Below are 72,089 nucleotides of genomic sequence, written 5' to 3'. Positions count from 1 at the left end.
AGTGAGTGCATCCCCGGTTGTTACCTTTTCCAAAGGATTGAGTGTTCCGACTGCTTGATGATCCTTGTTGGTTTTGGTTGACCAACTTAGCTGAGTTCTCTGAGATTGGACGATAGTTCCCCATTGTCTGTCTCTATTGATATTCTCGTCCGACATATGCGTATGTACTCTCCAAATCAAGTTTGGGGTCTCTTCACAAGATTTCTCCACGAACTTGATCAAATTCAGAGTCAAGCCCACTGAGAAAAATACGAACTCGAAGCCTAGCCATTGCAAAGTGCAACTGGATTAGCCCTTCCTGAGATGTTATGATCAATCTCCTGAAAAATAGCAATCAGTTCATTATAGTACGTGGATAATGGTCTACCATTTTGTTTGGAGGAAAAAGATTTTTGGTTCAACTCAAATATACACGTTTCATCTAATCCATCATAGAACATTTTTGATACTGCTTCCCATATCTCCTTGGCAGTGGAGAGGCGAATAAATCGTTGCATTAGCAATGGACTCATGGAGTCAATAAGCCAACTTTTGACTCTTTGATTTTCAGTAATCCATGCTCCAAGATTGGGATCTTCAGATACTGGTTTTCTCGTTTTGCCGGTGAGATATCCAGCTTTATTGCAAGCGCCAATTCGCATCTCCATGAGTTGGGACCATAATGAATAATTGGTCACATCAAGGATGATTCCTGTTGGAAATACAGAATTGTCTTGTGGACGATAATCTGTGGTGATGGGATAAGTTCGGTTGAGGTGCCTATAGTGGTGGCCATCAATTTCTCTCACTGGATTATCTAGAATAATCCCAATCATAACTTCGTCCGATCTAGAAATTTGGTTCGGTCTTGTCTGATCCGGTCCGATTCGGGTTGATATGGTCCGGTCCAATTCTAATCAGGTTTGGTTCTTGTTCGATTATGGTCCGCTAAGTTGAACCGCCTATCTGGTCGGTACGGTCGACAAAGAAATAAAGGAACAGTAGTTCCTAAGTTAAAAAAAATCACCTTTCTTCTTCGGCAGCGGCAACGGAGCATTGACTTCCTTCTACGACGGCGGTGGTGCGGTTGTCAGCGATCGTAGGCGCTCGTCGGCGATGAGGTTTCGGATACGGGACCGTCGGCAGTCGTAGAGAAAAAAACATAGTCTGTCAGCTTCCTTCGGTGACAGCAGTGGTCAGCAGTGGTAGCAGGGCCGGTGGTGCAATAGTTGGCGGTCGTCAGCAATCATCAGCGATGAGGTTTTGACTACGGTACTGTCGACAGTCGTAGAAGAAAAAAAAGAGTTTGTCGCCTTCCTTCGGTGACAATTATTTTTGTTTCGTCTTCCTCCTTTGACGATGTCGGGTACTACGAGAGCACTTAGCTCTGATCTTCGGCGATGTGACGGAGAAGAGAATTCTCCCACTCTGATACCATGTAAAACCAAAGGATTTCAAAGAATATTTTTTGATGTATTCTTCTTTGTTTAGGAGGCTATTTATAAGACATTACATGCTTATTTTAGGTCCAATTTAGATTCTAAAATCAAGGTACAGAATCACGGATTAATGGAAACAATTAGTTTCCTACAATTATGCTAATCTAATTTACATACATTCCATTCCTTTCTGATGACCCATTTTGAAAGCTATTGTGGGCATAGTTAGAGAGATTTTTTTGTTTTTTATTTTTGTCTTTGTTTTTGAGTGAGTGAGTGTGTGTGAGAGAGAGAATGAGCGAGTGATAGGGGAGGTGCTAGGTCTCAACCGTTGCGCATCATCAATACAAATTTTACTTGTTCATATTTCATGACAATGCATGCCATCAACTTCTGTCCAATTAAAACACAAGAAGGTAAACAAAAATTTGGCCACTCTAGAGAGGAAAGAAAAGAAAATGAAGAATAACTTTTTTTAGGAAGAAACTGATAAGTATTAATGTCTTTTTAACTTGAAAGTGTGTTATTAATGGTAGTATTAGTGGATTTTAAACATATGCCTTGTGGTACAAATATTATGAGGTCTTTGACAAAAGTTCAAGATAAATGAACGATTAATTAAGTTGTCAAGTCGAGACCCGAAGTAAAAATATATTCAAGATTATTGCTCTGTAGAAGAACTTACACAAAGAAGAAAATGAACATTTGTCAACTAGAGTCAAGTTTAGAAGAAATATCTCAAGAACTCTAAACCACCAAGGGAGAGAGCTTGAACGAAGGAGAAGAGAGAGAGCGCCTACCAAGGGAGAGAGCTTGGATGAATTTTTGGAAAAGGAGGAGAAAGCTTGAATGCGCTACCTCTTAGCCAAGGGCCTCCATTTATAGATTTTTACAATGCCCTTAGGGCTACAACATTATAAAAGAAGAGACATAAAAGAGAGAAGTATTTACAATTTCAATCCAATCTTTATGAGAAGTCTTCTTATTTACCAATATGACACCTCTTGGATGTGTGGGCTTGAGCCCATATTCTTATACTCTCCCTCAAACTGGAGGAGAAAAAAACATCATAAATACCCAGCTTGCCACATATAAAGGATAGAATCTTAGACGTAACAGGTTTAGTATGAATATCCGCTACTTGCTCTTGTGATGAAACATGTTTGAGGGAGATTATACCCGCTTGAAATTTCTCATGTATAAAGTGGAAGTCCATCTCAATGTGTTTGGTGCTTTCATGGAAGACTTGATTTGAAGTAATATGAGTGTCTGCTTGGTTATCAAAATACAGACCCATAAAACCTCCTTTATAATATCCTAATTCGGTAAGAAGGGACTTGATCCATAGGAGTTCACTGACTGTGTGAGCCATGACCCTATATTTTGTTTCTGTACTAGATCTTGCAACCACATTTTGCTTATTGCTTCTCCATGTAACCAAGTTCCATCCAACAAGAGTGCAATATCCAAAAGTGGACCTCCTGTCATCAGGTGATCCAGCCCAATCCGCGTATGAGAAACCTTCTATGTTAAAGTGGCCATTTTTCTTATGTTGGAAGATGGGCTCAAGCCCACAAGCTCAAGGCTAGAAGCCCATACGTCAAAGGAGTGGAAAAATGGTAGTTTATTATATGTTCCATAAGGATGGCATAAAGATGTAAAGACGTTGTCTAGTTATATCTTTTATTCTATTGAGTTGTAACCCTAAGGGCATTGTAGCACTATAAATAAGAGCATTGGCTAAGAGATAAGGCATTCAGGTCTTCTCCTCTCTTTCAAAAATTGTCCAACCACCCTCTCTTCTCCTTGTTGTATACTCTCCTTCCCTTAATCCAAACTCTCCTCTATCACGTTCTTCTTATTCATCCCTCCTCTCTCTCTTCTCTCCTTCTTCTTCCACATTAACCTAGAGTCCTTCTCATGGGGTCCTAATTTCTACATCTTATAAAGCAATCCTCTTCCCGAGGCCCCTTTTAAGTATCGTAATATCCTTTCCAAGGCCTACCAATGGGTAAATTGTTGTTTATGCATGTACTGACTCATCACACTTACGACATATGATATGTCTGGTCTAGTTACCGTGAGGTAGATAAGTTTGCCCACAAGTCTTTGATGTTTGCCAATATCAATATCTTCTCCAGGACTTGCACATAATTTAATATTTGCATCCATAGGTGTATCAGCTGGGTGATACCCCAACATTCATGTGTCTTCGAGGAGGTCTAAGGCATACTTCTTCTAAGATAATATTATCCCATACTTGGACTAAAGAACTTCTATGCCCAAAAAATAATTTAGAAGTCCAAGTTCTTTAGTTTTAAATTTATGACATATCATGTTTTTTACTTCCTGTAAGCCATGTGCATCATTACCAGTTAAGATAATATCATCAACATACACAACCAATAATATCTTTCCTTTTGAGATATCGTTAAAAAGTACATAATGATCTACTGTGCACCGAAAAAATCCAAACCGTAGTAGTGCTTGGCTAAATTTATCAAACAAGGCCCGAAGGGACTGTTTAAGCCCATATAAGGATTTCTTTAAGCAGCATACGGACTCCCCCTCAACCACATAACCAGGTGGCTGAATCATATAAATTTTCTCACGTATATCACCATTTAAGAAAGCATTTTTACTTTGAGTTGATAGACAGCCCATGAAGAGTTAGCAACAAGTGATAATAGGATACATACCGAATTTAACTTGGCAACAAGAGACAAGGTCTCCTCATAATCCACTCCATAACATTGAGTGTATCCTTTATCGATGAGGCGGGCCTTAAGGCAAGCAATGGACCTATTGGGATTATGTTTGACGAAAAACACCCATTTAAAACCCACTGGTTTCTTACCTATCGGAAGCAGTGCTAAGTGCCATGTCTGATTTTCATATAAGGCTTGCATTTTCTCATCCATAGCCACCTTCCATCCTCGATGTTGTAGGGCCTCTTGATAGGACTACATAATAGAGATGGAAGAAAGAGATGCAAGGAACTGAGAATATGCGAAAGACAAACGATGGTGAGACATAAAGTTGGATATAGGATGAGTAGTACTAGAACGACGTTCTTTTCTTAGAGCAATGGGCCGAGTATCAAACAGTGAATCAAATGGAATAGAGGAAGGACTTACCTTAGTAGCATCTGAAAACTTCACAAGTGTGGTGTCAGTCGGTGCTTCGGGGGGCGGAGTGACACCGGCATTAAAGGGCACAAGTGGACGAGGAGTGGTAGGAGGGAATGACAAACCCAAAGGAGCATCATTTGGGGAATAGACTGAGGTATCCTAAAACAATGTCACATTCTGAGACACAAGTAACCGCTGAAGGGTAGGATAGTAACAAACATAACCTTTTTGGGTGCGAGAGTAACCCAAGAAAATGCACTTCATAGAATTAGGAGCAAGTTTACTTTTCTGAGGAGATGTGATACAGGCGAAACATGCACATCTTAAAACCTTTATAGGAAGAGAAAATGGTCTTCACTAGGAAATAATATGGAATATGGAGTCTTATGACCAAGTACAGATGAAGGTAACCTATTGATAAGAAAACAAGTCCTAAGTATGGCATGAGGCCAATAAAAGTTGTGTACCTTCATAGAGTAGAGGATGCCCCAATCAATAAAATTTGGGTACCTTTCGGCAACATCATTCTACTGAGGTGTGTAGGCACAAAATGTTTGATGGATAAGGCCATCACCTTCAAAGAAAGATTTAAAATCACTAGACAAGTATTCTTTAGCATTATCAGACCTAAGTATTTGAATTTTCTTGTCAAATTGGCTTAATAGCATAGCATGAAAGGCTTTAAAGATAGTAATTATTTCAGATCTTTCTTTAAAAAGATATAACCAAGTAACCGGGGTAAAATCATGAACAAAAGTAACAAAATATTTAACTTGAGAAATATTGGAGACAAACAAGGGTCCCCATACATCGTAATGTACTAGAGAAAAAGGAGCAACACTTATATTTTAAGGCCGAGGAGAATATGTACTTTGCTGGTATTTGCTTAACTGATAAACCTCACAATTTAAAGTAGATAAAGACTTTAAATAAGGAAATAAATGTCGAAGAGAAGATGTAGACGGATGGCCAAGCTGGTTATGCCAAAGTTGTGCCTCGAAGTAATACAAACCCCCTTTTTATGGCCTCCTCCAATCACTCGCTTCGTTGTTAGATCCTGAAATACATAAGAAGAGAGTGAGAAGGTAATAGAGCAATTTAGATATTTTTTTGTTGGAAGATAGGGCCCAAGCTCACACGACCAAGGAAGACCCACATATCTAAGAGTATTATAAGATGGTCCACACGACCAAAGAAGGCCCACAAGATGGGCCCAAGCCTGTAGAATTTAGAATCTCATGAAAGGAACTTTAGATCAAAGAAAGAAGAAGAAGAAGAAGAGAGAAGGAGAAGAGAAGAAGAAGAACGTGGAAGGAGAGAGTTTGGATTAAGGAAGAAGAGGGTTGCGTCAAAAAGAAAAATGAGGGCTGGACGAATTTGTGGAAAGAGAAGAGAGTGCTTCAATGCCCTACTTCTTAGCCAATGCCTTTATTTATAGTTTTACAATGCCCTTAGGGCTACAACTTGATAAAACAAAAGACATAAAAGGAACACATATTTACACTTCTATGCCATCTTTATGGAAAGTACCATATTTTACACATATGCCACTCCTTTGACGTGTGGGCTTCTTGTCTTGAGCTCGTGGGCTTGAGCCCATCTTCCAACACTCCCCCTTAAGCTGGAGGAGAAAAGACATCATAAATACCCAACTTGCCACATATAAATGATAGGATTTTAGATGTAACGAGTTTAGTGAGAATATCAGCTACTTGCTCTTGAGATGACACATGTTTAAGAGAGATTATTCCTGCTTGAAACTTCTCCCGTATAAAATGACAATCCACCTCAATATGTTTAGTTCTTTCATGAGAAATTGGATTTGAAGTGATATGAATGGCTGCTTGATTATCACAATTCAGATTCATGGACCCCTTTTTATAAAAACCTAGTTCGGTAAGAAGGGTCCTGATCCATAAAAGTTCACTAACGGTATGGGCCATAGCTCTATATTCTGCTTCAGCGCTAGATCTTGCAACCACATTTTGCTTCTTACTTTTCCATGCAACCAAGTTTCCCTTAACCAGAGTACAATATCCTGATGTAGATTTTCTATCATCAGGAGATTCAGCCCAATCTACATCTGAGAAGCCTTCTATGTTGAAGTGCCCATGTTTTTTATACAATAATCCTCTTCCTGGAGCTCCTTTTAGATAAAATAATATTCTCTCTAAAGCCTGCCAGTGGGTAATTTGTGGTTTGTGCATGAATTAACTCACCACACTTACAGCATATGATATGTCTGGCCTAGTTACCGTGAGATAAATCAGTTTTCCCACGAGTTTGATATTTGCCAATATTAATATCTTTTTCATTTGTGGCACATAATTTTACATTTGTATCCATTGGTGTGTCAACTGGTCTACAACCCTTCATTCCTGTTTCTTCAAGGAGATCCAAGACATATTTCCTTTGAGACAATATTATCCCATGTTTGGATTGAAGAACTTCTATACCCAAAAAATATTTAAGCATACCAAGGTCTTTAGTCTTAAATTCCTAACATATCATCTGCTTCACCTCTTGCATGCTCAAAGCATCATCATCGGTTAAGATAATATCATCCACGTATACAACCAATAATATTTTTCCTTTGACCGTATCTTTATAATATACGGAATGATCAACTGAGCACCGATGAAAACCAAACCATAGGAGTGTTTGACTAAATTTATCAAACCAAGCCCGAGGGGACTGCTTAAGCTCATATAAAGACTTTTTTAACCTACATACGAACTCCCCCTCAACCACATAACCAGGTGGTTGAACCATATAAATTTCCTCACTAATATCACCATTTAAAAAATCATTTTTAACATCCAACTGATAGACGGGCCATGAGGAGTTAGCAGCAATAGATAAGATGATGCATACCGAATTCAATTTTGTAACATGAGAGAAGGTCTCCTCATAATCTATCCCATAGCACTGTGTATAGCCCTTAGCAACCAGTCGAGCTTTCAGACGAGCAACTAATCTATCCGGATTATGTTTCACCAAAAAACCCATCGACAACCAACCGGTCTTTTACCTTTCAGGAGTGATGTTAAGTACCAGGTTTGGTTTTCATATAAGGTGTGCATTTCTTCATCCATAGACGCCTTCCATCCTGGATGTCTCAGGGCCTCCTGATATGACTGCGAAACGGAAGTAGAAGAAAGGGACGCAAGAAACTGAAAACACTCAGAAGACAGGCGATGGTGAGACATAAAATTTGAGATAGGAAGTGAAGTATTACAGGAGCGACATTCTTTTCTTAAATCAATAGGCCAAGTATCAAATTCAGGCCCATACATAGGAGGAGAAGGACTTACCTCGGGTGGATCCAACAACTCCACAGGTGAAGGTAAGGCCAGTGCATTAGGGGATGGATCCACTTCAAGATTGAACGGCACAAGCGGACAAGGAGTAATAGAAGGACAAGTCCATCCTAGAGGAGCATCATGGGAGGAGTAGAAGGGAGTGTCCTCAAAGAAAGTCACATCCCTAGAGATAAACATCCTCCGAAGGGTAGGATTGTAACATACATAACCTTTCTGGGTGCGAGAGTATCCCAAAAAATGCACTTCATAGACCGAGGATCAAGTTTATTTTTATGTGGAGATGTAACATGAACAAAACACGTACATCCAAACACTTTCAAAGGAAGAGAAAAAGGATCTTCACCATTAAATAACACAGAGTAAGGAGTTTTATGATGAAGGACTGATGAAGGTAACCTATTAATGAGAAAGCATGTTGTAAGTATAGTATGAGGCCAATAGAAATAGGGTACCTTCATGGAGTAGAGGAGGCCCCAAGCAACTTCAAGAATATGATGATTCTTCCTTTCAGCAACACCATTTTGTTGAGGAGTATAGGCACGTGATGTTTGATGAATAAGCCCATTACTCTCACAAAATGATTTGAAGTCATGAGACATGTATTCCTTAGCATTATCAGATATAAGGGTTTGAATTTTCTTCCCAAATTGTGTCAAGACCATAGCATGAAAATTTTTAAACAAAGGAAGAATTTCGGAACGCTCTTTAAATAAATATAACCAAGTCACTCGAGTAAAATCATCAACAAAAATGACAAAATATTTAACTTGGGAAATATTTGAGACACATAAAGGGCCCCATACATCAGAATGTATTAGCTCAAATAGAGCAGTACTTGTAGTTGTAAGACGAGGAGCATATGTACTCCTGACATGTTTACTTAATTGACAAACCTCACAACTGAAATTAGAAAGTCATTTTAAAGATGGAACCAAATAAGATGGAACCTCAATAGGTCACGAGTAATAAGAAACCTCCGAACCGATTGTGACCAGCTCATGTAATTGGAGAGACCTCTTAGTGGAATTGTAGTAATACGGAGTATATCACTCTTATTACTATTGTATCCAATCTCCATGATGAGGCAAGTAAAATATGGAGGTCAAGGGAAAAGGTCTTCTTCAAAGAACAATTACTCAATGTAATTTGAAGAACCCGTAGACCAAATCAATCACCAACAAAAGAGAACAAGAACCAATTTCTTTCACAAGGGAAAACACCAAATTATCAACAAATTTGTGCCTTTAGAAAGTGATAATAACATCCAGTCATCACTCAACTTCTCTTGTATTCATAAGAACAAAGAGAAGAAAGTAGAGGCAACCAATTAGGCCTTAATCCAAACTCCAACACAAATAAGCAATAGACAAAAATTTAGAGAAGATTTAACAACAAACCAAGACACTTGGAAGAGATTTATCTCCAGCTCATGGGAGACTTCAACGTAAAAAGAAATTCAATTGTTGAAGTTAAAAAAAAAACGGAACTACAAAGGGTAAATGACTGCTGGAATTTCATCAAACATATAATGGGCATCCAACAACATAACACAAACCCATGAGCAACCTTAAGTAGGAGAAGATACAACAACATGTGTTGGAATTCTACCTCAAATGAGATGGATCCAAATTACATAAAGGTAATTGAATTTCACCCATCAATCTTAATAAGATGCAAACAACAAATGATCTTGATCACTCTTGTAAAATTGATTTACAAGGAATCAAGATTATAACATCAATTTAGTCATAAAAATAAATCTTTACAACATATAAAGATTTATCTTGACTTGATGTGACTCAAAATTCAAGAAGTAAAGAAAAACATTAAAAAGGAGTATGTAAATAAGAAAAGGAAACAAAAAAAAACGTAAATAAGAAGAGTATGAACTTATCTCTTCTTGACTGAACTCCTTTTACAACTTCTTGAACAGATTTCATAATAACTCCATGAAGAGATCCTAAACTCCTTGGTCTGATACCATGTAGAATTTAGGATCTCATGAAAGGAACTTTAGATCAACAAGAAATAAGAAGAAGAAGAAGAGAGAAGGAGAAGAGAACAAGAAGAACGTGGAAGGAGAGATTTTGGATTAAGGAAGAAGAGGGTTGCGTCAAAAAGAAAAATGAGGGCTGTATGAATTTGTGGAAAGAGAGGAGAGTGCTTCAATGCCCTACCTCTTAGCCAATGCCTTTATTTATAGTTTTACAATGCCCTTAGGGCTACAACTTGATAAAATAAAACACATAAAAGGAACACATATTTACACTTTATGCCATCTTCATGAAAAGTACCATATTTTACACATATGCCACTCCTTTGACGTGTGGGCTTCTTGTCTTGAGCTCGTGGGCTTGAGCCCATCTTCCAATAAAGCCCATAAGAAGTAGGACCCACCATGATTACCACGAGTTGGCATCCTTATCACTTAAGTTGGAAGATCAAGAAGGACTCACAAAGGCATCTTTATCTTATGGTCACGTCCTAGAAGAGTTCTAGTTTAAGATATGCTTGTCTTTTATCTATATTAAGTTATTTAATTATGTTAGGACTTATCTTTAAGTGTTAGAGTTTGGGTGTAATTGGGACAAAGGTAGTTAATTAGACTCTACTACTTCCTCTATTATAAATAGAGGTTCATGTACTTTGATTACAACAAGTCAATGAAGTATTTATATTTTCCATAAATTCAACATGGTATCAAAGTAGGTTCTGTGAGTTGACTTGGTCAACCCACAGAGATAATGAGATCATTTTCTCTAAACGCTAACCCTATGTCAAGGTTCGTAGTTATTGTTTTTCAGTCCCTACACCCATAGTTTGCTATTAATTTTTTACCTCTATACAGAGTTTTTAATATTGTAAATTATATATTGACGGAAAGATATTTGAGTCTAATTTCCAAAGGAAAAATTATTTTTTTAGATATGAGTTATTTACAGAGAGATATAGATATTTTAATGTGTAAAGGTCAGATTGAAAAAAGGTTCGAGCAGCAGCAGAAAGTTTCAGATTCCGAGGTATTTTTTGCTATCAAGAACTAGACTTTATATGAAGAAATATATATCAAAATAAATATCTATAAGTGTATTTTTTACCTATTCAACCAATTTTTTATCTTAGTTATCTACAAAGAGAAATCAATATTTTAAGAAGCAAAGGTCAGATTGAAAAAGAGGTTCGTGTAGCAGTAGAAAGCTTCAACTTCAGAGGTATTTTATGCTATCAAGAAAGAAACTTTATATGGAGAATTATATATCAAAAGAAAGATCTATAAGTCTTTTTTCTTACCTATTCAACCAATTCTAGGTATTATTTTTTATGAGGAGATATTGATCTTAGAAGAGTCAAAGGCTATTCTGGCAAAAAAAGGAGAAACAATATTTAGTTCGGCCAGATGACAGAGACCGAAATCTATTAGATTATTTATCTTCTGATAATTATATTTTATGAAGTGAATTTATACTTGGATGAAATTTATTTAAGTCTACTTTTAGAAATGAGAAAATTTTATTTCAATCTGATCTATATTTAAAGATATATTCGCACTGGAAGAATCAAAGGTCATGCTGGTATCCTGTTACATTGAAAAATCCGAATTTAAGCCGATTTTTTTGTGTCACTTTTTGAGTTGCTATATTAGGAAAATATCTCAATTCTCCCTGGTTTGAGGTCTTATTACTACTTCTCTGTTATTTGGGCTTATTGTTGCATCTATGATGTTTGGTTCAAGCTAGGATCACTGCCATTACCTCCTAGCTTGAGGGGTAGAAGTACAAGAAATACAAGAAAGAGGTATTTTATTCCAGATGTTGTGGATAAAGTTTATGTAACCAAAATATTCAAGAGAGGGGGAGCACAAGTGAAGCTCGTGTATCTAAGAACAAATTTTTATATCAGATTATTTCATGGGTTCTTTTACAAAGTTTATTATTTGGTTTGTGTTATATGTGTTGGAAAATGGTCATGTTATATTCAGTTGCGGCTATTATGTCTCTTTGGGGACATTATTATTGAAGAAGAAGGGGTCTCATACCATTATTTATTTGTCCCCATAAAAAATTTCAAAAATGTCAATGGTGGGGATTCCATGACGAAGGAACTTAATACCCCGTCAAAAATATCAAGTGTCAATGGTTAGGATTCCATAACGGAGGAAATTAATACCCCATTAAAAATATCAAGTGTCAATGGTTGGGACACCATGAGAGAGGAACTTATTATTACATCAATGTTATACCCCCCTGAATTGGCCAGCTGGGTCTCAAGGAAGAGAACACCAGTGTGAGGGGAAGTGTTGGAAGATTGGTGGACTGCCATTTTATACAAAAAGATTTTATACGTCATTTGCAGCAAGTTGGGAGTTCTTGATGTTCTCTCACCCCTATCTTGAGGGGGAGTGTTGGAAGATAGGACCCAAGCTCACACGACCAAGGAAGGCCCACATATCTAAGAATATAATAAGATGGGTCACACGACCAAAGAAGGCCCACAAGATGGGCCCAAGCCCATAAGAAGTAGGACCCACCATGATTACCGCGAGTTGGCATCCTTATCACATAAGTTGGAAGATCAAGAAGAACTCACAAAGGCATCTTTATCTTATGGTCACGTCCTAGAAGAATTCTAGTTTAAGTTATGCTTGTCTTTTTATCTATATTAAGTTATTTAATTATGCTGTGACTTATCTTTAAGTGTTCGAGTTTGGGTGTAACTGGGACAAAGGTAGTTTTATTGTAATTGGACTCTACTAACTTCCTTTATTATAAATAGAGGTTCATGTACTTTTATTACAACAAGTCAATGAAGTATTTTTCTTTTCCATAAACTCAACAGTTTTTAAAGCTGACCTACCGAAAGTAAGTTTAAAGGGAATTGAGGAACAAATAGCACATCTTGAAGTCGGATAAAGAGTGTAATAGAAGATGATCTCTTGTCAACTACTTTTGTTTTGGTTCCATTAGCGATAGTAACAAACTTATTGGGAATACACGAAGATAAAGAATTGAGCTTGTGTTTATTACCTAAGAGATATTCAGAGGCCCCGCAGTCTATTATCCAAGATGAAAAGGAAAAAGTGGAAGAAAGCATACCTGAAGCAATAGTGGTAACAACCGTAGGTAAAAGATGTAAGGGAAGACTCCATAAATGATTTCATTTTCTGAAATGTTTCATAGTCTTCATGAGTGAGAGTCATCATCTTAGTTTGTGATTCAGACTTATCTTCCTGTTTATCAATTTTAATAGAGGCTGAAGTAGCTATGGCCCATTCCGATTTTCCTTTAAGCTTCCAACAATTTTTCACAAGGTGGTTTTGACCACCACAATAGGTGCATATGCGAGTCTTTGTGCGAGAGTAGGTAGGGCCGGTTCTACCACCTCTTGTTCGACCTCTTTTAAAATTTTTGCCGCATCCTCGGTTGGAGGATGATGTACCTCTATTACCTGAATACATTGCCGATGGAGCATCATTATGTGAGCTAAGAGATGGACTATGGATTCGCAGAATGTAGCACTTATTTCATCAAAGGATGGTGGTGCGAAGGAGCTAAGGAGTTGAGTCTTAGAAATTTCAAGGTATGGCTTGATATTTGTCAAACAAATTACTGCTGCTAAAGCTTACCTTTACCTCTCTTGAACTGAAATATTGGAGTATGGTTGAGTGATCTTCCACTCTTGAAGGAAACCTTGAAACCAAGCCAAAAATTCATGAATATTGTCCTCTTGCTTAGTATTGAGCATTTTTTGCAATATATCAAATAACTTTTGTAAAGAAGCCATACTACAATATAACTTAGCACAAGTGTACCAAATCTCTTTGGCTAATTCTAAGTGGACAATTGAGTACATGCTCTTCCATACTATTAATAAGCCAACTAATAACCAAATTGTCATTCTTAACCTACTTGAGATAGGATAGATCTTCTTCATCAATCGGTGGAGAAGGTTTGGTTAAGTGACCGAGAAGGTCTCGAGTAATAAGAACCCTTCTTACCGATTGAGACCAACTAAGATAATTTGATAGTCCCCTTAAGAGAATAGTAGTAATTTTGAGTATGTCCCTCTTACCACTTGTATTTTCAGCATCCATCTTGAAGCAAACAAATGCTTAAAACACACTTAAGATCCAATTACAGATTATCCAAGTTTAAGAGTGAGTAAAACCGAGGTGGGAAGTCACTTTAAAATCACGCATAGACTGCCAAATAAGTCAATCCGAATGTCCCAAATAGACCAAATAGGGGAAGATCTTCTAAAAAAAATCCACTAATTCAACTCGAAGAATCCTTGTACCAAATCAGCCACTTGCAAATTGAGATATAGAATCTTATCCACAAAATCAGGTACTAAATCATAAAAAAATTCGTGTCTATGTTAAGTGGAGTTACCATCTAGAAATGAATCAAATCCTCTTATAACCTTAAAGAAAAAGAAATCTGAAGAGGATAGAGTGAAAACACATGCCTTAACCCAAATTTCCAAAATCGTGGCTAATTACTTAAGAACCACACTTTTCCTTCTATGATATCATTTATAGCAAATAAGGTCTCTTATAAATTTCAACTCATAGGGAAAATCCAACTTCCAAATAACCAAGTGCTGGAATTTAGGAGAATAGAGTAGGCAGCAAAATAGTAGAGGCACGTACATGAATTTTCATCATGCTAGAATTTAAACACATGCTGATGCACCAACTAAATAAAATAGACCACATGAGCAGCACCAAGTGTAAGAGGACTTGCAACAACGTGTGCTCGAAGTCCAACTCATAGGAAATCTAGCCAAGTCACATGTCAGTAACTGAAGCTCAAATCATTTCCATCACATAAGCATCCTCTTCTCAAATCATCAATCTTGATAAAACAACTTGTAACGACCAATCTTGATCAAACTTGTAATTTAGCTACAAGAAGACCAAGATTATAACATCTTCTTAACACAAAGAATTAACCTTCACAACTGTTCATATGAAGGTCATCATTTCTAGATGTAATCCAGAGATCAAAGGCTCAACATATAGCAAAGAAAATGTGTAAATAATAATGTTATGTTCCTGGGTTAAGTACATATGCCTTATGCTCCTAACAAGCCAGTCTTTTGGGTAATATTTGCTAGGTGCTTAATATTTGGTATCAGAGCAGGTGCTACATCCCGAGTTCGACTCCCCGCGTGCGCGGGTGACTGCAATCCCCGGACGTTCCCCAAAGGCTCTCGTAGCTGTGTTAATGCCGCCGTGGTCATCGGCTCGGGAGGGTGGGGTGTACTGTTATGTTTCTAGGTTAAGTACTTATGTCTTCTGCTGCTAACAGGCTGGTATTTGGGTAATATTGGCTTGGTGTTTAACAAATAACTGGAAAGGACTTATCTCTTCATGGTTGGATTCCTTCCTTCATGAGTAACTTGTATGAGATCTTCATAAATTTTTCCTCGTATACTTTAACATGGGGGATTCTAAACTTTAAGCTCTGATACCATGTAGAATTTAGGATCCCATGAAAAGAACTTCAACCAAAGTAAGGAGAAGAAGGAGAAGAGAGAGAGGAGAGATCAACCACCAAGGGAGAGAGCTTTAATGTACCTCTTCGCCAAGGGCCTTTATTTATAGCATTTTACAATGCCCTTAGGGCTACAACATTATAAAATAAGAGACATTAAAGAGACAAGTATTTACAACTTCATGCCATTTTTACGAGAAGTCTTCTTATTTATCAATATGCCACCTCTTGGGTGTGGGCTTTCTTTCCTTGGACGTGTGGGCTTGAGCCCATCTTCTAACACATTGATTTGAAAATCATGTTTAACTGATGCATATCCGAGTTTACAACATGCTAGTAAATCTTATGATAAATTTTATCATGCTTAGAAGTCTTTTATAGAAAACTGGCAATTGGCATGATCAATCATTCCTTTTGCAGTCTGGCAAAAATATGAAGCATGATCGATCATACCTACAGTATTGATCGATAAGATAGAACTATGTCAAAATGAGCTAGAAAGTATGATCGATCATTCCTACAAGATTGATCGATCATACCTATTCAAGACATTGAAAAATATAAGGCATGATTGATCATGCTTACAATATTGATTGATCAAACAAAATCATGGCAATAAGGGACATAAAACATGACCATTCATACCCACGATATTAATCCATCATACTAATTTTTCTAGCGAGAGCTTCATTGCTTGATTAGCAAGATTGATAGATCAATTTAATATCCTGAGAGATTTAAAATGCATTCATTGATCCTGAAGTCAATCAATAAGCGTAAAAATTCATAGAAATATAGTTGTTATGCACAATTGATTGATCAATGTGTTTGTCAACTTTTGTAAACAACCAAATAGCGGCTATTTTGGCAAGGAATCTTATAAATACTCCACCAAATGTCAATTAAAAGAATTACTAGCCATTTGAAAACCAAGTACTTTCAATACTCACTTCATTTGAAAAATTCATTCAAACCCTCATTTGAGAAAAAAGAGCCAGATTTTGCAATTTTCATCAACTCTCTCAAAGATTTCTCACGCATCCTAGAACAATTAAACTCTAGAAAATTTATTGAAGTGCTTAAAGGGATTGGACACTTAGATCTTACTATGAGAATGTTGTTTCTCCCACTCATAAGCGAAAGCTTTCTATTTTTCTTTCTTTTTACTCCTAAAATTTTATAAGTGGTTGTCTAAAATCTCAATTCTAGAAAGAGAAGTCCCACTAGAGCTAGAATCTAGTTGAAATGTCTTTCGGAGAGATTTTTAAGAGTGTGTAGGGTATTACACTTGACCTAAAGAGGTTTAAAATTTTTTTAATCTTGTAATTTTCCAAGTAGTAGAGCAACTAGTGATAATTTTCCAATAAGGGTTCTTGGGTTATGATTACCAATAAGGAAATATCGAGAGAAAATTTATGTGTTCTCTTATGGTGTTTTCTTATTTAATTTCTTAACCATGTTAATTTTCACTATGCACCAATTTTTTATTTTAATGTTTCAATTGACCCTTCTCTTGAAAAGCCACCAGGGCCAACAATTTGTTTTAGAGTAGGCCAAACAATGAAATCAAAGTCCTAATTGATTTTAGTGCTATCTTAAGTAGACATTTTGTTCCAAGATGATTGGGGTCCCTATTTTGCTCCTATGCTTGATAGTTCACAATACCAATGGTGGAAAATTAGAATGAAAATTTTCTTATAACCCATTGGATTTGAATTATGGGAACCAATCATCAATGAACCCTTCGTCCCATCCCAAAACGTATAAGGAAGATTTATTCCAAAACAAATATGTGATTGGGATGACTTGGACATTGCAAAACTTGATGGCAATGCTAAGACTATGGAACTCATTCCTAGTTCCGAAAATGATCAATTGGTAGATTCCTTTTCATTTCTTAAATCAGCTAAGGATTTATGGGATAAACTAGAATCTGATTTTTCTAGGAGCACGAAATATGACCCTTCACATTCTTGAGTGCACTACACGAAGTGACATTATAGGCACTGAAGATTGCATTTGCTCATGCTTAGTAGGAAACATCATTTCATATTGAGATGAAAGTTCAGAGAGTGATAGTGTTAGGAATTAGATGCCTTAATTTCAAACTAACTATAGCAATAATAATAATCGCAGAGGAAGAAAAATGCAACCATGAAAATAGAACAAAAATTATACAACTTCGCCTCAAGGTGAGACTACGTCCTGTCTTTCGCCGATGCAGTAATCTACTATAAAGATAAAATAGTTAACAAAAGAAATTGCACACACTTATAAGTATTTTTCTCTAATCTCTCTCAGACTGCAACAGATGATTCTCCACAATGATGATAAAATTCTAATAGTGGCGGCCCCCAATTATAAAGAGAAAACTAGGGCAACTGCAATACAAGAGTGAAATCTCTAAACTACCCTTAATAAAACAACAATCAATATATCGTGGAGCTTTCGGGGGCTCCCTGCTTCCTTTCCAACCACCACAAAGACCTTACCATGAAGGTTGATCCATGTATTGACTCAATGTAAGGCATTGATTAGGCTCCACAACTTAACAGATATTTGTGAGGAATCACACAAGGAAGAACACATGAGACAACTAGATGAATCAATGTCCTCACTTAGAAGAAAACAAAAAGGAAAACAAAAATTTAACAAACAAAAAATTTGAGGAAAATTTTAAAATTAGAAAAGAAAATTGAACCCTTGAAAGTTGATTGATCCTCGAAGGTAGAACTTAGAAAAGAAACTGACAGGCTCATCTTAGAATTTGAGAAACTTGAACTCCTTTCTTTAAACATTCATGAATTAAGAAATAAAAATGATGATTTTTGCTCTAGGATTTTAGAACTTCAAGAAGAACACAATTTGCTAAAATCCTACAAATGTGTAGCTGAAATAAAAGCCCTTCACTTATTTTAGGCTTTAGAGAAATTAACTTTAGAAAAAGTCACACATGGTTAATCATAATATCATATTCCTAAAGTGAGAAAAGTAGAAGTTAGAGCTAAGTTCCCTGAGATTAGAATAGAAAGAAAATCTAGTAGTTCTCATAAGACAAATGCATAATGATTCACGCTATAAAAGTGGAACCATAGTAGGCCAGTATGCATTTAAGTGCTCAGCTAGAAGACCAAAGTTGAGTGACGTGAAGCAAATTCATATTTTCAAGGCAAACCTAAATTTGACTTCAAAAGTTGAGATAACGGGATCCAAACAAATTTGGGTACCCAAGGTCAGTTGATCTTCTAGCAAGGATTATATTCTTTGAGCCAAGCTATATACTAAATGAAAATCATCTTAATTACTTGTGAGACATGAATAGTGCAAATCAAACTCTAAATCTGATGTTCATGTCATTTCAAAGATTTTTTTATATTAGTCTCGGTTTTAAGGATTGATTCATAAATAGTTTCATCATTTAACAACATATACCAATCCTTGACTAGGTTTTGTAGACTAGGAATTTTAATGAAAATCAAAATCCTATATAAGCTAGCACATTAGTAACCATTGGATCAAGGAACATTAGATTATCATTAGTCAATGACATGTCAAGGAAAGATTATGTAAGCTTCCAACACAATCTGAATTTAGTTGACACATATTGGAAATAACATTGGTTGTTCTTAAGTAAGGTTATGTATATTAGTGGTATTGTGATTAATCTTGATCTATACTTCTTGTTGAATTAAGTGCTTATGGCTCAAGTGATTGACTCATGTCAACATGGACATACTCAACTTAAATTTTGAAATTCATGTCCATCTTAATCACTACATGGGTTTCATATGAATCTGTTGAAGAAATTCAAGTGGTATATCATGTAATTAAGATAGTGAGTAGTATAAGATGTAATTAAGTGTTATATCATGTCCTCATATTTAAATTGAATCCAAGAACAGCTATATGTATGCTTATGCTTAACAATTATCATGTATTTCACAAGAAAAAGCAGTGATTGCATGGATGCATTCCGAGCAAGCAAGTCTACAACTGTATTGCAATATAAGAGTTTGGTCTTAGCAATCTAGTGGAATAAATGCAAAAAATATTTTCAAGAGTGTTTACTCAAAAATTTATCGAATAAATCAAATTTGCATAGTACTGAATTAGGTTATTAGTTTATCATGCTTATAACTCGAGATTACGCACTTGTATTGAGAAGCAGAAGGTATGATTGGTTAGATGGACAAGTTAGAAAGAGAATGGTATAGATTTTGTGGATTTCTGGGTTGTGGAAGTAAGAGAACTGATCATGTTGCAATCAATATTGTTCAAATAGGACTGCGATAGTCTTTTTTAAGGTTTTTGTCTTTTCGTGGCTGAAAGTCCTGGAAAAGATGTTTTATAAAGACTCTTTGGAATTTAGGTTGATTTTCAGGACTCCATATATTACATCTTAGGTAAAGAATAGAAGGAAGAAGAAGAGTGCACACGTTGGGGAGAAATGAGAAGAAAGAATATGGTTATGGACTTAGTCCAAACCCTCCCCCTTAACCTCTATCTATAGATGAAAAAAGTATCAATATTATAATTATACCCTTCACCCTTGTAAAAATGAAGAAGGGACAAAAAACATAAACTAATTACATCAATAACACTCTAATTACATTAATGATACTCCAACATATCCATATCTTTCAACACTCCCCCTTAAGCTGGGAGGTAATGGCAGTGATCCCATCTTCAAACAAATACCATAGATGTATTAATTAGCACCTCCATCATTGTGTCCCAAGGATAAGTATGAAATCAGGCACAAACTCTCAAAAGGTAGAAATGGGTGATAAAACATATGTCAAAACCAACCTCAAATGATTTTGAGCAAATATAGTGATAATAATCACTAAAATGGACAAGACCTGTCATTCACAAGACGGTGATAAAAAAAATCAATGCTACCAATAAAAAGTCTCAGTGGACTTAAAAACACCCATATTATCATACCAGAGTACTTTTATTTTCTAACCAAATTGAGTGAATACCATAGCATGAAAATACTTAAATATGGATGGTATTTCAAAACGTTTTTTCAAAAGAAATACCTAGGTGGTACAAGTAAAGTCATCAATAAATGTAATAAAACACTTGACTTTGGAAATATTTGAGACACTCAAGAATCCCCATACATCTATATGAATCAATTAAAAAGGGGTAACACTTTTAAGTTCTGGACTCGATGAGTATGTAGTTCTCCGATGTTTGCTCAGTTGACAGACATCACAATTTAATTTTGGCCTTCTTTAAGAGTAGGAAAAAGATGATGAAGAGATTGTGCAAATGGATGTCCCAACCGGTTGTGCCATAGACTAATCTCGATTCCACTGGTTGAAACAATATTTATTCGAGGCACATCTAGGTAGAAGAGCCCTCCTTGTTCATGGCCTCCACCGATCACCTGCTTCATTACAAGATCCTAAAAAACATAAGAAGCAGGTGAGAAGGTGATAGAGCAATTAAAAAAATTTGTGAGCTGACTAACAGATAAAAGGTTCAAAGGAAAAGTAGGAACAAACAGAATATCTGTGAGCGGAAGAGATGGTGTAACGAAAGTGTATCCTTTCCCTAGAACTTTAGTTTGAGAACCGTAAGCTATGGCAACAATTTTTTTGTGAAAGACAAGGAGACCCTGAGTTGTTCGAAGATAGGCCCAAGCCCACACGACCAAGGAAGGCCTACAAGATGGGCCCAAACACATAAGAAGTAGGACCCACCATGATTACCACAAGCTGGCGTCCTTATCACATAAGTTGGAAGATCAAGAAGGACTTACAAAGGCATCTTTATCTTTTGGTCACGTCCTAGAAGAGTTCTAGTTTGAGTTATGTTTGTCTTTTATATATATTGAGTTATTTAATTATGCTAGGACTTATCTTTAAGTGTTAGAGTTTGGGTGTAATTGGAACAAAGGTAGTTTTACTGTAATTGGACTCTACTACCTTCCTCTATTATAAATAGAGGTTCATGTACTCTGATTATAATAAGTTAATGAAGTCAATGAAGTATTTCCCTTTTCCATAAATTCAACATGAGTGTAGTAAATTTTTGTTACCTGTGAGATGCTCGGAGGCCCCTGAGTCAATTATTGAGGATGAAGAGGAGGCAAATAACATACCTGAAGTGGTGGTGGCAGCAGCAGTGGAGGATGGACTTAAACCAAAACCTAGCAGTGTTTTCATTTTCTGGAATAACTCATACTCATCATCATTAAGGGTTTTCTTTTCTGTGAATTTGGTAGGTTGTTCCTCCTTTGTAGCACTTAAGAAGGCTTGATAACCCTTCTTATAACATATCTTTGCAATGTAGCCATATCTTCTGGGAAAGGTATATTCCTTATTTGAATAGCACGTATCTATAGTGTGGTCAATTTTCCCACACTTAGTGCATTGTTTCCAATCTGTTTTGTCATAACCATTCCTTCCACCTCTTCCTCGTCCTCCTCTACAATTTCTGCCATGGTCAAATGATGGTCCCCTATGCTCAGAGTACATAGTGGATGGCATTGTAGTAGTAGACAAAGAAGTGTCTGGAATACGAAGTAATGTGACACATACATCATCAAAAGTGGGAATAGTCGAAGTGTGGAGGAGTTGACTTTTAGCAACTTCGAGATACGGCTTAATGTTTACAAGGCATATGGCTGTGATTAAAGTTTCTTTTTGTTTGTCTTGGACAGAGATATCCATGGAGGCTGATCTATTTACCATTCCTGAAAAAGGCCTCTAAAACTAGACAAATATTCATAGATATTTTCTCCTTGTTTAGTGTTAAGCATTGTTTGGAGAATATCATATGGCATGTGTAAGTTGTTGGAGTTGGAATACAGCTTAGCACATGTCTCCCAAATTTGTTTAGCGGTATCAAGATGAATAACATTGTTGGAGACATGTTCTTCCATGTTGTTTATAAGCCAACTAATAACCAAAGTATCATTCCTCAACCACTTGTTATAAAAAATATCCTCTACATAAATAGGTGGTCCACGTTTGGTGAGGTGACCAAGAAGGTCTTTTGTTATAAGAAACCGACAAACCGATGTGGACTAGCTCATGTAATTTGATACCCCTCACAAGGGTATAGTAGTAATTGTGAGTATATCATTCTTGTTACTCATGTTGTCTTCAGCCATAATAGGAAATTTTAAAAAAACTGTAATTAATAAAAAAAAAACAAAGTAGCATTCTTTAACTAACTCGGTTAATGGAGAGATTTAGCATTGATGCTAAATGATCATTATTCTGATTGTTTTCTTCTAAATAACCACCACAAGATGACTCAACATCAATCTTCTATATCAGAGGACACTAGTTCCCACGCACAAAAAAAAAAATATTTTCAACAATCTCCTCATGAACTAGTTTCGGTAAAAAAATATTCCGAACCAACACAATTGTTTTGATAGCTTCTTCTAGACCGAGAGACATTCATATCCATAAGATGAAATAGAAAACATTCACATAACCATCTTCAAATTATCTTCTAAATTCGGACCAGTAACATGAAATAATAAAAAAATGAAGGAACTTATCTCATCATTTTTTATCTTCCTTCACAAGGAGCCTTCCATGAGTGGTTTTGCTCATACATTTTTAGCGCATTCCTTTTGACGTAGGGATCCTAAATTTAATACTCTGATACCATGTTGAATTTAGAATCCCTATTTTGAAATCACGAGCAAGAAGAAAGAGGGAGAAAACAAGAAAGAGAAGAAATAGTGCTCTCGGGTAAGGAGGAGAAGAGAGAAAACGAAAAAAATAAAAGAGAGAGTTTAAGCAAGAGAAGAGTTCTTCATGAGAAAGAGAAAAACTTAAACTACTTTCTTGATTATAATCCATGTACAATGTCCTCTATTTATAGTAGAGGATGTGGTAGAGTCCATGTATAATTACACTTTGGGGGGGTTAGTCCACAATGAAGTGAAAATGAAGTGGAAAATTGAATTGAAGTGAGATGAATTGCTTCCACTTCAACTCATGTTTGGGTGTTAGTATAGACGAGTTTAAGGGGCTGGAAAAAAAATTCCAGTGTTAGTGCCCCCAAATGAAAAGTATGATATAAAGAAGAGAATTAGTAACCTTTTATAATATACTAAATAGAACATATACCTAAACATATAATTAACCAAAATAAACGCGATTACTACACTTATAAGTGATTTAATGTGTAGTTCACAATATATTAATATCTTAATTAATGAAAAATTATATTATATTACTTAATGATTATAATTTATTATAAATTAAAACAATAATTGCGTGTGACTAGAATAAATTATATAAAATTAATAAAAAATTAAAAAATAACATAAGAGAATATAATAAATAAACCTAATGGTTTAATTAATTATAGAAATTGGATAATTAAACCAATTAATGATTATAGTTTATTATAAATTAATATACTAATTACGTGAGACAAGAATAAATTATTTAAAATAATTTTTTTAAAATAACATAAATGAATATAATAAATAAATAAATTATTTTTTAATGACATAAGATATTTTTTAACATTAAAACTCACTATTTTAATACAAAATAAAAAATACATAATAAATAAATAAATCTATTAATTTATCAATAACATAATATATTTATTTACGTATTATTAATTAATAATATATTAACACAAAATGTAAATCCAGTGGTTTAAAGTTTATTATAATTAAAATAATTCATGATTAAAGTTTATTATAAATTAATATAGTAATTACGTGTTATTAGAATAAAATTTTAAAAAGTGAAAAAAATAAAAAATAATTCGTCGTCGTCGTCATCATTGTCATCGTCGCAGAGCCCTGCGGCTTCGAGACCTTTGATTTTCGATTTCCCAAGCGGCTCCAAGACCTTCAAAACCGCCGCAAAATTCTATTACGGCATGAAGATCGACCTCACGGCAACAAATGTCCCTTCGTTGCTCTACGTCGACGAGGTTCCTATCCCAATCCATTCTCCGAAGCATCATAGACTCGGTAAGAACCCTAAAATCCTGCGAATTGCTGATGCCAATGGCAGAAACCCTAGGTATTGCACTGCAAGAGAGATGGGATGAATGAAGTTGGGGTGAATGGAGAAAGCAGAGAGCGAAAATGAGAGAAAGCAGAGTGAGCGAACACGAGGGGAAGAAATGGGGCGAAAAAAATCGTCGGGAGACGAAGGTCGAGCGAGAGGACAGGAGAAGAGGAAATGAGAGGGATTTTTTGTTTCGGGGGGGAGGGAAAGAAGCGACGCCGTCGCTCGTGGTAAGTGAATGATTCGGAAAAAAGGTAGGAATCAACTTTCCTCCGTTTTTGCCTGGGCAGAAGAAATGGTGTAATCTCACTTCAATTCAAGTCTTTTTACACTAACACCTTATTTGTGATGACCTAGGTAATGCGGGGGGAATTCATTCCATTTCATTGTGGACTAACCCCTCCCCCCCCCCCCCCCCTTCATTCTCCTAATTACCTTCAATATCTAACTCTTAAAGATAAGCTTATCATGATAAAATAACTCAAAGTAAACTAGAAGTTTGATAAAACTTAAATACTAACTCCTTCTTATGAGGAAGTGACCTTTAGGATAAGAGGCCAACTTGTGGGTCCCACTAGACCTTCTAACTAGCTCGTGACTCTCCTTAGGAGTCCTTGATCTTCCAACTAGCTTGTATGAGTCCCACTTAATCTTCCAACTTATGAGATAAAACAACCAGCTTGTGGTAGTCCTACTTGATCTTAAACTCTTCCAACTTTTCTATTTTCCATAAATTCAACATAGCATCCGAGCAGGTTCACGTCAACCCACAGAGATTATGAGATCCTTTTCTGATCTATTATTTCAAGCAGTTTAGGTTTCGTATTTATTTATTTTTTCAGTCCCAATACCCCTTAGTTGTTTTAAAATTTTTACCTCTATACTGAGATTTTCATACTGCAAATTATATATTTACAGAAAGATATTCTAGTCTACTTTCCAAGGGAAAACTATATTTTTCCCAATCGAAGTTATCTACAAAGAGAAATCGATATTTGAAGCAGCGAAGGTCAGATTGCAAAAGAGGTTCGAGCAGTAGCAGAAAGCTTCAACTTCAGAGGTATTTTATGCTATCAAGAGCGAGACTTTATATGGAAAATTATATATCAAAAGAAAGATATGTAAGTTTATTTTCTTACCTATTCAACCAATCTCGATATGAGATTTTTATAAGAATATATTGGTCTTGGAAGAGTCAATGGTCATGCTGGAAAAAGGAGAAAGAGTACTTAGTTTTGCCAGATTACAGAGACCAAGATCTATCAGATTATTTATCTCAAAATAATTATATTTTATGAATATAAGTTATACTTGGATGAAAGGTATGTAAGTGTAGTTTCAAAAGGAAGAATCAAAGGTCATGCTGGTATACTATTGCATTGAAAAATCCGAATTTAAGCCAATTGTTTTGCATCACTTTTTGAGTTACTATATTCGAATAATATCTCACTCCTCTCTGGGTTAAGGGCTTATTACTACATCTATGTTATTTGGGCTTATTTATATATCTATGATATTTGGTTCAAGCTGGGATCACTACCATTACCTCACAGCTTGAGGGGGAAAAATACAAGAAGTACAAGAAAGATGTATTTTTTTCTATATGTTGTGGATAAGTTTTAATGGGTATCAGATGTAGTAATAAGCTCCTCCATCATAGTGTCCCAACCGTAGCAACACTCATAAGGTTACTATAAGGATTGGCCCAAAGATATTTGTGAGAGTCAAATAAATGATGGTTTGAGAAAGGATACTAAGGCCACCTCTTCTTCAATAATAATGTCTTATCCAAAGAGACAATATAGCTACAACTTTAATTGGTTTAGTCCCATATATGGCGACCATCTTCCAACACATATAAAAAATAATACACCTTGCCATAGGACCCATGAAATAATCCGATATAAAAATTTCTTCTTAGATGCACAAGCTCCATTCGTGCCCCCCCACCACCACAAATGAGAGTCAGTTCCTAGGTTGGGACATCGTGATGAACGATCTTATTACTACATCTATGTTTCATCACCATGATGGAAGAGCTTATTACCACATCTATGTTATACTCCCCTTAATTGGCATTTATTACTTCTACCACTTGAGAGTCATTATCTTGTGGAGGGACACGGTGATGGAGGATTTTTATTACACTTCTAAGCATTGCGTATAGACCCAGACCCATTACCTATAGAAGATAGGAGTGTGCCCTACTGGAATATGGTGCAATGTCATACGGCTTGGAGTGATTTTACTCTCGTTTATCTTATGCCAGTTGGGCCTCATGGAAGAGCCACCAGCGTGAGGGGGAGTGTTGGAAGATATGGAGGACTGCTAATTTACGCAAGAAGACCCTATACATCATTTGCAGCAAGCTGAGAGTTCATGATGTTATCACCCTAGCTTGAGGGGGAGTGTTGGAAGATGGGCCCAACCCACATGACCAAGGAAGGCCCACATATCTAAGAGTGTTGGAAGATGGCCCCAAGCCCATAAGATATGGATCCACAAAAGATGGGCTCAAGCCCACACAACCAAGGAAGGCCCACATATCTAATAATGTTGGAAAATAGGCCCACGCCCATAAGATATGGACCCACATAAGAGATTCAGTTCAAAGGTGCTTTAGTCATGTTAATCTTCTATTTATTTTGGGTTATTTAATTATGCTAGGACTTATCTTTTAGTGTTAGAGTTTGTGTGTAATTGGGACAAGGGTAGTTTAATTGTAATTGGACTCTATACCGTCCTCTATTATAAATAGAGGTTCATGTACTCTGATTATAAATAAGTTAATGAAGTATTTCTCAAGAAGAAAAGAGAGAAAGAGAGAGGCAACTAGAGAGAGATGGAACTTGAGATAGCCTGGGAGAAGAAACAAAGGATGGGGATGAATTCGAGAGAAGATAGGAGATTTAATGATCTACCCCTTGCAGTAAGCCTCTATTTATAGTTTATGAAGGAAAGTAACAATGACTACAATGCCCTTAGGGTTACAAACTATCAAAAGGAAAAGACATAAGATAAACGTTAAAGGGAAAGTCTGGATTTCTAGAATGAGATTACGGTTGCAGGAATGAAGACGATTGTCCAGTGCATGATTCTCCATCAGATACCATATTCAGCTTGATAATCAGACTATCAAGATTAAAGAAGATTACAACATATACCAACTTTACAGCCAGGCTGATACCACTTGTTGGATCTTTGATTCAGGCTGATCAGTACAACCAAATAACTCACGAGATCAACTTGGATTGAATCCGATGATCAGGCTGGATGAGGGCAAATAAACAAGCTAGATGAGAGCAGATACACAAGCTGATGAAGTAGAACATGTTCACCAGATAGAGCAAGTTACTGGCCAGTAATCATATCTTTCTTGGAGGCAACTTTCCAAGAATCACGATATGCAAGCAATTTAATCAGCAACGTCCAAAGAAAATGATCAACAACATCCAGAGAGATCAATAAGCAACATGGAACCATGATGAAGCGGTAGATAGAAAGATGATCATAATTGTTGGAGCCAAAGAAATCATGGGCTGGATCACCGAGAATTTAAAAAAAAAACTCCTCTTGCTACTTCTAAATCGAGATTCTCTGTCTTGTTCTATATTCCTAAGATAAAGAAGAGCAAGAGATACAATAGAAACCTTGCTATCGTTCTACTGCTTCCTCCTCGTTTTTCAAGTCATGATACAACAAAAAGCTAAGAAAAAATTGGAGATGTAGGTGCTAGAGAGAGTGATACCGAACGAAGTTTTATCCAAAGAAAACAAAAAGATGTTGAAACCGATAGTAAGTTAGAGCAAACAGTGATCACTATCGACAAGGAAAAAGGAGCTGCTCAACCAAACTCTTTGAATAATAATTCAGCAGCTCCAAAACATAAGAAAAAAATTCAAGCCCAGAGGAAGAGCATAACTAGATCGTTCAAATTTGTAATAGATCTGAGAGGGAGATAAGTTTTGGAGTATAGCTAGACGTGTGATCATAAGAACTACTTCAAATTACATACCAGAAGGGGGATTCACAACTTGAGAAGATCACATGGGTCTGTTATTCTTGTTTGACAAAACATAACTTTTCAAAGCCAACATTAGGATCATCGCAAGAACAATCTAGTTGTTGTTGTTGTTGTTGTTCTTTGAAACAAGTGATTAACGTCTGGATCAAATTGATGAAGATATGCAAACTTGGAGACATGATAACTGAGTCCCTACCTGATCATACTGACATGGGTTCTGGCCTTAAACCAAAAATATAAACATCAACAAAAATCGATCATCTAACAAGAAATAGCAAGTTTGGAATTCTAAAAAATCATAGATATGAGTCCTGGAAATCAATCACTACTTTGATACCATGTTGATTTTCAAGACTCCATAGATTACATCTTGGGTAGATAAGAGCAGGAAGAAGAAGAGGGAAGAGCGAACACAATGGGGAAAAAAGGAGAAAGCATAGGGTAATGGATTTAGTCTGAACGCCACTGCTTCACCAAAATGGTGATATGCCTTCCTAACCTTTCTATCTACCTTAAAACAGTGAGTTAACCTCTTCTCCTTATCCATTTCATACGAATAGAAAACTGAAGGATTTTCTTCTAGTAGATCCTTGAAATGATCCAACAACATTTGAGCATCATAGTCTCTAAATTCTTGTCTCATGTCCCTCTCATAATTTATAACACCTCTATCAGTATACCCAACCTTGTCATATCCTCCAGACAATATCTCCAAAAAAGCAATAACTTTTGATATAGAAACATTGGCATTCTTGAATGTTTGAAATAAGTTTTTATGCACAGATGTAATTTGCCTATTTAAGGGCAAAAATTACCTTTTATGAGTTGATAGGACATGATTGTGGCTTTAATTTTTTTTTACCTCTTTCCACTCCCCATCTGAATCTATAATGAACCTAATTAATACCTCACACCCCCACCTGAATATTATGGACCATAGAGGTCGCAACTTGCCATGGTCATTGCAATTTTTTTGTTTTATAGTAAATTCAACGAGTTGTCACATGTAAATTGAATTCCATGAACACTTGGACATGCAACTCGCAGACCAAGTTTCCTTGACCGCTGACTGTCATCTAGCGCCTGCGGTCGTATGGCTCCCACCTCCCTCTGAGCCGAGGCGGCACGTTTAATCCTTGGATCAAATAAACGAACAGCCAGGATCGTGGGCCAAGTTGTCTGGACCATGCACTATAGGAACGGGAGTCCCAGAGGACCACCGAATTGGATGCTAGCGTCCAGGTCCTGGGTCAATCCGAGTGGACGACTAAATAAGGAAGACTTACGAAAGTGCAAAAATAAATAACCTGAATTCTTCACTCCGAGAGAGAAACGATATAATGGACTTGGGGAAAGAAAACTGCTTTTTTTCGATGGGTCCTTCACGACACTAGTCTTTCCTAGGTTACCGAGAGCCGTGTGTAATCTGTGTTTGCGCTGTAGACGTTGGAAGTCTATAAAATGCATAAGGGAAAGTAGAAGCTTCAAGCTGCAGTGCAGACTGGGAGGGATAGAAAGCAGAAATGGCTTTTCCTCTTCCCCTTCCACGACTCTCTGTTCTCATTTTGCTTCTGATAACGGTGGCTGTCGTTTGTGCTGATGAGAACGATGAAGGTAAGAGGAGCTCTACCCGCGAGACGCCTCCGGCGCCTCAGGCCAATAATCACCAGCGACAGACGCCCGCCGACGAGCAGCCCAGCCACGATACTCCTAGAAATCAGGAGAGCTTGACAAACAACGCCCTTAAGCCCGATTATCCAGCCTGTAGAAAGTGTGTACCTGGGAAGAGCTACCAATTGCCGCGTGACGGAGCGCTATCGCCACCTCCACCTCCATTCGTATACTTGAAGAATCAGCCCTTTCCTTTTGATCCCATCGAAGGATCACGTCCTCCTCCATAAGGTTTTTTCCCATGGGTTTCTAAGATCCCGGTACCCCCTAATTGTTTCAATCTGACTTTAGACACGGTATCAAGTACCGAATCACCGGAATCTACGAAAGATCCTGTCTCGTGAGTATCTAATTATTTAAAACCTCCAAAGCCTCCAGAGTTTTGTGTGGAAAGCCGTCATATTTAAATAGAATCCAAGACCAGCTATACGTACGCTTATGCTTAACAATTATCGTGTATTTCAGAAGAAAAAGCAGCGACTGCATGGACGGATTCCGAGTAAGCAAGTCTGCAACTGTACTGCGATAAAAGAGTCTGGTCTTAGCTATCTAGTGGAATCAATGCAAAAAAGATTTTCAAGAGTATTTACACAAAAATTTATCCGATAAATCAAATCTGCATAGTACTGAATTAGGGTTATTAGTTTATCACGCTTATAACTCGAGATTAGGTTATCGGATAAAACATAAGTCAAAACCAACCTCAAATGATTTTGAACAAGATAGTGATAATAATCACCAAAGTGGGAAATGTCTATCATTCACAAGACGGCGATAAAAAACCTAAGGGTACCAATAAAAAGTCTCAAATGACTTAAAAATACCCATATATATAAAAAGAACCAACCAAAGCAACACATCAAAAGGGTTGGTCAAAGGAGGGTTAAAGAGAGTCAAATAAATGACGGTAGGAAAAAGACTATCGAATAAGAAAAGGATAATGGTTAATGATAAGAAAGATAAGATGAAGAAGTTAAGTAATTCAAATTCTTCATCATATGAACCAATGCTGACAACAGTCAGCAAATAATGAACCCAAGGAAAACAACCGAGAAGTTGATCTTCAATAATAATGTCTCAATCAAAGAGACACAATAACAATTGTTGTACATACCAAATATGTAGTTATATAGTAAAGGATAACCGATAAATAATGAAAGTCCTTAAAAGTAATAAGGACACATGAAATAATCTACAACGAGTCCATCCTTGAATAAGGAAGTTGTGTACCAAGTAATAAGTTGAAGATAATCCAACGTAATAATCAAGCCAAAGTTAAGCTAATAGCAGATAGCAGACAACATATAGCAGATAATAGCTTTGACTGTGAGTGAGTAAGTCAATCCGAGTTAGGATCATGAGTTAAGCCAAGTAAAAAAAGACTCACATTGAGTCCAGATTCGGAATAATGGGCTTAGTCTCAGATTAATGGGCTCATGAGTCTGAGTTAACCCGGTTCGAGTTAACCCGAGCAAGCTGATAGGGCCAAGCTGGATGAGAACAGTAAGCTCGATTTGGTCGAGTAAGCCAACAGTAATACCAAGTTGGTATGAGATCTGAATCACCAGATTAAGCTCACGAGATCAATCATAAGTTGGCTCAGGATAAAATGGAAAGCAAATCAGATACCACCCATATGACAATCAACCATACGAGATTATTTTGACAACCAAGTATCGTCAAGCCTGTATGTGGAGTCACGCCAGAAATTGCTAGAATGTTGTTGCTAGAACGAAGATGAGCCAACGCATGATTATCCGTCAAATACTCAAATAATCAGAACCTATACTTTGGCACCAATCCATCTCAGTTGTAGCTCTGGAACGAGCTAATTATGGTTGACTCACTAGAAGGAAGACATAGCTTTAATCCGGGTGGAGTGAGTCATTGTCACAGGGCACGATCCTTTTGAATTGGTTTCATACTTCAGATGGAAACCAAAAACTTACCAGCAGGAGACGTCCACCGGGGACGACCTGAATTAACATTAATTAGCTGGAAGGAAGACATAGACAACTAAGATAAGATGTAATTCTAATTGTTGGATTTAGGATCCTATAACAAGGTCTTTGACCAAGGTAGTGAGAGAGGAGAGGAAGAAAGAAGAAAAGAGAGAAAGAGAGAAATAACTAGAGAGAGATGGAACTCGAGCGAGCTAGGGAGAAGAAATAAAGGCTAGGGACGAATTGGAGAGATGAGGGGAAACTTAATGATCTACACCTTGCCATAAACCACCATTTATAGTTTATGAAGGAAAGTTACAATGACTACAATGCCCATAGGGCTAAGAGTTTTCAAAAGGAAAAGACATAAGTAGACATATATCATATTCTTTCATTAGACCCTTGTGCCATCCTTACGAGAAGAGTATTTAATTACAATTTGTGCCACTTCTTTGACGTGGGTAAAGTTATTACATTAATGCCACTTGAGGTGTTTTCCAACACTAATTGATGGAAAATAACTCAGTGTTGGATAGTAAGCCACCCGCTAGAAGATAAGGCACCAATACTCTTCCAGAAATAAGATCAATGCTAACGGGAAATTCTGGATTTCTAGAATGAGATTACGGTGACTAAAATGAAGACGACTTTTTAGTGCATGATTCTCCATTAGATACCATATTCAGCTTGATAATTAAACTGTCAAGATTACAACAAATACCAACATTACAGTCAGGCCAATGCCACTTGCAGGATCCTTGATTCAGGCTGATCAGTACAACCATATAACTCATGAGATCTACTTGGATTAAATCTGATGGTCAGGCTGGATGAGAGCAGATACATAGGCTAGATGAAGCAAAATATGTCCACCAAAAAGAGCAAGTTATAGGCTAGTAATCTTCGCTTTCTTGGAGGCAACTTTCCAAGAATCACAATATGCGAGCAAATTAATCAGCAGCATCTAGAGAGCAACGTCCAAAGAAATCGATCAGCAACATCCTAAGAGATCAAGTAGCAACATGGAACCATGATGAAGCGGTAGATAGAAAGATGATCATAACTGCTAGAGCAAAATAAATCATGGGCTGGATCACCGAGAATTTTTGAAAAAACTCCACTTGCTACTTCAAAATCGAGATTCTCTGTCTTTTTATGTATTCCAAAGACAAAGAAGAGCAAGAGATACAATTGAGACCTTGATATCCTTCTATCTCATTTTGTTGCTTCCTCCTCGTCTTTCAAGTCATGATACAACAAAGAGCCAAGAAAAAAATGGAGACGCAGGTGCTAGAGAAAGTGATTTCGAACGAAGTCTTATCCAAAGAAAGCAGAAAGATGTTGAAACCGATAGTAAGTTAGAGCACACAGTGCTCACTACCGAGAAGGAAGAAGGAGTTGCACAGTCAAATTCACTAAATCCGAATTCAGCAGGTCCAGAACGTAAGAAAAATATTCAAGCCCAGAGGAAGAGCATAACTAGATCTTTCAAGTTTGTAATAGAACTGACAGGGAGATAACTTTTGGAGTATAGCTAGGCGTGTGATCATAAGAACTACTTCAAATTACTTACCAAAAAGGGGATTCAAAACCTAAGAATATCACATGGGTCTGTTGTTCTTGTTTGACAAAGCATGGCTTTTCAAAGCCAACGTCAGGATCATTGCAAGAACAATCTAATTGTTGTTGTTCTTCATAGAAGCAATTGATTAACGTCCGTATCAAATTGATGAAGATATGCAAACTTGGAGACATGATAATTGAGTCCCTACCTTGTCATACTGACATGGGTTCTGGCCTTAAACTAGAAACATAACCATAAAAAAATCAATTATCTACAGAGCAATAGCAAGTTTGGAATTCTAAAAAATCATAGCTATAAGTCCTAAAATCAATCACTATTCTGATACCATGTTGATTTTCAGGACTCCATCTATTACATCTTGGGTAAAGAAGAGCAGGAAGAAGAAGAGAGAAGAGTGAACATAGTAGGGAGAAAAGAGGAGAAAGAATAGGGTAATGGATTTAGTCTGAATGTCGCTCCTTCACCAAAATGGAGATATGAATTCCTAACCTTTCTATCTACCCAAAAACAGTGAGTTAAGAAAAATGATCCAACAACAATTGAGCATCATAGTGTCTTAATTCTTGTCTCATGTCCCTCTCATAATTTATAACATCTCTATCAGTATACCCAACCTTGTCATATCCTCCAGACAATATCTCCAAAAAAGCAATAACTTTTGATGTAGAAACATTAGCATTCTTGAAAGTATGAAATACGTTTTTATGCACAAATGTAATTTGCCAATTTAAGGGCAAAAATGACCTTTTACGAGGAGTCGATAGGACATGATTGTGGCTTTCCAAAAATTTTACCACGTTCCATTTCCCATCAGATTCTTTAATAACCCCACACCTATCTCTTATGGTTCCCCACCTTCTCTGTTCGAGGTTCTCATCAAAATTATGATTTGTTCTTGCATATTCTTCTTTGAACATATATACATTCTACCATTCATTTCTCTGGTATCTTGATGATAATTTATAGAGCCTTTACATACATTGAATCCTCCATCCCTAGATTAATTACAATAAAATATTTATACTTCTTTAATTAAGTAAAAAAAAAACCTAATCTAGGTTTTTTTTAATCTCCATATACTATTGGATTCCACACATTGTTCCCTCTTCAATCCAAATTGCCTTCATCGTCTGGAATTCTTCACATATGTTTGTTTCTAGACTGCTATCCATCTTTACAAGGAAACGACATAAACATATTAAAGTATTTTCAAACTAAACAAGGATGTATAAGGATTAACTCCATATGCATGACCAAAATAATGCAAACCAAGAAACAAAGAACAAATGAATTAGCTAGAACAAATTCTTAAAATACACATAAAATAAAAAAAAATCTTTCCCTGGTATAAAATGCACAAAAAGTGAACACTCAAGACTAAGAAAACAATGATATATGTTTGATGAAAGAAAATAGAGAAACCAATTAGTCTCCCCAACTTGCCCTCCTACCCTTTTTTATTTCATTGCAACTCCCATCTCCTTCTACACCTATAACATATGACAAAAAAATCAGTTTATGGGCTTGAAAGCATTTAATATATAACACACAATAGCTGTTAAACCAAGCCTGCTTTAATGACAAAACATTAGGCATTAGACCAACAAAATTTATAGAAGATGCAGAAGCAGAGATGAAAATGTTGAACGACACATTACAAAACTAGCAAAGATAAAATTAGAATTAAAAACACAAAACATACTTGAGAGTAGCACAAATGGAAGAGAACAAGAGAGTGTGGATTAAAATGGTATGGACATCTCTGAAGAAGGCTGAGTATGTAACCGGTGATGAAAGTTTGACATTAAAAGTGAGGTATGAATAATTACTAGAGGAAGATCAAATATCACAAGGTTGTAAAAGGGAATGAAACACTTGAAAAATGGGACAAAATGGAGATAGACAAGGTCATAGCAGAAGAAAGAAGATGCATGATAGGGAATCTAACATAATTGGTATTAGCTAATGACCACATATTACTGAAAAGGGTCACCACAAGTTGGTTGTTTTGTTATGAGTTTTATTCAGAAAAAACATTGTCAATGGTAGCCAAAATAAAATGGACCTAATTGTTATTTTACAAAAACCAATTCACAAGTAAGCTAACCATTTTATAGCAATAATTGTCTGAACAGAAGTCAATAATGTCAACAACACATAGAGAATAAGATACCTAAGTTTGGAGCCCCACATTAATGGCGGTCAATCCTGCAATTATTTCTTGAGTTGAACTCTGGAAGATGAAAAATAGAGTCAATATGAAAAGGATAAATAAAAAGGTCTGAAGAATGGATTTTCAGGAAGCACCATCCATTTACAACAAAACTATAAGAACCAGTAACCCTCTAGTGCTAGTTCCACCCTCATAAATTGTCTATTTTCATCTAAAATCCTGACATGGAAAAAAGATAACTCAAAACTCAAAAACCCAAGAAGGATAAAACGAGAACAAGTGCCTCCAAAAGAAGCAGGTTGTAGCATTTCCTCTTTGGACTGTTTAGCCTCCCTTTACTCTTCTAAGCATCATTTTCATGTACAAGTCCATCATTACTAAAGAATCTATTGCTGGAGAAAACCAAGAACTAGCAAAATAGTAAAAAGCATTCATAAAAAAAATATCCAGCAATAAATGAAAGGAGAAAAATATAGAACCACCAGCCAAACAAAAAATAATTAAGTTAGAAGCTATCTGAGAGATGAAGTTCAATAACAACTTCAAAAAGATTTGAGAGTATATAATAGAGGGATGGAGCTCAGTACATTTCAAAATGTAAAGCATTTAAATCTTCCAGGATCTAGATATTTCCCATCAAGAATTTGGAATTAAGAAAAGCTAGTACAATGATATGATTTTGAGTAGGACAGTAAGCAAACATAAGCACCGTGAAGAAAGAAAATTAAGGGAATGTATGGTTGAAAGGCTAGAAAAAACAAAGAGGGAGAGAATATAAAGATATAACTACATAATCAGAGGTTCCTCTTTCACAAGAATGATGACTACAAGTTCTAGAAAGAAAATAAATACTTAAAAGATTTTTTTATATTAGTAAATCTCTTTGGGAGTGCCAAAAGGAAGCAAAACAATAGGATAGGAGGCCAAGGTATGGCTCCAAGGAGAGAATCGAGAGAGGGTTTAATGAAGAAGGTGTTGTGCAATTTATTTTTTCACCTTGCATAACCGTTCATGAAGAGGACAATGCCAGAATTTGGCAATGATGGACGATGCGTGATTGATAGATGGGAGGCTTGGTAGAGATAGAGTAGGGCACGTTGATGACAATACCGTCGATCAATGGGGATTTCTAGCTCTCTGAGGAGAGAGGTGTTGAAGATGGAGTAGTGCATAGTGACGGTAACATTGATGATGAATGAGGATTTCCGCCTCACTGAGCAGAGAGGTCGTGAAACAGAGACAATGACGGTGGATTTCCGACTCAAAGGAGAGAGACCACCAAGGCTGCTCTCGGTCAGGTAGGAAGAAAGACTCATAAAGTAAAAAAAAAATTAAAGCTGACTATCAATCATGTTGAATTTAGGATCCCTTTTCCAATATGCTAAGAACAAGAAGGGAGCAAAAAAGAAGAAAAGGGAAGAAGAACTCTCTGGTAGAGAGAAGAAAAGAGGAAAAGAGAGATGTGCACCAAACAAAGAGAAAGATTTACTCAAGAATGAATTGTGTAACTTGATTAATTCTGAATTACAACACCTCTATTTATAGTAGAGGAAGTGATAGAGTCCTTATATGTTACAATGTGGGACCCACCATGAGGATGTGGGACACCAAGTAGAGTCCTCACCCAAGTAGGATACCAAGAAGAGTTCTCACCCAAGCTAGCACGAGTTAAGGAGTTAAGAAGCACAAGCTGAAATGAGTTAGAAGACTTGAAGATCAAGTGGGACCCACAAATATCCCACGAGTTGGCAACCTTATCAAGATGAGCTAGAAGATCATGAGGGACCCACAAGAATACGGCCACAAGCTGGCCTACTCCCTTATATTCACGTGATTGAAGAAAGAGTTCTAGTTCAACTCATATTAGTCTTCTAGTAGATTGTTTTGAATAGACTTATCTTAGAGAGTTAGAGTTGAAATGTAATTAAGAGATTGAAAGGCTAATTGTATAAAGACTCTATCTCTTCCTCTACTATAAATAGAGGTGTTTTAATTCGGAATTAATCAAGTTACACATTTCCTTCTTGAGTTAATCTCTCTCTCTCTTCTTGCTTGGCGCCACCTGGCTTTTCTCTTTTCTTTTTCCTTCTCTCTACCCGAGAGCTCTTCTTCATTTTTTTTCTTTTTCTTTCTTCTTTCTCTTGCTCGGAATTATGAAAAAGGGATCCTAATTCAACATGGTATCAGAGCATTAAATTTAGGATCCCTCGTCAAAAAGAATGCTCTAAAGAAGTGATGATCAACACCACTCAAAGAAGGCTCTTTTGTGAAGGATGATCACAAATCGTGCGATAAGTGCTTAATTTTTTTTCTCTTCATGTTAATGGTTTCAAAATTTAGAAGATGATTTAAAAATGAGTATGTGAATGCTTACATCTTATTATACTATGGATATGCATGCCTCTCTATCTAGAAGAAGCTATCAAAATAGTTTTGTCGGTTTGGAAATTCTGTTAACCGAGACCAGTCCATGATCAGATTACTGGAATTTGTTTTCATGGGAACAAGAGTCCCCTAATATAGAAGATTGTTATTGAGTCTCTTATGAGTTGTATTAGAGAAAAAAATTCAGAATAATAATTTTGCATCAATGCTAAAGTTCCCATACATTGAGTTGTTTGAAGAATACTACTTGGTATTCTTGTTAGGATTTTTTTTGAAGAGCATATCATGGCTGATGACAATATGAATATCAAAAGTGATATACTCAGAATTACCACCATACCCTTACGTGGGGTATCAAATTTTATGAGTTGGTCCACATCGATTCGGAGGTTCCTTATAACAAAAGACCTACTTGGTCATCTCACCACCCGAGGACCACCTGTTGCTGAGGATGATATTTTTTATAAAAAATAGTTGAAAAATGATACTTTGGTGATTAGTTGGCTAATAAAAAACATGGAAGATGTTATGCACGCAATAAAATTATTATTTTAGTTGTTTTATTTAATTTACTTTATTTTATTTCAGTTTTAGGCCACAGGGGTATTTTTGGAATATTTTATTGTAAACCCTAACAGGGTGAACCCTATTTAAGGGATAAGAGTAATGAAAAACACAAGCATTGAAATATTAAGAATTAGGTTAAATCTAGCGTAAAGAAGCTTAGAGTCCTCCTCAACGAGCTCTAGGGTGTTCAAGCTTCCCTTTGGTTTGATCTTTCGTTTTTGTTCTCCATGTCTCCCTACAATCCCTACTATCCATACGGTAATCCGTGGTAGATTTCAGATCCTCCCAAAGAATATTTGTGTCAAATCCGGGACCGTAACAACTGGTAGCAGAGCGGGAACACAATCGGTTATTCTATATCCCAAGAAAGATGGATTGCTATGGGTAAGGAATTGGAAGAAATACGAGCACGGTTAGATGTTTCAATTGAATGTTATGCAATGGAGCCATGCGCTGCCGCAAAATAGGTCACACGACCTGAATTCTTCAAGCATGACAACGGCACAGAAAACGCAGTGGAAGCTCTCTCAGACGAACAACAGACGAAGTATGAAATCCGAGAGTCCTCTGTCTCGTAAAAGCTCACCAAACGTCCAAAATCCGACGGTGTAGACACCGGAATTTCAAAAACGGAAGGGGCTCACCCTTTCCCAATGGACGCTGTGCGTATCTCCGAACCAAAGCTGCAGCGGGAAGGTGATTTCCTAACAGAGGAAATTCCGAAATCGTCGGCACTAGAGGATTTGTGGGTGACCTCAAATCCGAAATTGGAGGGGAATAGGAAATTCCGTCGGTGCCATAGGCAAAATTTCCACTGGTCTCTGTTCTGGGGGGTTGAGAAACAGAGGTTCTCTATCTCGGCAATGCTCCCAGCGGTGAAGCCCCAACAGGCTTCTCTTCGCCACCGGCGAAGCAGGATATTTCGTCGGCGCCATAAGCGACTTTTTCGCAAGGGATCTCAGTTCCGGGGGGCTGAGCAACGACGATTCACAAGTTTTCGAGAGCCCACTGTCTCAGAAACTATCCAGGTGGCGAAACCCCAACGGGCTGCGATTCGCCACCAGAAAATCAGGCGACTCTGTCGGTGCCGTGAGAGAGGAAGGAGACGTCTGTCACCCGCCTTCGTCAGTGCCGTGAGGAAAGGATCCGCCGTCCTCAGAGTTCGGGAGCTGCCGAAGGAAGAAGACAGGTCCCGATTAAATTTTCCTAAGTTAGGAAAATTTAATCAGACTCTCGTGCTGGACTGGGCGGACCGAACCGAGTCAACCTAGGCCAACTCGGCTTAGGTCAACACGGAAAAAAAAAAAAAAAAAACTACAATTTTGGGTGTCAAAAGGAAGGGGGGGGGGGGGGGGGGGGGGGGGGGGGTCCTAGCTATCACGGATGCTACTTCGACACCGGTAGATGTCGGCATACAAACACTACTTCCGAGCTTGAGGACAAGCTCGTCTTCCAAGGGGGGTGTAATGTTATGCACGCAATAACATTATTATTTTAGTTATTTTATTTAATGTACTTTATTTTATTTCAGTTTTAGGCCATAGGGGTATTTTTGGATTATTTTATTTATAGGGGTATTTTTGGAATATTGTATTTATAGGGGTATTTTTGGAATATTGTATTTATAGGGGTATTTTTGGAATATTTTATTGTAAACCCTAATAGGGTGAACCCTATTTAAGGGGTAAGAGTAATGAGAAACACAAGCTTTGAAGTATTAAGAATTAGGTTAAATCTAGCGTAAAGAAGCTTAAAGTTCTCCTCAACGAGCTCTAGGGTGTTCAAGCTTCCCTTTGGCTTGATCTTTCGTTTTCGTTCTCCATCTCTCCCTACAATCCCTACTATCCATACGATAATCCGTGGCAGATTTCAGATCTTCCCAAAGAATATTTGTGTTAGATCCGGGACCATAACATAACATTGAAAATTTATGATCGATCAACCGTGTCTAACGACTATATTTTTGAGTTTCCTAAGCTTGTTCAATGATCTATCAAAGTCTCAACTTATCAAATAGTTGGTTGATTGATCACTCCATTTAGGTTGATCAATCATGCTTAGCAAACCTAGCTATGAAGCTCTCAGTGTGATCAATCATGCTTTATAGCCCTTGTTAGGTAATTTTCTATATTATCGATCAATCATACTTTATAATCTTCTACAAACTGCATCTGTATAATCGATTAGGCTTTATGCCAGATTATGGACTTGGATTTTAATCCTAATGATGAATTTAATAAAGGTTTTTTAAAGTTGAAAATTTTATAATGCATTGGTTATGCATGATCGTGATAAGAATAACCCTAAAGCTCCTAAGTTTGTGTAGCTCAAATAAGAGTTTTGGTTTTGTCCTTTTTACATGACTAGAGTTTTTGAGACTTTTGTATACAACTTACACTCTAATCTTCAAATCCTCATAGCTTCTCTTATGAGTGTTTGTTCAAGATGACTTGACATAGGTTTGAGCTCAAGGTCTTGCTTTGAGTTTCCCCAGTTCTTTATGCAAATCTTGCCATAGTGTCTCTCGAACGAGTTGCATCTTGAATGTTTAATTGAAAATATAAATAAAATCAATGTTAAGTTTTGTTATCATCAAAATATAGAAGGAAGTCAACCTAGGTCAACAATTTTCCCCTTTTTATGATGACAAAACCTAACTCCACAAAACTGTTGAATTTTTGGAAAAGAGAATAACTTCACTAACTTGATGTAATTTGAGTACAACGAGCCTCTAATTATAATGAAGGAAACAAGTAGAATCCAATTACAATTAAACTACCCTTGTCCCAATTACACCCAAAGTTAACATTAAAAGATGAGTCCTAAAACAATTAAACAACTGAACATAAATATAAGACTAAGATAACTAGAAATTTTTTAACTAAGACTCTTCTATGAGACCTCTTTCCATTTGACTTTTCTTAGACTCCACCATATTAATTTTGGCTTTGTGAGACTTCTTACTGTGAGAGTCATGTAAAACTCTTTCATGTCCGCTGTTCGACACTCCCCCTCAAGTTGGAGGATAAAACTTCAGGTTGAAATTAAAGGATTTTTGGTCATCAATTTTCTTTAGTTAAAAAAAAATTATTCTTAGATGCAAAATCTTCATCTTTTGTGCTCCCCTTTTCTTTAATATTTTGGTCACATAAAAATTATCACAACATGTGGAACAAAATACATCTTTCTTGTACTTCTTCTTCTACTTCTCCACATCAAATTGGGGATAAAAAAGACATATAGACCTAGCTTGGACAAACACCCTATGTGGGAGAATAAAATCACTTCTAGCCGTATGACAAAGCTTTATACACCAGTCAAATGGTGAAAGTCTAAAACATACTCCACTCAATTTTAAAGGCAAAAAACTGACTAATTTTACGGCACAACAAAGTGACTACTCATTTTTAAAGGGTAACTCAAACACAAATCACGTCTTGGGTGAAGAAAAAAATACTTGACTCAAGATGGATGTTATGCACACTCTACTTTTTAGGTAGTGGGTCTAGGTATTGCTTTGAATTAATAAAAACACAAGATGAAAAACTGAAGAAATACTATAGGAATAAAAATTTAACCAAAAAGAGGCGACTATGTAACACTCATACTTCCAAAGTGACTTTTTTTTTTTGAAAACTAGGAGAAACTATAATGATAGAACTTAATAAATTTGACCAAGAATAACTTTCTTTTAGGGTGACCACAATTTTTTGGAGTTAACTATATGAAAGGTATAGCAAAAATGTAAAACTTACAAACAACATCGAAGCAAGATATTGTATACCTTGAATGATCACATCATGGAGTGATTAATTCTAACCAAAAATCTCTAATTAGAAGAGAAATTTGGCTAAAAAACTAGGATTCTAGGAGAAAAGGAACCTCAATTCACACTAATGCATTTAGAAATAGCAAGAGAAAATAGGAAAATGATAGATTTTTTGGTAGAACATACCTTTGGTACTTCTGATATTTATATCGCCAAAAATATAGGTCAGAATCACAAAAAAGTTTGTTGTTAAAGAAACTAGACTCAAATATATTTAAATTGATACCTAATTTGACATAAAAAAATTAATTTTTTATGACCTCTTGATTTGCTTCGTTAAGTAACTTGACCCTAGCTAACTCCAATGCAAAAATATCATTAAATATAGATCAAATTGACATGAAATTTTCTCCTTTTGAAACTAGAATTTGATATCTTTCCTCCAGCCATAACTTTTACTCATAAAATATAGTTCTTTTGAGATAAAGAATCTCATATATTTCGGACTCTTTAATAGCCGAACTAGGTACTCTTTCTCCTTTGACTTGAATAACCATTGACTCCTCTGAGATCAATATCTCCCTCCAGAAAACTCAAATTGAGAATTGGTTGGATAGGTAAATAAATAAACTTATAGATATTTATTTTGATATATTTTTTTTAATATAAAGTCTCATTCTTGATGGTATAAAACAGCTTAAAAGTTGAAGTTTTCTAATGCTATTTCTAACCTCTCATGTAGTCTAACCTTGTCTCTTTGAAACATTGATTTCTCTTTTTAGAAAACTCCGATTTCCAAAATTCTTCTTAAATTTAAAATTAGACTCAAAAATATTTCAGTCAATGTATAATTTTCAATATGAAAAGTTCAGTATAAATATGTGAATGCCAAGAAAAAAATGGGTACTAGGACATGCTCAATACCATATTGAGTAAAGTATTTCTAGAAATGATAATTCTCAAATTCTCATGTATGATCACTCCTAAATTTGACATGCTCAATACCATATTGAGTAAAGTATTTCTCGAAATGATAATTCTCAAATTCTCATGCATGATCACTCCTAAATTTGATAGTGCTAAAACATTGCTCCTATTGTACTTTTTGACATAGTTCAACAAAGGCTCAAAATGCATCATCCTTGTTGGCTAAGAGATCCTATGGTACATTGCTTCTACCGCAAAGATCCTATGGTAATGAATTGTGATAACCAGGTAGCAATCTTCATTACTAGCAATCTAGTGTTTCATGAGAGAATGAAACACATAGAAGTAGATTGTCATTTCATTAAGGATGCAGTAATGAAGAAGGAGGTAACAACCCCATATGTTCGATCTAGAGATCAACTTGGTGATATTTTTACTAAAACACTGAGAAGCACAAGTTCTTGAACTTCTTTGACATGTTGGGCGTCTTTGACATATACGCTCCAGCTTGAGGGGGAGTGTTGAAAAAAAGCTACAAGGGCAATTTGATCATTTTGCATAACCCTTACTTTTATATCTTGGTGTAATCTTATTCCTTATGTTGAATTGTGCCAATAGTCCAAATTTTATGTAAATAGGATATGTAGAGCTAGAGATATAATAAGATTAGGGTTTAACTTAAGTGAGGAGTATACTTGTAATTTTTATTTTTCACTTAATAAATAGGCCTTTTTATTTTTTCACTTAATAAATAGGCATTTTTTATTTTTGCACTTAATAAATAGGCGTGGGGACATGCAAGCCATCCTAGGCAGCTCTATTGAGACTTTCTCTCCCACTCTCTTTCCCTCTCTTTCTCCCTCTATCAATCCTTCTCTCCTTACTTTTTTTAGTTAATATAAGCAAAAATCTCAATATCTCTACTACAATTAAAATGTAAACAACAAGTCAGTTTTTTTCTTGAGATATGACCATCCAATAGTACATTCTTGCTAGCCCCATGATGCTCTTGACCATCTATTATGTCTTTGAAAGCCAGTAAATTTTCTTTAAAGGGACTTCAGAAAATTTTTTTAGGAAGACTTTTAAGGGCATTTGACTGAATGAAGCATGTGTTAAGTTCAACCAAACAACCATTTGGTTCACTCAACCAAGCATAAGTGTAAACGTGCATTAGTTTTCCATCTATGTTCCAAGAAATATAAGTTTCTCCTAACTTAGAATCTCTTGTTTCGTTTGTGACTGAACTTAATGGCAATTTGCCTGAATTTAAATTTAATAGTTTTAATTTCAGGAAGGTTGATCCAATTACCACCAAATCTTCTATAGTAGTTCTGCATCACTAATCTAGATATCTCTCAAGACAGAATCAAGCAACGGAAATTTGAAACATGTCACGATGGCAAACTCTTAACAATTGGAGGCTAGAATCTGCACAAGGAGATAAAAATGAAAAAAAAAAAACACTATAAGATGAATCCTCGAGAGGAAAGACAAATCCTCAAAAATTAAAACAAATAAATGAAAGGGGGAAACTGGAGAGCAGTAATCACTTGAAGATAAGTAGTCGCTTCAAGATCAAATGTATTTGAATGAAATTAGTAATTAAGTTTCTACCATTAAAGCAAAAGAGGACTAAATTAACATAAGATTAAATTTAAGTTGTCAAAAAACTTCAGATCATACCAACAGATCTTTCTGGGAAAATCTATGGCTCCCATTATTGAGGTTTTCCTTCAAAAAGAATATGATCATCCAATTATACATACACACATTTTCTAGGTCCTTACAAATCTACAAAGAGACCCTACCAATGGATCAATACAATGGAATTACATCAATTATGCACAAGATGTGCAGATGAGAATGGTGAAATACAACATTTAAATGAGATTTGTGAAATTCATTATTTACAAGAAGTCCCAATGCCAATAGACCTTCTCTATGATTCCTCTGCCACTTCGAACTACAAACGTAGAGTCTCGGATGGAGGAGAAGCACCCCATAAAAGTGGAACAACTATAGTCATTGTCAACTTTTCTTGCAACCCCCCTTTACAAACCTTCTCAATAGCCGCAACCTAATATTTTGGGGGGTTATTGATGGGTATTTACTTTGAAACACAATTCAAATGATTCTATTGCTTGGTAAAAGGAAAGGCTGGTTGCTAAGGGCTATACTTAGTCTTATGGTATTGATTATAAAAAATATTTTCTCTCATGGAAAAATTGAACTCAGTACATGTTCTTATCTACCTAATGCAAAGTTTAAATGGTCTATTTATCAATTGGATGCTAAGAATGTTTTCCTTCATGGTGACTTGTGGGAATAAGTTTACATGACACAACCACCAAGTTATGTGGGTGAGCAGGTCATTTACAAGTCTATTAATTTGCAGAAGTAGTTACCTTGTGCTTGGTTTGATAAATTTAGCAAGGTAATACTTCGGTTTGGGTTCAAAACCTAAGAGTGCTCACTAAATTTTCTTAAAAAATAAAACTAATCAAAGCATGATTCTTTGGAATTTTTATGTCATTGATAGCATTGTAACAAACATTCATATAATGGGCATTCAAAAGTTGAAAGAAGATCTAAGTAAAGGTTTCCAAATAAAGGATCTTGGTCTACTGAAGTACTCTTTCGAGATAGAAGCTCTTCAATATCACAACATAACTTTATCTCAAAGGAACTATGTTCTAGGTCCCTTGAAAGAAACAACAAGCTTGTATGCAAGCCAGCAGATACCCCTACAGACTAGAATAGTAAATTGTGTGTTGAATCAACTACTTAATTTTTTGTTGTTTAAAATCAATTGTCCAACCAACTGGCTTATGCAACTTCATTGTGACAGCTAAGCAGTCATTAGTATTACAACTAATCCTATATTTTATGAACGAATCACACCCAACGAGATTGGCTACCACTTTTTTTTAGAGAAGCTATAAGCTGCTATCTTATCCATGCATCTCATTCCATAAAAAAATCAATTAGCATATATTGGATTTAGGATCTCATGATAAGGTCCTCGAGTAAAGGATGAAAAAGAAGAGAGGAAGAAGAAGAGGAGAAGAAAATGAGAGGAAGAAGGAAGAATGGAGAAGAACGAGAGAGGCACGGCTAAGGAGAGGAGAAAGGGAGACACTTTGAGAGAAAAGTCTAAGGACAAATTTAAGAGAGAAGAGGGGAGACTTAATGATCTACCCCTTGTCATCAAGCTTTATGCCCTACTAAACCTATGTGAGGTTGTTCATTGTACATTGACTCTTGTCATTAATTGAGTGGCATAAGACCCTCAGTGAGCAACATTGTAGTTGCCCAATGAGAGAATTTTTTGCAGATGCCATTTAATAGCCCCAACATAGTGAATCAACTCTGAAATGTAAAAATCATAAAACTAAAGTAGTAATCCAATATAGAGTTATGAACCACAATAAATCCTTGCATGTTCATTGTGTTGTTGATTACCTTTGCACAGAATTTGATAGCAAAATTTTCATCACACATTGAATTATTTAAAAGTGTCAACACAGAGATATCTATGCAAAAAAAATATCCCCCACACCCATAGGACCTAACATCTCTTTTTATTTTGAACTTCTACGACACTCAAACATTCCCCCTTTGTTAGATGCTTGTTGTCACGAGGTTAGATGAGCCTAAAATCACTTAGGCTAGCAGAACTCCAACTCCTGTGAAGGCATACCTTTAATCCTTCAAAGGTAGTACAACCTCTCGCCCATTAGATCAATGTTGCAAACTCCTTCCTCTCAACTGAAGTACAAGGAATAAAAAGGTAGAAAGACAATGGAATTGGGAGAGAAAGTAACCTTATATTAATACTAGAAAAGATGACAAGGAGTGGCCGTCCAAGGTGGAAGGCCAGCACTCTACAAAAACTCTCCCTCACGTCTATGCTTTATAAGCTATTCGAGATGCGGAATGAATCTACAAGGGTCGAATGCCTTGATATTTATAGGCTTCGACCCCCTCCTTTCTCTCATGCTTCCGTCCTATGAGAGCAAAGATCCTCCCTTATCAAATCTCCTTGATTTGCTCCACCCTTATCAAATCTCCTTGATTTGATCCTTCTCTCATGCTTCCATCCAATGAGAGAAAAGATCTTCCCTTATCAAATTTCCTTCTTTGACTCAGTTACGTTTTTGGACCTTTATATGTCTTCATACACTTGGCCGCCAACTCAGTCCTTAGGCCACGCCAACTAAGCCCTTAGGCCATGCCATAAAAAAGTCCTAGATGCCTTAGGGGTCGGATCCGAGAGGCCCACGAAGGGTCCTACTCTAAAAGGATAAGTTCCCAGATTTTGCCACGAAACCATAATCATAGTTCTGCATAACTCAGACGGCCGCACTGCTGCCTGGACGTGTGCGCGTGCGCGCACACGTGCTGCTTCTGTGCCACGTGTTGAAAATCAAAGCTAGCTCACTTAAGGGGCCCAGCCTATGTGAGCCCACAACCTTTTGTTTTAAGTCATAGAAGAGTGTAGAAGTGTGAAAATGTGTGTCGTGAATAAAATCAGAAACAATAAGTTGAAAATAAAAATCGTAAGGGAAAAATCAGGAAGACGCAGAAACAGAAAAGGGTGAGATTTTACAGGACAAAAACAGAGGAGAAATAGAAAGGTAGGGCAAGGGCACCGAAGAGAAGAAGTGCGTGAAGAGAAGTTGTGACGAGTTTCTGAGTGAAGAGAAGCCGAGGCCAGTTTCTGAGACGACTTCGACTACCAGAGGAGTGAAGGTGGTTCAAGGGAAGACGGCCACAGAGAACGGTGTGCTGATAGTCACTGTCCCCGAGCAGGAAGTCAAGGAGCGCCTGAACTAAAGGAGGTTCTTTCCTTTCAAGTTTTGTTTCTGTTTAATACTATGTTTGTGTACTCTATTTGTGTATTCTGTCATGAGGATGAGTATTTTCCAGATGTTATGATTTGTATTCAGTACGAGGACTGAATAGATTAGCAGTTTTGTGGTTGTGTTTATGAAATTTTATTCAACAATTGGTATCAGAGAGGGATGGTCAGGGACCGTTATTTTTTTTTTTGTGAAGGTATCTTGAGGTGTGAGCAGTAAGGTACTTTGCAAGGTTGTTGGTTTTTGAGCTTGTTCAGTATAGTCGAAGTTCTGCCAGCATGATGGGTGACCTTCAAATGGTTGGAGGAATCAAGAAGTTCAACAATAAAAACTACAACACGTGGTCAACATGTATTGAGTCTTACCTACAAGGTCAAGACCTGTGGGAGGTTGTTGGTGGCAGTGAAGCTACACAACTGGAGGCAGAGGATGCCAATGGCATCTTGCAAAAATGGAAAATTAAAGCAGGCAAAGTAATGTTTGCTTTAAAGACCACAATTGAAGAAGAAATGTTGGAGCACATTCAAGATGCAAAAACACCGAAGGAAGCCTGGAACACTTTCGCTACACTGTTCTCAAAGAAGAATGATGTCAGATTGCAACTGCTCGAGAATGAGCTTCTATCAATGGCGCAATGCGACATGACCATTGATCAACATTTTCACAAGATGAAGTCGATATGCAGGGAAAGTTCAAAATTAGACTCAACAGCTCCTATTGGGGAAACCAGGATAAAGAGAATAATTATCCATGGTTTGAGACCTGAATATCGAGGGTTCATTGCCACTGTATAGGGATGGTTGACTCAACCATCACTTGTTGAGTTTGAAAATTTGCTTACTGGTCAGGAAGCTTTGGCTAAGCAAATGGGAGAAGTCTCGCTGAACGGTGAGGAGGAAGCGCTCTACAGTAGCAAGAGCAGAAGTACTTTCAAGCGATACACTAGCAGTGGATCTAGAAAGGATGGTGACAAGGTGAAAAGTCACCAAGAAGAGGGAAGCTCTCATCAAGGGAGAACTTCGAAGAATCATGGCAATAGTAGAAGGTTCGATGGCATGTGTTACAACTGCGGGAAGATGGGCCACATGGCGAAAGATTGTTATTCCAAGAAAAAGTCTATTGAAGGTAATACTGCCACTCACATTTCTCAGGAGAACATTGAAGAGGAGCGGGATGCTAAAGTGCATTTTGTTATGGGGGAAGAAGATTGGGAAGAAGAATTAGCTCTCATTGTAACAACACTTGAACAGATAAGTGATGATATGTTGAAGAAAATGGGAAGAGAAGAGGAATTTGAGAGAGATGAAAAAGGTTTCTTCAAGACAACAGATTTTGTTGAAACTGATGAAGATGATGAGGAGAATGATGTGGATGCTATCGTGTATCAAATTCTTGTCAAAGAATTTGACAGAATTCGGATTTCTACTTGTTTGGAGGATGAGAGGGATGGAGAGGATGCCATTCGACCACTTGATAGAATGGAGTTTGGCAGGCATGGGCGTCGGCTTCGTGTTGAATGGTGGAATTCAGAGACCAGGTGGTTCCAGATCTTCAGCAAATTTGAGACCTACTAAAACATTGTTTGTGATAAACTTTGACCCAATCAACACCCGAGAAAGGGACCTAGAGAGGCACTTTGAACCATTTGGAAAGATATTGAATGTGAGAATCAGAAGAAATTTTGCATTCATTCAGTATGAGACTCAAGAAGATGCCACTAGAGCATTGGATGCTACCAACATGAGCAAGTTGATGGATCGTATGATATCTGTTGAGTCTGCTGTTCGGGATGATGATGAGAGAAGAAATGGATATAGCCCTGGTCGGAGAGGAGGGAAGGATAGGTCCAAGTCTCCTGAGCGGAGAAGCCGTGACCATGGCCAGTCTAGAAGTCCTTATGGAAGAGTTGAGTGGCCTAGTCCTGATTATGGCTGTGGTCTCAGCCCATACAGAAGGCCTGAGCCTAGAGGTACTCCTGATTACAGCAAATATGATAGGCATAAAGGCAGTCTTGACTATGTCCGAGAGGAAAGGCGAAAAGACAGTTATGATGATGGCAGAGTTGAGAGACGTAAAGGTAGCTCTGAATATGGAAGAGAAGAAAGGCATAAGCGAAGAAGCCCTGATTTTGCGAGAGATGAAGTTCTCAAGGGAACATCTGATCGTGGAGGAAATGAGAGGCTCAAGGGGATTCCAGGTTATTCTAGGGACAAAAGACAAAAGGGCAGTCCAAAATATGGAGGGGGAAACAACCCAAAGGGGAGTTCTGATTTTGATAGAGATGAAAGGCCTAAGGCCAGTCCCCAGTATGGTAGGGAGAACAGGGTAAAGAGCAGTCCCGAGTCTGACACTGAGGAGAAGCAAAAAGTTGATCCTGGTTATGATAGAGAAGAAAGTCCAAGGGGACTCCTGATTATGACAAAGCCGATGGACCTGATGGCCGCCCTGACTATGGTAAAGCTGATAAACTAAAAGGCAGTCCCACATATGACACAGCTGAAAGGCCAATAGATGAAGAGATCAAGAGACGTGACCGTGTTGATGAAACATGATCTAGGCATAGAAGCTGGTGTTGAGGGGGAGTGTTGAAAATCAACGCCAGCTCAGTTAAGGGGCCCAGCCCGCGTGAGCCCACAACCTTTTGTTTTAAGTCGTAGAAGAGTGTAGAAGCGTGAAAGTGTGTGTCGTGAATAAAATCAGAAACAGTAAGTTGAAAATAAAAATTGTAAGGGAAAAATTAGTAAGACGCAGAAACAGAAAGGGGTGAGATTTTGCGGGACAAAAACAGAGGAGAAATAGAAAGGTAGGGCAAGGGCACCGAAGAGGAAAAGTATGTGCAGAGAAGCTGTGATGAGTTTCTGAGTGAAGAGAAGCCGTGGCGAGTTTCTGAGACGACTTCGACTACCGGAGGAGCGAAGGTGGTTCAAGGGAAGACGGCCACAGAGAACGTTGTGCTGATAGTCACCGTCCCCGAGCAGGAAGTCAAGGAGCACCTGAGCTAAAGGAGGTTCTTTCCTTTCAAGTTTTGTTTATGTTTAATACTATGTTTGTGTACTCTATTTGTGTATTATGTCATTAGGATGTGTATTTTCCAGATGTTATGATCCGTATTCAATACGAGGACTGAATAGATTAGCAGTTTTGTGGTTGTGTTTGTGAAATTTTATTCAACACCGCGCGCATCTTACCTTCGGCAACCCCATGTGTTTCATCTGCCCGCTGCTTGCGCGCGCACGTGCGTGTTGCCTCTGTGTCGTGCGTGCATTCTCCCTCAGCAACCCCAAACGCGGATGCGCATTTCTCCCTTGGCAACCCAAAATGAGGATGCTCCTTCTGCCTGGGCCATGCACATGCACGCATCGTGCTGCCTGTGCGCCACGCGTGCATTCATTGTGAATACGGTTTCTGTCTTGGTCGGCTGCTGGGGCCATTGCGTGTTTTGGTGTTTCGCCATCCGCCTGGCCAACTCAAGTGCGTCTTCTTCCTCTGTAGCTACAGTCGGGCTGGCCATATGTGTGCGCCCCTCTGGGTCGTGCCTTTGCACTTGGCCTTGGCCGTCGCTGCTGCTATTGTGCTTTGGACTTGCACAGTCTTCCTCCTTGGTGTCTAGCCACACCATGGCTTCGTCCACCGTCTCATTTGTGCTCCTTCCATTGAGCTAACTTTTTTCCATCATTTGCCATTAGTCAACAACCTAGCACTAACGATGTCCAATGTACAGCTTTCAGATTTAATGTAAAAGTAAATCTTTCAAATTTATGATCCCAAATGGGTTTGTATTCGAGTCTATAGCCAATTAAAAATAAAATTAAACAAGTTTTGAAAGTCTGATGCACTAGTCTCATTAGCCCCTTCAACCCCGCTTTATTGTATTTCCATGCATCACAATGGAATTAGAGGAAACAATTCAAGCTTCAGTTCGTCCGATGCCTAGCAAATCCTGAAAGCAATTTATGCTACTTTGGCCAAAGGTCCGCATCGCTTGGAATGCAAGAATGCATTTTCACTTTACTTTTTCTTTTAAAAGCTGAAACGTAACCAAACATAAGGATTTATGTTTATATACTTGCCTTAGCTTTTCAATAGAAGGAAGATCAATTTTTTAGCTCTGATGGCCTCTATGGAAGAGAACCAACAAGCAAGCCAGAAAATAGCCAAACTATTGTTCGACGAAGCCATGAGAGGCGATTGGGATAGAGTGGTTAAGCTGTACGAAGAAAACAAATCCATTGCTCAAAGGGCCGATGATATTCTTGCCTTCGCCATCGCTAATGGGCAGACTTTCTATGTGGAGAAGCTGCTGAACCTAGTGGACGACGGAGCTACACTGGAGAAGAAGAACGGCAGGGGTAACAATCTGCTCCATTCGGCTTCTGAACTGGGCAATGTGGAGATGTGTCGTTCCATTCTCCAAAGACAGGATCAACTTAAAAAAGACGGAGGCGAAAATCTCATCATTGCTCGGAATCATAATGGCGAGACCCCTCTCTTTCTCTCAGTTCTTAATGGCAACAGAGAAGCCTTCCAGTATCTAGTAGAAAACTTTCAGGAGGAGGTAACCAGTAAACTCTGCAGGAGGAATGACGGAGACACGATTCTTCATTGTGCCATCTCTTGCGAATACTTTGGTAAACGTTACATACATGAAGACCCAAAGACTCATTAGAACATTTACAGAAATTTGTGGGTAATTTAAAACTTTCCTTGTGCAGATTTAGCCTTCTGGATCCTCAGTTACTTTCCCCGACTTTCCAGCGCCTGTAACATGAGAGGAGATTCTCCCCTTCATCTTCTGGCACATAACCCCACTGCTTTCCGAAGTGGAGTGCACCTTCGGATACACAACCGCATACGCTACTCCTGTGAGTTCTCCTTTCCCATCGTTATTTAACATGTCTTCTCTCGAAATAAACTTTTATCAGCCAATTCTGGACAGAAAACGAAATAAGGCCTGAGTACATGAAAATGAAGCATATATGTCAAATACCCCTTTTCGTACTACCAAGAGTGAACTGTCATTTACAATTCTCTGACCAATCTGCCGTTACAAATTCATGGAGGTTCCTAAACCAACTTAACCCAAAGAACCAGAACTTTTACAAAAACACTTTGATGAAGATAATGAATAATAGAAAAGTTTGAAAGCTAGTGGAACTTTATGATTTTTCCCCCAAAAACGATGCATACAAATTGTTGAATAAGTATTAATGGTATATCTTGTAATTAAGTAGATGAGTGACTTTACTTGTAACTAAGAAGTACTTTTAAATTCCTTTTCTTTCTTATGACTAGGGTTTTTAACCCTGAACTATAAATAAGACGTAAGAGGGAGGATATTCTCACAGAGTTCCCTATCAAGCATTCTAGTTCTTCCTCTCAAACTCGTGCACTCCATACTCCTCACCTTCTCTTCCTCTTCTCCTCTTTGTTTCTCTTCTCCTCCTTCTCTCCTACTCTAAACTTTTTTAAAGCATGAATCTCTAGAATTTAACATGGTATCAAAGTATAGATTCTAGGGTTTTTTTTTTTTTTTTTGCTGCTCTAAAGTTCAAAATTATGCAGGGATACTAGGGTTTCATTGAAAAAAAATCCAGCAAGTGACCTCAATCATGTCCAGGTTTTTATGTACTCTTTCTATTTGTGTTTTCTATTCATTAAAATAATAATCTCAAGTCCTCCTTCTTGTCCCTCAATCCATGTTTGTTTCAGACATTAAAAATACACTCTTTTAGGCAAATATGAGGATTGGAAAGTATGTTTTTTATTGCATGGGTCTAGGCATTGAAAAATCTATTTTTCGGCTGCCATAATTCCTTCCTAGAAAATTATCTTTATTTTTAGTTATTTAAATGAAACGTCTTTTATCTAGTGTTTTTTATCCTTCTAAGGCAGTCAATATTTTGTGGAAATATACTATCTGAATTAGGGTTTAATCTACTCCAGTCATGGCCTATTTCATTTTAAGTCCATGTATGTGTTTTGATTCATGTACGTTGGTATATGTGTGAATGTTGGGTTTTTTTTTCTAGAGTTGTTTGTTTCAGACATGGTGTTTGTTTGAAAGTGGTTGATTCTCCTACATAAAAATTCAAGTCATTATTAGTGTCTTATTCCTTTGAGCACCAAAATTATTTTTGTCTTATTTGTCTTGTACAATGGGTAAAAGTTCACAAAGTCCTCTTACACAAAATTCTACAAGCGCGACTTTTTTATAATTACCAATATTCCTCTAAAGGGCTTAAGTGATTTTTCATCATGGTCCAATTGGTTAAAAGGTTTTTTATTACAAGATACCCTGTTGGACATTTGACTCAACCATCTCTCAATAAAGATGATCTTTCATATCATAAGTGGTTGAAGGACAACACTTTTGTCATAAGATGGTTGGTAAATACCATGGATGAATAGGTTATCTTCATTCACTGGGATACGACCAAGAGGATTTGGGAAACATGTTGTAAACTTTATTTCTCTGCAAACTGCCTTCGAAAGATTTATGATATTTTCCAAGAGATGTGTATGAGTTAACATTCATGAATACTTTGCGACATTAAGAGGCTTTCTAAAAGAGTAGAAAGTTGCTCAACCATATTCAACTGATATAGCAACTCAAGAGAAACATAGAGAAGATTCTGTCTATGCCATATCCCTTACATATGTACAACCTTATTTGGATGTTGCAAAATCTTAGCTACTCAACTCTTCCGCTACACCCACTTTATTAGATTCTAGGGTTTAATCCATAGGAAGCCTAGTTTAAGGAAGAAGAAGAAGAGTAGAGAAGAAGGAAGGAAGAAAGGGAGACAGAAAGAAGAGACTAGAAGTGACTAGGGGATGAGTTGAGAGAGGAAGATGATTAGGGTTTGGAGTGAGCTCGTCAATGAGACTCCTCCCCCTCTCTTTCTTATTCATATGAGTTGGGCAAGGATGCCCTAATACATATGAAAAGAAAAAACCACTTAATCTCTAACTTAATTACACCTTATGCCACTCACTCTCATAATTACATAGAATACCCTTTATTGTTCTCAACAGTCCTCCTCAAGCTGGAGAGATAACATCAAATATTTCAGACTTGGAGCATGTAGATGTGATTGGTCCTACAACAATGGACTTCATGAAGATATCAACTAATTGACTCTTGGAAGGTACATATTGCATCGATATAATCCCAACTTAATTTTTTTATAGAATGAAATGGCAGCCAACCTCGATATTCTTGATCCATTCATTGGATCCTAGATTGGTTGGAATGTGGATAGCTGCCTGATTATCACATAAAGTTTCATGAGTTTGATTATCCTGAACCCGAGTTCAGTCATGAAGGATCTTAGCCATAACATTTCACTCACCAAAAGTGTCATAGCATGATATTCAACTTCAACACTTGATCAAGCCACACCATTTTTTTTCTTTCTTCTCTCGGTGATTGAATTGCCTCAACCATTGTACAATAACTAGAAGTAGATTTTCTATCATGAAGGGCCTCTCCTTAGTCTCCTTCAGCAACGCCTTCAATATCAGTGTGCCCATGAAATTTTTATAGTAATCCTTGACTTGGGTTCTTCATTAAGTACTAGAGAATTCTTTTTGATGCTACCCAATGAGATTGTTATGGTTGATGCATATATCGACTGATAACACTAACTAAATAGGACATATCCAGTCTTGTGACTATGAGATAGATCAGTTTTCCAACTAACCGTTAGAAGCGGCCAACATCAACATCACTACCAATTCCAGTACATAGTTTGACATTAGGTTCCATTGGTGTATTAGCTGAAAAACATATCTATGGTTTCCCAACCATACAAAATTCACTTGAGAAATGAGAAATAAACTTAAGTGAAGGTACTAAAAAATTTAAATTTTCTAATGAAGAATGACCAAACCGATTATGCCATTACAATGCCTCCTTTTGTGTGGTGGTTGCTACTATTGTCAAAATTTTGGGTCCATATAGTACAAACCCTCTCTCCATGGCCACCACAAATCATGTGTTTTTTCTTGATGTCTTGAAAAACACAATGAGTGGAAAAAAAATGTAACCAAACAATTCAGTTTTTTTTATCAGTTGGCTCACAGACATAAGACTCAAAAGAAATTGAGGCACAGAAAAAAATAATTTAGAGTGAAAATGAAGAGGAATTGGTAGACATACCAGATGCCTGAATTCTTGTTTGGGACCCATATGGAATGGATATAAGCCGATCCCAGGTGCATGGTGTCACAAAAGATAAATTCTCAATTTTACCCATGAGATGTTCAGAAGCTCCGGAGTCAATGATCCAAGGGAAATTGTAGGAACATGAGATAAAAAGAATACATACTTGTTGTAGCAATTGTAGCTGCTAGATTACTGTTTGGCATAGCCATCATAGTTTGAAGTAGTTCATGATCTTCGTTTCAGAGTGCAATATGTTGGCCTAGATTTTTTTTTATCGATGTTCCTCTAATAGTAGTCACCATCCAAGAACCCTTGCTTGGAAAAAAAATCCACCATTCTCAAAAGATATAATAGATGGAATTAAAAAAGAGATTTCGGCTCTCTTTGGCCACGTGTTGCTCAGTACACGATTTTTACGAGCCCAATCTCCCCAAGAGATTGCTACTAGATTCTAGCTCTAGCCAGACCTTTCTAACTAGATTAAATAGGTTCTAGATGAACCTTTCACAAATACAAATAAAAAAAAGTAAAAATTACACCCTTACTTGGAGAGATGTTTCTCCTTAAGAGATTCAAACTTCCTTCCCCTTTGTAGCACGATGTGAAATGATCAAGGAGCTTTGACAATATGAAATGCAAGGATTGATTGAAAGATAAAAGAGATTTTTCAAAGTGTGAGGCTCTCTCATTCACTCTAAATCACTTTTAAGGGAAATTTACAAGATAGAGAGTAATGGCTTGAAGATTTGCCAATTAATGCTCATTCACTTCTCTACACAGTTTGGTTGGGTATATATAGGTTTCCCAACTCAAACTAGCCTTTATTTTTTCGTTTGCAAAACTTAATCCTTTGATTGATCGATCATTGTAAAGTGACTGATCAATTAGTAGATCTTAATGGATACTTTTCTATTAGACAGTGACTTATTGATTGATGGACTGATCAATCAATATGTTACCTTTGGTCCAGAAAAGTTAAGTTGATCGATCAATCAAGATACCCTTTGGCTATGCAATACAAGTATGATTGATTTGTGTATTTTCCTATGATCGATCATGTTTTAAGTCCCCTATTGGCAAGGTTCTGTCTGATTTGTCAATCAGTGGGATGATCGATCATTCCATGAGAAATTTGTTTGTTTGGCAAGAGATGATCAATCAATCAGGTGGGATGATTGATCTTGTGTTATAGCATGAAATAGCCATGTTCTAGATGATCGATCATTACCGGTGGTTGATCGATCATTCCAATGCCAGTTCAAAAGTTTAGACTTGCAAAGCATGAAAATGTTTTCTTCTAAGTGGCCTAACATGTTCTAAATGATGTTTATAATGATCCTAAACATGTCTAAGTGAAATTTATAACCTAAAGCTCTGATTTCACATATGTACTTAAGAAAAGGGACTTTAAATTGCTCTATTATAAAAGTCAGTGAGTTTAGAAATTTGTCTATTAAACTTAAACGCTAGTCTTCTTGTTGTCTTCTTCCTTGTGGGTGCTTCTTCAAGGTCTTGAGTTTTATCTTGAAGCTTTAGACCTTGATATGCATTTACTCTTGAACGTAAAATATCTGAAATACTTATATTTTCAAGTTGTTAAATCAAATAAGTTTTTTATCATAAAAAACAATATAGGAGTCAAACCTATGGTCAACACAATCCTTCCTTTAGAAGACGTAGAGGGCACTTCACTAGTGGCCGATGTGGGAGCTATGGAAACCTGATTAGCTTTAAAGAAATTCCGTTTTCCATGTAGGTACCAACAAATTTCAACTATGTGATTGTTGAGACCACAAAAAGTGTGTTTCCTTTGTTGACCAATAGTACAAAAATTTGAGGTAGGGTAATTACCACCTCTTCCTCAGCCTCTACCATATGATTTTCCTCCTTTTCCTCTACTGGAGTTGTTGTTCCCCCTCCTTGAGAGAACATGGCTGAACTTTCTACTTGCATAGGCTGAGTAGTAGGTTCCTTGGCTGGAATCCTTTGCATAGTAGCACATATATCATTGAATACAGGTTTTGTAGAGGAAATAAGTACAATGACTTGGGAACATCCAAGTAAGATGGTAGATTTGTAAGGCATATAACTGAGACTAGTTCTTCTCTCTGATTTTTCTATGTTGCAATGTCAGTTGCATTTGGTTGGGCAACAATCCATTCCTATAAAAAGCCTCTGAAACCGAAAAAGTACTCACGAAGATTCTGCTTACACTTTGTATTACATATTTCTTGAAAAATATTACCAATCTTTTGAAGATTATCAGGAGTGGAATATAATTCAAGACATGTATCCAACATCTCTTTGGCTATTTCCAAGTGGTCCACATTACTGGCCACATGTTCCTCTATACGATTTACTCGCCAATTGATAACTAGTGTGTCTTCCCTCACCCACTTATGGTAAAAGGGTTCATCCACTTGCAAGGGTGACTGATTTATGTGCCGAACAAGGTCTCTAGTAATAAAAAAATGATTTACACATTGTGCCCAAGAAAAATAATTACTTAAGCCTTTGAGTGGAATGGTTGTAATTCTCAAAGGATCACTCTTGCAGAAATCAGCATACAGATTGGAGGAAGATGAATGTGTGAATTCAGACATAAAAATTCAGCTCAAAAACAAATTTTTTTGAAACTCAGCACCTTGAAGCTCAAAACTTGAAGGAAGAGGATAGATTTATAATAAGTCAACAACACTTTAGATTTTTTGAATGAACAAAAACTTCCAATTGAATCAAACTATTGCATTAACATTGAAAGAAGAATTGAGTCCTTCATCCATGGTTTCCTCCCTGACAATTAATTTTTGGGTACTTGGGACTCAAAACCAGAACAATAATCAGCCATGAATCAAGGTTAATTTGGCTGAAAAAAATGAATTGAATTCTGGTCTACAAGTAATCTCAAAGGAAATGAAACTAGAGATTACTTTCTCTTCAAACCTAACTTAGGGTTTCATGGAATTAATTTATCAATTACTCATTCAACAAGACATGAATGAAGTCCACCTTCTAGAGGAATTTTTTAATATCTAGAAGTGAATTTTTGGCATTAAATTGAAATCAAAACAAGGCAACATGGATGCATGCACCTAGAATCTTTAGTCTTTGAAACCATTGAAAACTTACCGAATTTGGAGAAAAGGTTAGGAATTGAGTTTAGGCAAAGCATTGAACTTAAAAACATGAATTTGATTACTTAAAATTGAAGGCACGAGATGAGAAAATCAGTTGATTAAAGAGACTATTGCTGGAATTCTGAATTCAGTCCTTGGTTCCCATCAAAGTGGCTGATCCCTCCTTTGTTGGCTTGGAGCTTTTTCATCAATTTTGCATAGCTTGAGAAGCTTGGATTTAGGTACTCACAACTTCTGCCACACCTTCTTTATTAAATTCTAGGGCTTAATCCATAGGAAGCTTAGACAAGGAAGAAGAAGAGTAGAGAAGAAGGAAGGAAGAAAGGGAGAAGGAAAGGAGAGGCCTAGAAGATTTAGGTACTTAGAAGATGATTAGGGCTTGGAGAGAGGAAGATGATTAGGGTTTAGAGTGAGGTCATGAATGAGCCTACTCCCCCTCTCTTTCTTATTTATATAAGTGGGGCAAGGATGCCCTAATACATATGAAAGAAAAATATAATTAATGTCTTTCCCAATTACACCTTATACCAGTTACTTTCATAATTACATAGAACACGCTATTATTCTTCTCAACAGTCATTTAATGATTTGTGTGTTGTCATGCTTAGGATTCCAGTCAAGGGATCCACCTCTTTGTCTAAAAAAATAGAAGACTCAATAAATATTCTCCAAGGAAATGGGGAATAGATACAATAGAAGAGGATGAGGAAGAGGAGTTAGATAATATGGTAAAGGTAGAGGAAGAGGTGGTAGTGATTTCACTTCTAATTCCAAAACCTTTAAACACCTTACTGGTAAATGTTCGCCCAAGGTGTTTCAAGTTTGATGAGGCTAAAGAATATTTTTCTTCTCAATTTCAAACATTATGTCAATGGAAGGTCATTATTCATCGATCATCATGTGCCTACACACGTCAACAAAATGATGTTTCAAAAACAAAGAAGAGACATCTTATTAAAATTTCCAGTATATGTTAGGAATTAGACGCCCTAATTCCAAAATAACGAGAGCAACAATAATAAACATAGAAGAAGGAAAAAGCAAGCACAAAAAATAAGATTTATACAAGTTCGCCTCAAGGTGAGACTAGGTCCTGTCTGTCGCTGCAGTAGTAATCCACTATAATGATGAAATGGTTTACAAGAGAGATCGCATACACTTATAGGTGTTGTTTTTCTCTAGCCTTTGTCGGCCACAACAGATGCTCTTCAGATGATCAAACCGTAACAATGGTGTCCCCAAATATAAAGATAAAATTAAGGCAACCGGATTATAAGTGTGAAATCTCCAAACTACCCTTAATGAAATAACGGCAACTCACGTACCGAATCAGTGTAGGGCATTGATTAGGCTCCACAATTTAATAATTTCCCACCTGGAGACCAATCCATCATCAATATCTCCTCTACAGCGGCAACAACTTCTAAATCCTCAACGAGAAGTCCAACTGAAGTTGCACACCACAACTTCAGTTTCTCAATTGTTACAGTCTTTGTCATCATATCAACCAGATTATGACTCCCATGAATCTTCTCAATTGCTAATACTTCATCCTAGAGAGTCGATCTAATGAAGTAATAACGCACCTATATGTGCTTATGTTCTGGCATGATAAATAGGATTCTTTGCTAAATGAATAGCACTCTAATTGTCACAATGCAACACATTTTTCCAATGCTTGAGACCTAATTCTTCCAAGAAAGACTACAATCATACCATCTCATTGTTGGCTTCAGCCACAATGACATATTCTGCTTCAGTAGTGGAAAGAGCAACTATCTTCTGCAACTTAGAGACCCACCTAACTGCTATACCACCCAATGCATATACATATCCAATAGTACTCTTCCTGCCATCAATATCTCTGGCAATGTCAGCATCTACATAACCCTGTAATCCCAAGTCTGACTTTTTGAAACATCAGGCTGAGTCTATAGTGCCTCTCAAATACTTAAGAATCGACTTCACCACTTCTCAATGTTGTTTACCTGGATTACTCATCTATATGCTCACAACTCCGATTGCATGACCTATGTCTGGTCTAGAACACACCATAACATACATGAGACTGCCAATAGCAGAAACATAAGGCACATTGGCCATGTAGGCTCGCTTCTGCTCTATAGAAGGTGACTGCTTCTTAGATAGCCTAAAGTGACTAACCAAAGGAGTACTCACTGGTTTTGCATCATTCATGTTGAATCTGTTTAGCACCTTCTTCACATATTCTTATTGTGACAGTTTAAAGACATCAATATCTCTAGTAATCCTCATCCCAATGATTTGTTTTGCAGCACCCAAATCCTTCATTGCAAACTTCTTGGACAATTCCCATTTCAACTTATCTATTTCCTGTTTGCATGCATATGCTATCAACATGTCATCAACATATAGCAACAGTATGATGTAGGAGTCATAAAAGTTCATCACATAACAGCAATGATCTACCTAGCACTTCAAGAAACTATTAGTACTCATAAAGGTGTCAAACTTATTATACCATTGTCTTGAAACTTGTTTAAGACCATGCAAGCTCTTTTGAAGTCTGCACACCATTTTCTCCTTTCCTTGTGGTTTGAAACCCCGTGGTTGCATCATGTAAATTTTTTCCTCTAAATCACCATGAAAAAAGGCAGTCTTTACGTCCAACTGCTCCAAGTGCAAGTCTTCATTTGCCACTAGTCCAAGCATTGTTCTAATAGTAGTCAATTTCACTACTAGAGACAAAATCTCTATGTAGTTAATGCCTTCTTTTTGTTGAAAGAACTTTACCACCAATCTTGCATTGCACCGCTTACTACCATCATGTTCGTCTTTTGTTCAGTACACCCATTTATTCTGCAAGGCCTTCTTCTCTTTTGGTAACTCAGTCAACTGCCATATCTGATTGGATAACAGTGAATCCATCTCATCCCGCATGGCCAACTCCCACTCGGTTGATTCATAAGCTTGCACGGCTTCTACATAACTATTTGGTTCACCTTTATCAGTCAAGAGAAAATTATTCAACACAGGGGAGTACCTTTGTGGTGGTCTGCGAGTTCTAGCAGATCTTCTGAGTTCAGTCAAAAGAATGTTCTAATTTATTTCTGGGGTATGTTTTCTTGGTCTTCCTGAGAAATATTCTCCATCTCAATAACTGGAAGATGTCTTAATTGAATCACTTCAGACTTCTTAACGTCATCACTTTTTATCTCAAACTCTGTTTTCAACCTGTCTTTATACAAGGCACCTTCATTGAAGATCACATCCTTGTTCCTGATAACCTTACAACTTTGGTCATCCCTGAAGTGATAACCAAACTCGATACCACTATAGCCAATAAAGAAACATATCTTAGATTTAGCATCAAGTTTACTTCTAACAGCGGAATCAACATGAATATAAGAAACACAACCCAAAACTTTTAAGAAAAAAAGGTTTACCTTTTATCCGCTCCAGACCTCTTCTGGTATTTTGCAATCCAATGGTGTTGAAGGGCTTCTATTGATCAAATAGATAGCGGTTCAAATAACCTCAGACTAGAACATCTTTGGAAATCTAGCATGTAATCTCATGCTCCTAGCACCCTCATTCAAAGTTTTGTTCATCCTCTTAGCCACACCATTCTATTGGGGTTTTCTAGGAATGGTCTTATTCCTCTTGATTCCATTAACAACACAGTACCGCTTGAAATGATCATATATGTATTCTCCCCATTATTTGATTGCATGCATTTCACCTTCAAATTTGTCTCATTCTCAACCATTTTTCTCAATCTCTTGAAGGCCCCCAGACATCAGTGTAAACCAACTCCAATTTTGCTATCTTTTTCTTCTTTCCAATCTTAGAAAAGCTAACTCTTTTCTGTTTTCCAAAAATACAACCATCACACAGCTGTTGTTTATAGTTTTCAACCCTGGTAGCTTCTCTTTGGACTGAAGAACTTTCATTCCCTTCTCAATCATGTGATCGAGCCTATAATGCCACAAATCAGAATCTATAACAGCATCAGTAATTGCAACTGTGTCTCTATAACTAGAAGTGATGTAAAGAGTTCTAGTTTTAACTCCTCGTGCAACATACATGGCTCCCTTAGTGACATTCCAGGCAGCACCATTAAAAGTCATATTATGACCCTCATCAAGCTGTCCTACTGAGATCAAATTAAGCATTAGTTTTGGTACATGTCTCACCTTGTGAATTTTCCACACTGACCCGTTTGACATCCTCAAACTGACATTACCAATACCGATAATATTCAAATGTTCTCCATAAATAAGATACACCTTCCCGTGATATCCAGAAACATAATTCTCCATGATCTCACGGTGCACAATGGTGTGAAAAGAACCTCCTGAATGTAACACCCAAGAGTCAATAGGGCTCTCAACTGACAAGAGTAAAGCATCTTATATTTCTTCAATCACCGCATTTGCAGCATTGCTTTTCTTTTCATCCTTCTTCGGTGCTCTTCAATTCTTCTTTATGTGACCAGACTTGCTACAGTTCCAGTATTCCTCATTCCTTCTGAATTTTGACTTGCTTCTTCCATTCCTTGACTTCCCTCTACCATTGCCCATGTTGGAATTCCTCTTGAAGTTCTTTCCCCTTGTATCGACATTTAGTGTAGAATTAGACGTCGACGATTCAACGAGGTCTTTTCTATGAACTTCCTCTACTAGAATGGTATCCCCAACATCATTAAAGATCAACTTCCCATTGCCTACAGAGTTGCTGACCGCAGCTCTCATAGGCTCCCAAAATTATGGCAAAGACACCAAAAAAATTAAAGCACGAACCTCATCATCAAATTTATTTTGAACAAAGGTCAGTTGATTGATAATTGTGCTAGACTCATTCAAATACGTTGCCATAGATATATTTTTTGTCATCTTTAAATTGAACAATTTTTTTTATGAGATGTACCTTATTATTCAAGGAAGGCTTCTCATACATATCCAACAGAATCTTCATCATGGTTTTCTCAACGTTCTTCGACAGTGTTAACCGAACTACTCCCAACCCCTGTCTATCAAGGAAATTCCACTCATCACCTTTCATAGTTTCTGGTTTCATATCCATAAGTGGTGAGTAAAGCTTTTTACTGTACAATTAGTCTTCGATTTACATCCTTCAAAATGCAAAATCCATACCATCAAAATTGTTAGTGTCGATCCTTGTCTGCCAGTCATTGCTCTCAATCATGAACCAAATTTCTGATACTACTTATTAGGAATTAGATACCCTAATTCCAAACTTATGAGAGCAATAATAATAAACACATAAGAAAGAAAAAACAAGCACGAAAAAACACAACATGATTTATACAGGTTCGCCTCTAGGTGAGACTATGTCTTGTCTTCCGTCACTACAGTAAGTCATTATGAAGATGAAATAGGTTACAAGAGAGATCACACACACTTATAAGTGTTGTTTTTCTCTAATCTCTCTCAGTCATAACTGATGATCCTCGGATGATCAAACCCTAACAATTACACCCCCAAATATAAAGATAAAATTAGGGCAATCAGATTATAAGTGTGAAATCCCCAAACTACCCTTAACAAAATAGCAGTCAATATATCGTGGTTCTTGATGGTCGACCCATGTACCGAATCAGCGTAGGGTATTAATTAGGCTTCACAACTTGACAGTATCTTTATGTTAGTTATACATGAATGTTCCACAATATTATTTGCCCTATGTTGTACGTAAAACTTATTTTCTAATTAATCACATGCCTTTTAGTGTCTTACGTGATCATACATCATTCTAAAAATTGTTTCCTGATGCATCCCCTTTTCTGTCAACTCTTCATATGTTTGGATGTGTATCTTTTGTGCATATTTTGGGTCCACACCAAAATCAGTTCAGTTTGAGTTCCCCTCCTAGATTTCAGTCTTCTGTAGGAACATTCAACGTGGTTGTTTCACTGGGCCACAACCTTTCATAAGAAGAGTTGTGATCTGCCTCAACACATGATCTCTCTCTCTCTGTCTCTCTCTCTCTCTCTCTCTCTCTCTCCCTCTCTCTCTCTCTACTGATCCCTCACCTGTGAAGTCTCATAAAAATTTTGAGGTACATTCTCCTCCACTTTCTCCTGTCGTGTATAGACCTCCTTATGACATTAGACCTATTGGTCTTCCCAAAGCACCTCAATGAAGCACTTCTCACCCTATTGCACATTTTTTATCCACTCATCGATTTTCTTCAAGTCATGTTTTTTTTACGTAATATAATCTTCCATCATATCTTCCACTTATGAAGAGGCCTCAAAAGATCCAAGGTGGAAAGTTGCCATGGTTGAAGTACTACAAGCAATATATACAAATAAAACTTGGAACTTGTCCTTTCTACCCCCCCATCCAAGAAGGTAGTAGGTTGCAAATAGGTTTTTACATTGAAACATAATCTTGATTGTATAATGGCTTGATACTAGGCAAGGCTTGTTATTAAAAGGGGTGCACAATATTATGGTAGACTATGATGAAACCTTCTCTCTAGTGGTTAAGTTGAATTCAATACAAGTTCTTATTTCTCAAGTAGCCAATTCTAAATGGGCTATCTATCAGTTAGATGCTAAAAATTCTTTTCCAAATGGTGATTTATCCAAAGAGGTTCATATGATTCAATCACTTGGTCATGTAGTTGAGAGGGAGAAAGTATACATGTCTGAATAAGGGTATGTATTGATTCAAATAGTCTCAACGTACCTGGTTTAACAAATTTGCTACGGTTTTTATCCACCTTGGGTTCACGAGATGGGAAAGCGATCACTCAATCTTTACAAAAAAAAGTACAAAAGGTATGGTTCTTATGGTTGTTTGTGTTGATGATATTATTATCATAGGAAGTGACACTAGGGGTATCCAGCAAGTGAAGAAAGATTTGAAAGAGTTTCAAACCAAAGACCTAGGACTAATCAAATATTTTCTCAGTATAGAAGTTATGCAATCCATTTACAACATAACTTTATCTCAAAGGAAGTATGTTCTTGATCTAATAAAGGAAATTGTAATGCTTGGGTGTAAACTTGCCGATACAACTATGGAACCCAATGTTAAGCTGTGTTGAATCCGATGACAAAGTAGAAGCTGGTAGATTCCAACATGGTTGGGAAACTGATTTATCTCACAGTTTTGAGACCAGATATCTCTTGTTCTATAAGTGTCATCAATCAATTTATATGTTAACTCAACAATCTCATTGGATCGCATTGGAGAGAATTCTCTGGTATTAAGGAAAAATCTAGGTCAAGGATTATTATATAAATATCATGAGTACACTAATATCGAAGGTTTTACATGTTCAAATTGGGTTGGTTCTCCAGATGATACAAAATTGATTGTTGGATACTGTACAACTATGACATGAAACAAATTGTAAGTAAGTTGTTATGACAAATCATTAATGCTAGTGCTTGGTATCAAAATAAACAAGCCTATGCAATTCCGTTGTGAAATCAGGTGGTCATTCACATTAAAACAAACCCAATCTTCCATAAATGAAGAAAACACATGGAAATAGATTGTCATTTTTTCGAGAAAATTTACAAGCCTGTGTCATATCTATGCAGTACATTCCATCCAAAAATCAACTAGCAGATATTTTCACAAAGGCTATTGCAACATAACCTCTCTTTGTCACTTTCTTCAAGCTCGGTATTATTTGATGTCTTTGCACCAGATATTTTCACAAAGGCTATTGCAACATAACCTCTCTTTGTCACTTTCTTCAAGCTAGGTATTATTTGATGTCTTTGCACCATCTTGAGGGGGAGTGTTGAAGAAGCATTAGTGACATATCTTATAATTAGATACATGAGTGGCACAACTTGTAATTATGAAGTACTTTAAGTTCTTTGGTATGTTCTAGGATTTCTAACTCTCAAATACAAATAAAAACTAAGGGGGAGGATGTGCTCACACACAAGCTCCCATTCAAGCATTCTAGTTCTTCCTCTCAAACTTGTGCACTCCATTTTCCTCAGCTTCTCTTCCTCTTCTCTTCTTCCTTTCTCTTCTCCTTCTTCTCTCCAACTCTAAACTTTTAAAGTATGAAACCCTATAATCTAACATAAATCTGGTGTAATTTTTATTTCCAGAGTACAGAATTTAGTGACTTATAAGATTAAACACTACAAATTCTTTAAAATACAAAAATTTAAGCTCTGAATAGTTTTGTTTTTTGTCATATGAATCGATAGAGGTATTTGTAGAGACAACAGAGCAGGTAGATACTTTTCAATCATTGGAGGGAAGTGTCAACTTGAGCGAAGTTTGAGTCAAATGGAGGTGCCAAAAAAAGGTTAAATTGGCACTCCTTGAAATGTTAACTTGACGCAATGTAAACTTGAGTCAGCTTGAGGTCAATGTGACAGTAACTTAAGTTGTTATTAGATATCAAATCGATTCAATGAGTTATATAGTCAACTTGATCCACACGCATGACCACTCATCTCTGAGCATCAACTCTACAAAAAATAAAGGCCAAATTCAAGAATTTGGAAATTTTCTCTTACATTAATTTTTCCATTCTACGTCATTTTAATTGACTTTATTTTATGTATCCCACTTGGGTTGTCCATTCAAACATAGAGAAAAAATCTAGATAGAGTTTTGGAGTGGAAATTCATATCTTATGGACAAGTAAAAATATTCAAAAGTTTATAAAGTCTTCCACTTGAACTTGTCATTTTAACAACAAAATTTCTTCCAACTTTGGCTTGGACACCTGAATGGCTTATCGAGTGGTCAACTTTTGTGCGCATAACTATTGTTGTGGATAGATAAGCTCTAAAGTAGATAGGATGTGTCTATCACATTAAATGAAGTCATTAGTAGTACGCATTCACATTCAAGATACTATTTTATTCTATAAAAACACATAAACAATAACATGATTTGAAACCTTAGGTTTGTTAGGAAAAAATCGATGACAATAACAAAGTAAATGGTAACCGCGCACGATACAAAGATTTATGTGATTCGACAAAATTGCCTACATCCACGGGAGCTGCAGAAGATTTTATTACTTGAGGAATCTCAATAAGCTTTCTACTCACAGCAGTACACAACCTCACCGTTACAACAAGTCCAGAGAGTTCTCTGTAACAGCAGTGATGGATGCCGAGAGCCTCTCTTCCAGAACGACACAGAATCACCTCTCCCTACTATCTCTACTAGCAGCACCTCCTACTACCTCTACTAGCAGCACCGGAATGCCTTCCTGCTACCTCTACCAGCAGCACTAAAATGACTCCCTGTTGCCTCTACCAGTAGCACCGGAACGCCTCCTTGCTGCCTCTATCAATAGCACCAGAACGCCTCCTTACTACCTCTACCAGCATTACCGGAACACCTCCCTGCTGCCTCTACCGGCAGCACTGGAACTCCTCCCTATTGCCTCTACCAGCATCACCAGAACGCCTCCTTACCGCCTCTACCAGCATCACCGGAATGCCTCCTTGCTGCATCTACAAATAGCACCGAAATGACTCCCTACTGCCTCTACCAGCAGCACCAGAGCGCCGACCTGCTGCCTCTACCAGCAGCATCGGAATGACTCCCTACTTCCTCTACCAGCAGCATCAGAATGCCTCCCTGCTGCCTCTTCCAGTAGTACCAAAACGCCTCTCTAATGCCTCTACCAGTAGCACCGAAATGACTCCCTGCTGCCTCAACCAATAGCACACTGTTGAAACACCTCCCAGCTGCCTCTACCAATAGCACCAGAACATCTCCCTACTGCCTCTACCAGCAGCACCGGAACGACTCCTTGCTGCCTCTACTAGTAGCACTGGAATGCCTCCCTGCTGCCTCTACCAGTAGCACCAATACGAAATCCCGAGAGAGAGTTTCAAGAACACTTTTCTGTAAGTGACTCTCTCACTGTATGTCCCGAGTGATAGATCCCCTATTTTTGGGAAACACGAAAAGCCAGCTCCCACTCATTCAAAACCCCAAGCTCAGTTTCTATAAGTCCTGAGCTTCTCTCTATTTCTCGCCGTGACCTGAACCTGCTCTGTTCAGGCAGTATCGTCGAAGTATCACTCAGCGTCAAAGCTTCTTATAGTTTCTCATCACGTCCAGTAGCAAGGGAGACTCTGTCACAGTAAGGCCAGAGAGTTTGATGAAATAAAGAGAGATTAATTTCAGCTTGAGGGCAGCACACGCCAAAGCGTAAAAAAAAAATTCATCCGGGTCACTTTGACCCATACTCATCTAACACAAACTAGTTACTTCCTAACAATCTCCCACTTGAAGACTGATATCAATCTGTCTTCACACATATCAATACAGCAGCTCTTCCTCAAACATTATATCATCCCCCTCTGAAACTCACTGCCCCTATCTTCATGCTAGAAGACCAACTGAAGTTGTGCACAACTTCAGTTTCTTAAGTGTAACATCCTTCATGGCTAGCTCCCACTTGCTAGAATTTTCATCTTGCTAGGTTTCTTTGTAACTCTACGGTTCTCCACCATCTGCGAACTGTAGCTACAAGAGTGGACGGCTCTGGATCTGACAACGGAATAATAGGAGTGGGTGCACTGGACCCACTCTCCCCGTCACTCGCATCTCTGCACTGGGCCCACTCTCCCCATCACTCGCATCTCTGCACTGCACGGTGGCCTCTGGTAGGTCATCCCATCTCACGAACTCGGACTCCTGAGGAGCTGCTTCGACAACTGTACTAGACTTGTCTTTCTTGAGGAGTTGCTTCAGCAACTGTACTGGACTTGTCTTTCCTGAGGAGTTGCTTCAGTAACTGTACTGGACTTGTCTTTGTACACAATCTTCTCATCTCTCTCCAACCATCATTTTCCCTTAGACCCGAACCTCAGCTCTGATACCAATTGTTAGAAAAAATTGATGACAATAACAAAGTAAATGGTAACCACTCACGACACAAAGATTTACATGGTTCGATAAATTTCCTATGTCCACGGGAGCTACAGAAGATTTTATTACTTGAGGAATCTCAATAAGGTTTTTACTCACAGCAATACACAACCTCACCATTACAAAGTGTCCAGAGAGTTCTCTGTAACAGCAGTGACGGGTGCTGAGAGCCTCTCTTCCAAAACAATGCAGAATCACCTCTCCCTATTGCCTTTACTAGCAGCACCAGAACACCTCCATGCTGCCTCTACCAGCAGCACCGGAACGCCTCCCTGCTGCCTCTACCAACAGCACCGAAACGACTCCATGTTGCCTCTACCAACAGCACTGGAACGCCTCCTTGCTGCCTCTATCAGCAGCACCAGAATGCCTCCCTACTACCTCTACCAGCATTACCGAAATGCCTCTACCAGCAGCACCAAAATGACTCCCTACTGCCTCTACCAACAGCACCGGAATGCCTCCCTGCTGCCTCTACCTGCAACACTGATACGAAATCTTGAGAGAGAGTTCTGGGAATGCTTCTCTGTAAGCGACTCTCTCACTGTAAGTCCCGAGCAAGAGATCACTTATTTTTTGGAAACACGAAAAGCCAACTCCCACTCGTCCAGAACCCCAAGCTCAGTTTCTGTAAGTCCTGAGCCTCTGTCTGTTTCTCGCCATGACCCGAACCTGCTCTGTTTTGGAAGCAGTGTCGAAGCTTCTCTCTATTTCTTGCCCCATCAATTCTCAAGGGAGACTCGGTCACAGTAAGACCAGAGAGTTTGATGAAATAAAGAGAGATTAATTTCAACTTGAGTGCAGCACACGCCAAAGCGTAATCTGGGTCACTTCGACCCATACTCTTCTTACTCAAACCCATTACTTCCTGACAAGGTTAACAACAGGTTGGGTGGCACAAAAGAGAGTCCCCCTCCTCATATCTAGTCTATGCAGTCATGCCTACTCCATTGTGTCAACAAAGGGAGAAAGCCTCTCCCTTTTTCTAGTAGTTCTCTATAAATGAAGCAAGAGGAAGTATCTCCTCCATCACTTTCACGTGGGTCTAATATATGGAATCTCATACTACTTAATTGGTGGTTAGTTACTTGTGTAAGTTCACCATTACACCATGATATTTGATCGTTGAATTGGGGTTGAACAATTTTGATGTTTCATTTTCACGTAGTCAATCCACCAAAAGAATTTAATTGGACAAGGTACTAAAAACCTCAAAAATTAAAATAAATTAACGGTGTGATGTAGACAATCTCGAGTATAATATATACATTAAAATTGAATTGAATATGAATCATGAAATACGCAATGATTTCTTGCAATCGTATAGTCAACACTACACAACACTCCACTAAGAAGTATTTCTATGAAATTACCTTATATATATACACACACATGGACTCTATTTGAGGTTATGGTCTGAATGGTCATGGGTACAAAAATCATTGACAATAATATCTATTTTTTCTTCGTTACTTTATGATTTTTTTAACTTTGAAACATAAAAAAATATATTATAGTCCTAATACATTAACTTGTAACTTTCATGACAGGTATTAGTGTTGATCCTCTCAATGATAAGCCAACCTCTTATATAGATTTTGAGAAGGGAGG

At 37.3% G+C, this 72,089-nt stretch overlaps 1 protein-coding gene across 1 annotated transcript; it reads left to right on the top strand.

Moving 5' to 3' along the window:
- Positions 1 to 52,399: 52,399 nt before the first annotated feature.
- On the top strand, positions 52,400 to 52,954 carry LOC137943541 (uncharacterized). Its single transcript, XM_068789031.1, has one exon. The coding sequence runs from the start codon at positions 52,400 to 52,402 to the stop codon at positions 52,952 to 52,954; it is 555 nt and encodes a 184-aa protein (XP_068645132.1).
- Positions 52,955 to 72,089: the final 19,135 nt, after the last annotated feature.

The sequence above is a fragment of the Aristolochia californica genome, unplaced genomic scaffold (assembly GCF_029961685.1).
Source record: "Aristolochia californica isolate CCGP_79_NKW_82.1479 unplaced genomic scaffold, dmAriCali1.0.hap1 SCAF_11, whole genome shotgun sequence".
In the NCBI taxonomy this organism is placed as follows: Eukaryota; Viridiplantae; Streptophyta; class Magnoliopsida; order Piperales; family Aristolochiaceae; genus Aristolochia; species Aristolochia californica.
The sequence above is the reverse complement of the archived record's forward strand: the minus strand, read 5'-3'. Positions and strand labels throughout refer to the sequence as shown.

Coding starts and splice junctions, on each gene's coding strand:
- LOC137943541 (XM_068789031.1), top strand. CDS start 52,400: ATGGCCTCTATGGAAGAGAACCAACAAGCAAGCCAGAAAATAGCCAAA.